A 72,089-nucleotide genomic window follows, 5' to 3' on the forward strand; every position below is an offset into this window, starting at 1 on the left:
ATTTTTAATATATTAATCCTGCCAATCCATGAGCATGGGAGATCTTTCCATCTTCTGAGATCTTCAATTTCTTTCTTCAGAGGCCTGAAGTTCTTATTGTACAGATATTTCACTTCCTTGGTCAAAGTCACACCGAAGTATTTTCTATTATTTGGGACTATTATGACGTGTGTCGTTTCCCTAATTTCTTTCTCAGCTTGTTTCTCTTTTGTGTAGAGGAAGGCTACTGATTTATTTGAGTTAATTTTATACCCAGCTACTTTTCTGAAGGTGTTTATCAGCTTTAGTAGTTCTCTGGTGGAACTTTTGGGATCACTTAAATATACTATAATATCATCTGCAAATATTTTGACTTCTTCTTTTCCAATCTGTATCCCGTTGATCTCCTTTTTTGGTCTGATTGCTGTGGCTAGAACTTCGAGAGCTATGTTGAATAAGTAGGGAGATAGTGGGCAGCCTTGTCTAGTCCCTGATTTTAGTGGGATTGCTTCAAGTTTCTCTCCATTTAGTGTAATATTAGCTACTGGTTTGCTGTATATGACTTTTACTATGTTTAGGAATGGGCCTTGAATTCCTATTCTTTCCAGGACTTTTCTCATGAAGGGGTGTTGAATGTTGTCAAATGATTTCTCGGCATCTAATGAAATGACCATGTGGATTTTATCTTTCAGTTTGTTTATATAGTGGATTATGTTGATGGTTTTCCATATATTAAGCCATCTCTGCATGCCTGGGATGAAGCCTATTTGATCATGATGGATGATTGTTTTGATATGCTTTTGGATTCGGTTTGCAAGAATTTATTGAGTATTTTTGCATCAATATTCATAAGGGAAATTAGTCTGAAGTTCTCCTTCTTCGTTGGGTCTTTGGGTGGTTTAGGTATAAGAGTAATTGTGGCTTCATAGAAGGAATTCAATAGTGCTCCATCTGTTTCAATTTTGTGGAATAGTTTGGATCATGTTGGTATGAGGTCTTCTATGAACGTCTGATAGAATTTTGCAGTGAACCCCTCTGGACCTGGGCTCTTTTTGGTTGGGACACTTTTAATGACTACTTCTATTACTTTAGGAGTTATGGGGTGGTTTAAATGGTTTATCTGTTACTGATTTAAATTTGGTACCTGGTATCTCTCTCGGAAATTGTCCATTTCCTGCAGATTTTCAAGTTTTGTTGAATATAGGTATTTGTAGTACGATCTGATGATTTTTTTAATTTCCTCTGATTCTGTAGTTATGTCTCCCTTTTCATTTCTGATTTTGTTAATTTGGACACACTCTCTGTGTCCTCTGGTTGGTCTGGCTAAGGGTTTATCTATTTTGCTGAATTTCTCAAAGACCCAGCTTCTGTTTCTGTTGATTCTTTGTATAGTCCTTTTTGTTTCTACTTGGTTGATTTTAGTTCTGAGTTTGAATATTTCCTGCCTTCTACTCCTCCTGGGTGTATTTGCTTCCTTTTTTTCTAGAGCTTTTTGCTGTGCTGTTAAGCTGCTGTTATATGCTCTCTTGTGTTTCTTTCTGCAGGCACTCAGAGCTATGAGTTTTCCTCTTAGCACAGCTTTCACTGTGTCCCATAAGTTTGGGGGTGTTTTACCTTCATTTTCATTAAATTCCTAGAAGTCTTTAATTTCTTTTTTGTTTCTAACTTGACCAGGTTATCATTCAGTAGAACATTGTTCAATTCCATATATATGTGGGCGTTCTTCCCTTATTGTTATTGAAGATCACCTTTAGGGCGTGGTGGTCTGATAGGACTCATGGGACTATGTCTATCTTTCTGTATCTATTGAGGCCTGTTTTATGACCAATTATATGGTCAATTTTGGAGAAAGTACAATGAGGCAGTGAGAAGAATGTATATCCTTTTGCTTTAGGATAGATTGTTCTATAAATATCTGATAAGTCCATTTGTTTCATGACTTCTCTTAGTCTGCCTATGTCTCTGTTTAATTTCTGTTTCCATGATCTGCCCATTGATGAGAGTGGGGCATTGCAATCTCCTACTCTTATTGTGTGAGGTGCAATGTGTGTTTTGAGCTTTAGTAAGGTTTCTTTTATGTATGTAGTTGCCCTTGCATTTGGAGGATAGATATTTAGGATTGAGAGTTCATCTTGGTGGATTTTTCCTTTGATGAATATGAAGTGTCCTTCCTTATCTTTTTTGATGACTTTTAGCTGAAACTCGATTTTATTTGATATTAGAATGGCTACTCCAGCTTACTTCTTCCGACCATTTGCTAGGAAAGTTGTTTTCCAGCCTTTCACTCTGAGGTAGTGTCTGTCTTTGTCTCTGAGGTGTGTTTCCTGTAGGCAGCAGAATGCAGGGTCCTCATTGGGTATCCAGTTTGTAAATCTATATCTTTTTATTGGGGAGTTGAGACCATTGATGTTGAGAGATATTAAGGTATAGTGATTGTGGCTTCCTGATATATTCGTATTTGGATGTGAGATTATGCTTCTTTGCCTGTCTTCTCTTTGTTTTGTTGCAAGACGATGAGTTTCTTACTTTTCTAGGGTGTAACTTGCATCCTTGTGTTGAGCTTTACCATTTATTATCCTTTCTAGGGCTGGATTTGTAGAAAGGTATTGTGTAAATTTGGTTTTGTCATTTAATATCTTGGTTTCTCCATCTATATTAATTGAGAATTTTGCTGGATACAGTAATGTGGGCTGGCATTTGTGTTCACTTAGGGTCTGTAATCTGTCCAGGATCTTCTGGCTTTCATATTCTCTGGTGAGAAATCCGGTGTAATTCGGATAAATCTGCCTTTATATGTTACTTGACCCTTTTCCCTTACTGATTTTTATATTCTTTCTTTGTTTTGTGCATTTGGTGTTTTGACTATTATGTGACGGGAGGAATTTCTTTTCTGGTCCAATCTATTTGGAGTTCTGTAGGCTTCTTGTATGTTTATAGGCATCTCTTTCTTTAGGTTAGGGAAGTTTTCTTCTATGATCTTGTTGAAGATATTTACTGGTCCTTTGAGCTGGGAGTCTTCACTCTCTTCTATACCTATCATCCTTAGATTTGGTCTTCTTATTGTGTCCTGGATTTCCTGTATGTTTTGGGCCAGTTTCTTTTTCTGTTTTACATTATCTTTGACAGTTGTGTTGATAAATTCTATGGAATCTTCTGCTCCTGAGATTCTCTCTTCTATCTCTTGTATTCTGTTGGTGATGCTTGTATCTATGGCTCCTTGTCTCTTCCTTTGGTTTTCTATATCCAGGGTTGTTTCCATGTGTTCTTTCTTTATTGCTTCTATTTCCATTTTTAATTCCTTCACCTGTTTGATTGTGTTTTCCTGGAATTTTTTCAGGGATTTTTGTGATTCCTCTCTATAGACTTCTACTTGTTTATTTAAGTTTTCCTGCATTTCTCTAAGGGAGTTCCTTATGTCTTTCTTGAAGTCCTCCAGTATCATGATCAAATGTAATTTAAAATCTAGATCTTTCTTTTCTGGTGCATTTGGATAATCTGTGTTTGCTTTGGTGGGAGAATTGTGCTGCGATGATGCCATGTAATCTTTGTTTCTGTTGCTTGGGTTCCTGTGCTTGATTCTCACATTCAGGTTGTCTCAGGTGTTACCGTGCTCTGCTATTGCTGACAGTGGCTAGACCGTCCAATAGGCCTGTGTGTGAGGAGTGCTGTAGACCTGTTTTCATGTTTTCTTTCAGCCAGTTATGGGAACAGAGTATTCTTCTTTCAGACGTGTAGTCTTTCCTGTCTACTGGTCTTCAGCTGTTCCTGTAGGCATGTGTCCTGAGGTCACTTGGAGCAGAAAAGTTGGTCTTACCTCTGGTCTCAGGCCTGAAGTCGCTCCTCAGGGGCTGCATTTCAGCTCTCCGTGAGGGCAGCAACCAGAAGGACCTGCCCAGCCTTTTCTCAGGTCCCTGTGCACAGGGGGCCCAGATAGCGCTAGGAGTTTTCCTATAGAGTCAGAAATTTGGGCAGAGTGTAGTCTCCTCTGATTTCCCATGCATGTCTGCCCCTCTGAAGATTTAGCTCTCCCTCCCACAGGATGTGTGTACAGATTGCTGTTTAACCATGTCCCTTCAGATCCGGGTGGTGTCTGGACCGCAGGGGACCTGCAGCTTGAGTGCCCCTATCTTCCTGTTCCCAGAGGCCCTATACAGTTTCCTCTTGGGTCAGGGATGTGGGCAAGTGTGGGCAGTAATGGTGGTCTCTCTTGCCCTGCAGTCTTGGTAGTGCCCTTCTGTCTGGGTAATGAGCTCTCCCTCCCACAGGGTTTGGGAGCAGGGAGCTGTGGGCCGGGATCAGCCCCAAACTATTTTAGTGCAGAATTCTACCAGACTTTCAAAGAAGATTTAATGTCAATATTCCATAAACTAGTCCATAAAAAATAACCTGTAGTTTTCTGTAATCAAACATCTTAAAGATGATATAAAAGCATTTTTATTGGTACTGTATGTGCTTACATTTCAAATGTTGTCCCCTTTCCTGGTTTCCCCTCTGGAAACACCATATGCCATCCCCCATCCCCCTGCCTCCATGAGATTGCTCCCATACCCACCATTTCCTTCAGTGTCCCTGCCTTGTCATTCCCCTACACTGGGGCATCAAGCCTTCCACTGATCAAGGGCCCCTCCTTCCACTGATTCCTGACAAGGCCAGTCCCTGCTACATATGCAGCAAGAGCCATGAGCCCCACCATGTGTACTCTTTCGTTGGTTGTTAAGTCCCTGGGAGCTCTAGGGGTGGTCTGGTTGATTTATGTTGTTGTTCTTTCAGTTTGAACCCCTTCAGCTCCTTCAGTCCTTTCTCTAACTCCTCCATTGCAGTCCCCATGCTCTGTCTGATGAATAGCAGCAAGCATCTTCTTCTGTATCAGTAAGGCTCTGGGAGAGTCTCTTAGGAGACATCCATATCAGGCTCCTGTCATCAAGCACTTCTTTGGCATCAGCAGTAGTGACTGGGTTTGGTGGGTACTTATGAGATGGATCCCCAGGTGAGCCAGTCTCTGGATGGCCTTTTCTTTGGTCTCTTTTCCACTTTTTGTCCCTGTATTTCCTCCCCTGAGTATTTTGTTTCCCCTTCTAAGAAGGATCAAATCATCCACATTTTAGTCTTCCTTCTTTTTGAGCTTCATGTGGTCTATAAACTGCTGTTTGGGTATTCATAGCTTTTGGGCTAATATCCATTTGTCAGTGAGTGCACACCATGTGTGTTCTTTTGTGACTGGGTTACCGCACTCAGGATGATATTTTCTAGTTCCATACATTTACCTCATGTAGTCATTGTTTTTTATAGCTGAGTAGTACTCCATTGTGTAAATATGCCACATTTTCTGTATCCATTTCTCTGTTCAAGGACATCTGGTTTCTTTCCAGTTTCTGGCTATTATAAATAAGGCTGCTATGAACATAGTGGAGCATGTGTCCTTGTTATATGTTGGAGCATCTTTTGGGTGTATTCCCAAAAGTATTATAGCTGGGTCCTCAGGGAGTACTATGTCCACATTTTCTGAAAAACTTCCAGACTCCTTTCCAGAGTGGTTGCAATTCCACCAACAATGGAGAATGGAGTATTCCTATTCCTCCACATCCTTGCCAGCATCTACTTCACCTGAGTTTTTGATTTTAGCCATTCTGACAGGTGTGAGGTAGTATCCCAGGGTTGTTTTGATTTGCATTTCCCTGATGATTAAAGATGTTGACTATTTCTTTAGGTGCTTCTCAGACATTCAATTTTCCTTAGTTAAAAATTCTTTATTAGTTCTGTACCCCATTTTTAATAGGATTATTTAATTCTCTGGAGTCTAACTTCATGAATTCTTTGTATATATTGGATATTAGCCCTCTATCATATATAGGATTGGTAAAGACCTTTTCCCAATCTGTTGGTTGCCATTTTGTCCTAATGACAGTGTCCTTTGCCTTACAGAAGCTTTGCAATTTTTGGGGTCCCACTTGTTGATTCTTGATCTTAGAGCATAAGCCATTGGTGTCCTCTTCAGGAAACTTTCCCCGGTGCCTATGTGTTCAAAGCTCTTCCCCACATTCTCTTCTATTGGTTTCAGTGTATCTGATAAAGTAATCATAGGTGTGTGGGTTCATTTCTGGATCTTCAATTCTATTCCATTGATCAACCTGCCTGTCTCTGTACCAATATCATGCAGTTTTTATCACTATTGCTGTGTAATACAGTGTCAGGGATGGTGATTCGCCCAGAATTTCTTTTATTATTGAGAATAGTTTTCACTATCCTGGGTTTTTTTCCTTTTCTAAATGAATTTGCAAATTGCTCTTTCTAATTCTATGAAGAATTGAATTGGAATTTTGATAAGGATTACACTGAATCTGTAGATTTCCTTTAGCAAGATGGCCGTTTTTACTATATTAATAGTTTCTTTAAAACTTTTAACATGAAACAGTGTTATATTTTGTCAAATGCTTTTTCAACATCTAAGAGATAATCAAATAATTTTTATCTTTGAGTTTGTTTATATAGTGGATTACATTAAGGTATTTTTATATATTGAATCAACCTTTCAACCCTGGGATGAAGCCTATTTGATTGTGGTGAATGCCGTGGTTTTGATGTGTTCTTGGATTCAGTTTGCGAGAATTTTGTTGAGTATTTTGCATCAATATTCATAAGTGAAATTGGTCTGAAGTTCTCTTTTTTGTTGGGTTCTTGTTTGGTTTAGTTATCAGAGTAATTGTGGCTTCATAGAATGAACTAGGTAGTGTTCCTTCTGTTTCTTTTTTTTATTTATTTTTAAAAACAGATTTTATTCCCCTCCTGGTCCACCCCTCAGATAGTTCCACATCTCATACTGCCTCACCACCACCACCACCCCCTGTCTCCACAAGGATGTCTCCACCCCACATACCCCACCAGACCTCTAAAATTCCTGGGGCCTCCAGTCTCTTGAGGGTTAGGTACATCTTCTCTGACTGAACCCAGGCCCAGGAGTCCTCTGCTGTATATGTTTTGGAGGCTCACCTCAGCTGGTGTATGCTACCTGGTTATTGATCCAGTGTCAGAGATCTCAGGGGTCCAGATTAATTGATACTGCTGGTCCTCTACAGGGTTGCCCTCCTCCTCAGCTTCCTCCAGCTTTTCCCTAATTCAACCAGAAGGATCATCAACTTCTATTCATTGGTTGGGTGCACATATCTGCATCTGACTCTTTCAGCTTCTTGTTGGATCTTTTGTAGAGCGGTCATGGTAGGTCCCTTTTTGTGAACACCCCATAGCTTCAGTGATGGTGTCATGTCTTGGGACTTCCCCTTGAGCTGGATCCCACTTTGGGGCTGTCACTGGACCTTCTTTTCCTTAGGCTTTTCTCCATTTCCATCCCTGCATTTCTTTCAGAGAGGAAGAATTATGGGTCAGAATTTTGACTGTTGGATAGCAACAACATTCTTCCCTTGATGCCCATCTTTCTTCTGGAGGTGGGCTCTACAAGTTCTCTCCCCACTGTAGGGCATTTCATCTAGGGTCTCCCCTGCTGCCTTTGAGTCCTGAGAATCTCTCACTTCCCAGGTCTCTGGTACATTCTAGAGCCCCCACCCCATCCTCCTTCTTCCCGAGGTCTCCAGGGCTTCAGTCCTTTTCCCCCACCCAATACCAGATCATATTCTCCTCTCCCCCAGAACCCCATGCCCTTTCCCTTCCCTGTCCCTCCCCTCTGTGGTTGTTTTCTTCTCCCTCTCTAGAAAACAAGGTATCCTCGGCCTGTTCATCTTTTTGATTTCTGTGGACTATAACTTGGGTATTTCGTAAAAAAATTTGTTTGGCTACTATCCACTTATTAGTGAGAACATACCATGCAAGTCATTTTGTGTCTGAGTTACCTCACTCAGGATACTGTTTTATAGTTCCATCCATTTGCCTTCAAAGCACATGATGTCCTCATTCTTAATAACTGAGTAGTATTCCACTGTGTAAATGAACCACATTTTTTGTATCCATTCTTCTATCATGGGACATCTGGGTTGTTTCCAGCTTCTGACTGTCACAAATAGGACTGTTATGAACATAGTGGAACATGTGCCCATATAGCATGGTAGAGCATCTTTTGGGTATATTCCCGAGTGGTATTGCTAGGTCTTAAGGTAGGTCTGTTTCCAATTTTCTGAGGGACCTCCAAATTCATTTCCAGATTGGTTGTACCAGTTTGCCATCCTACCAGCAGTGGAGGAGTGTTCCTCTTTCTCCATATCCTTGCCAATATGTGTTTTGATCTTAGCCATTCTGACTGGTTTAAGGTGGAATCTCAGGGTCATTTTGACTTGCATTTTTCTGATCACTAAAGACTTTGAACATTCCTTTAGGTGCTTCTCTGGCATTCAATATTGCTCTGCTGTGAATTCTCAGTTTAGTTCTATACCCCATTTTTTATTAGGTTGTTTGGTTATTTTTGGTGGTTAGCTTCTTAAGTTCTTTATATATTTTGGATATTAGCCCTCTCTCAGATGTAGGGTTAGTGAAGTTTTTTTCCCAATCCATGAGATGCTGATTTGTCTTATTGACTAGGTTTTCCTTACAGAAGCTTTCCAGTGTCATTAGGCCCCATTTATCAATTCTTGATCTTAGAGCATGAGCTGTTGGAGTTCTGTTTAGGAAATTTCCCCCTGTGTCAATGAGTTCAAGGCTCTTTCCCACTGTCTCTTCTATTAGATTCCATGTACCTGGATTTATGTTGAGGTCCTAGATCCACTTGGACTTGAGCTTTGTGCATGGTGACAAAGAAATATGGGTCTATTTTCATTTTCTACATACAGACAGCCAATTATACCAGCACCATTTATTGAAGATGCTTTCTTTTTTCCATTGTATATTTTTGTCTCTGGTCCCTTTAGTTAGTTTGGATAGGGGTTTATCCTATTGATTCTCTTTGGTTTTGTTGATTCTTTGTATAGATCTCTTTCTTTCTATTTGGTTGATTTCATCCTTGAGTTTGACTATTACCTGTGTCTACTCCTCTTGGATGTGTTTACTCCTTTTTTTCTAGAGCTCTCAGGTGTGTTGCTAAGTTGGTAGTGTAATATCACTCCAGTTTCTTTACCAGGGCACTTAGTGCTATGAATTTTCCTCTTAGCACTGCTTTCATTGTGTCCCATATGTTTGGGGATTATGTGTCCTCATTTTCATTAAATTTCAGGAAGTCTTTAATTTTATTCTTTATTTCTTCCCTGATCAAGTTGTCATTGAATAAACAGTTGTTCAGTTTCTGTGGGTATGTGGGTTTTCCGTTGTTTTTGTCATTATTGAAGACCAGCCTTAGGCCATCGTGATCTGATAGGATACATGGGATTATTTCAATCTTGTATCAATTGAGGCTTGTTTTGTGAACAATTATATAGTCAATTTGGGAAAAGGTACCATGAGGTACTGAGAAGAAGGTTTTTGGTTGGTTTGCTTGTTTGGTTGGTTGGTTGGTTTTTTTTTTTTTCTGTTAAATCTAATTGGTTCATAACCTCTATTAGTTTCACTGTGTCTCTGTTTACTTTCTGTTTCAGTGACCTGCCCATTAGTGATAGTGGAGTGTTGAAGTCTCCCACTATTATTGTGTGGGGTTCAATGTGTACTTTGAGCTTTAGTAAAGTTTCTTTTCTGAATGTGTGTGCCCTTGCATTTTGGACATAAATGTTCAGAATTAAGACTTTCTCTTAGTAGAATTTTCCTTTGATGAATATGAAGTGTCCTTTCTCATCTCATTTGATAACTTTTGGTTGAAAGTCTACTTTATTAGATATTAGGATGGCAGCTCCAGCTTGTTTCTTGGGACCATTTGCTTTGAAGACTTTTTCCAGCCATTTACTCCGAGGTAGTCCCTGTCATTGTTGTTGAGTTGTGTTTCTTTCATGCAGCAAAATGCTGGATCTTGTTTGTGCATCCAGTCCATTAGCTAATGTCTTTTTATAGGTGGATTGAATCCATTATTATTGAAAAGTATTAAAGACAGATGATTGTTAGTTCCTATTACATATGTTTTTCTAGGTGGCATTATGTGCATGTGATTCTCTCCTTTCAACTTTATTGTGAGGTGATTAATATCTTGTTTTTTTGTTTGCTGTAGGTACCCTTCTTGTGTTGGGGTTTTCCTTAGAGAATCCTCTGTAGGGCTGGGTTTGTAGATAGTTATTGTTTGAATTTGATTTTATCCTGGAATACTTTGATTTCTCCATCTATGTTGATTGATAGTTTTGCTGGGTATAATACCCTGGGCTGGCATTTGTGTTCTCTTAGAGTCTGAATGACCTCTGGTCAGGCTCTTCTGGTTTTTAGTGTCTGTGTTGAGAAGTCTGGTTTAATCTGATAAGTCAGCCTTTATACTTGACTTTTTCTCTTACAGCTTTTAATATTCTTTCTTTGATCTGTGCATTTAGTGTTTTATTATTATGAGGCTGGTTGGGCCTCTAGCTCCTGTCTGTAAGCACACCATAGCATCAGTAATATGAGTTTCATCCTTAAATTACATATTTGTACTCTTTCTGATTTTTAATGTAGGCACTCAGAACTATAAACTTTCCTAATATAACTGCTTTCAATGTGTCCCAGTATCTTAGTATTTTATTTTTATTTTCATTTATTTCCAGGAAGATTTTATTTCTTTCTTGATTTTTTCTTTGACCCATTCATTATTCAATAAGTCATTTAATTTCCATGGCTTTGTATATTTTACTAGAGGTTATTTTACTGTCAACTTAAGTTTTACTGTGGTCAGATAGGATGCAAGAAATGGTTTAAATCTTATTGAATCTATAAAGACTTGTTTTGTGTCCCAGATATAGTCTATTTTACAAAAACGCCCATGTGTTGTTGAGTAGAATGTGTATTTTTTGGTGCTTTAGTGGAATATTCTATGTATCTGTTAAGTGTATTTGATGTATGATGTCAATTAATTCTGGTGTTTAGTTTTTGTTCAGATGACCTGTCCTTTTATTGGTAGATTGATGTTAATTTGTATCTTTAAATCCAATAGTGGAATTTTTATAAAATTGGGAGACCCAGAGTTTGTTGCATATATGCTTAGGATACAAATATTTTCTTTGTTAACTGTTCTCTTGATTGGTATCTTTATTCTCATCTGATTAGTCTTAGTTTGAAGTCCATTTCACCAGATTCTGGGATAGCAAAACCTGCTCGTTCTCTGGTCCCTTTTGAGCCAAGTTCTTTTGTCTATCCTTTTATTCTAAAGTTGTGTCTGTCCTTAAAACAAAGGTGCATTTCTTGAAGCAACAGAATAATGGATTTTGTTTCTTGATCCATTCAGTCTGTCTGAGTCTTTTAATTAGAGAATTGAAGCCATTGATATTTGTGATGATCTGAATGAGAATGGCCACCATTGCCTCACAGATTTGAATGTTTAGTCACCAGAAAGTAGAACTTTCCAGTGTTGCCTCTCACCTTCCACCGTGTTCTAGGGATCAAACCCAAGTCATCAGATTTGGTGGTAATCACTTTTATGTCTCACAGCTTTTATTTACAGATTCTAATAACTGAAATAAACCCAATATCCACCAATGAAAAAAAGCTTTATTTACTGTGATATATTCCTTCAATGGTATACCACTTAATAAAGAGGATAATAAATTATTATAATCCACAATACAAATAAGTTTCAAAAACATTAAATTCAGAGAAAGAGGACAAATTCAAAAGACTGTAACCACAGGTTTAGCATTTACATGAACACAACAAGACTCAATGACTACCTGATCATAGAAATTAGAGCAGCAACTGCTGTTGGGTGGGGAGAAAGCTGTGTGCATGAAAGGACACAGAGAAGCGTCCATGTCTTCTTATAGATACTAAGGAAACAGTGTGTAAATTTGTCAAAAGTCATTTAACCATTGTGAATCATTCTTTGTGAATGAAGCTCTAGCACCCATCTTAGGACATGAGGTAAACACAAAAATGAAAGGATTTGGTGATAGACAAACTCGATAGAGAATGTTTTTACCCTGAATCATTTATACCTGCACTCTCTTATTTTCAATTCTGTTCTTTGTAACCAAAACAAAATTTCTCTATGACATTTAAATCTCTAATGCTATGCATTCAGAATGAGTAATAACTACTTTATTAACACTATAGAATTGATTTGAAGATTCCAAAAAGTAATGGATATGAAAGGGCCTTGAAATATGCACAAGTTATTTACTCAAATAGAATGTGTATCAATTACTCTGACAACAAATTCAAATAAGGGTAAGGGGAATCCCCATGCAGTTTGTAAAATTGATATTTTTCATTGTGATATTCTATTAACACCACTCTAATAGCTATAGTTCCATTAAGGTAATTTCTAAGAAAGTTCCTCCTTGGTTCCTGGTATCCTCACACTGACCCAATCCCCTTCCAAATGATGAATAATATTGTCATCACCTTGATGTCTCTATTCATTGTGTTGCTCAGTTCCTGCTGTATGTGACATACCATGTAAGGTTATCTGAAAGGAACACAGATGTAGAACGTGAAGGACAGGCTGCTGATTCAGTCTGGTTAGTCTAGGAAATACATGTGTAGAATCAGTGAAGGAGTCCTGGGACTTCCTCCAAAATTGCAAGGAGACAAGGCAAAACATGTCCTTTTGCCATTGGATGCCAAGAGTACTTCATATACAATAGCATGGCAAAATCAGAAGGAAAATGAATAAAGCTAAGGCCATAGAGCTGATAGGCACTAAGATATTGTTCCTTTGTGAACTAAGGATCCCCAGAAAAGGCCACACTGTGTTTAAGATTCTAAAAAAACTGCCTGATTAGAATTTTACAATTATGGAGAGTTTGGATGTGGTAGATCCAAGCCAAATTATTGTGGATTTACTTTAGCGTCATTAACAGCTATCCATTGTCCACTTCTGTACCTAATCTAATGTCCTTGTGACTATTGCATGAATCTTTGGGGTATGTATTAACTTAACAGACCACCATGTTCACCAACTCAAAAACTAAGAATGTTAGCAGATATCATCTGAAGACAAGAACAGAGATTTTCCCCCAACACTGTCCCATAAAGTCTCAACATGATGCTCTTACCAATGTATTTTTAAAGTGCCTTGATTTATTACTTTTTTTCAATCAACCTATTACCACAGTGAAACATGGTGTTTGGTATAACTTAAATTATATTCTCATACATTACTCATATTGGCTCAAGAATAAACTATTCCATTTCTTTCAATGTGAGAACTTTTATACCCACACATTACAGGAGTTCTATTCCTAATATTACACACTATAGATCACAGAAAAGAGATGTAAAATAGTAAAATTTGAACATTCACCAAAATACTGACATCTATTACACGATGGAATTGAAACAAAACAAAAACCATGAACATGTAGATTTTAATCTGTTCCTTTACTGATGATTAAAGTCAGATTCAAGTTCTAGTCAGAGTAGTCATGCTGATGATTATTTCATACCTTAAATTTTATTCCAGACTTGAACTCACTTTTTTGCCCCACAACCTCCTCACAGCATTTTTCACCTCTGCATTTCTGAGTGTGTAGATGATGGGGTTCATCATGGGGGTAATAACCGTGTAGAACACAGCCACAAGCTTGTCTTCAGTGTAAGTGGAAGCAGGTCTCAAGTAGAGGAAGATGGCAGGTCCGAAGAACAAGACAACCACCATGATGTGAGATGCACAGGTAGATAGAGCCTTGCGCCTCCCCTCAGCAGAGTGATTCCTCAAGTTATATAGGATAACAATGTAAGAAGACACCAAGAAAAGGAAGGAAAATACAGAAAATAATCCACTGTTAACAAACATAATTACCCCTACCACAAAAGTGTCAGTGCAGGCCAACTTGAATAAGGGATGGAGGTCACAGAAGTAGTGGTCAATAATATTGGGACCACAGAAAGGCAAAGGGATAGTGATGAAAATCTGAATAATAGAATGAAAAAATCCCCCCACCCAGGAACCAGCCACCAGGCGGTGACATATGGGCCTACTCATAATAGTTGTATAGTAAAGAGGTTTGCAGATAGCCACATAACGGTCATAAGCCATCACTGTAAGCAAAAGTATCTCAGTGACCCCAAAGAAGTGGAAGAAGAAAATCTGAGCCAGGCAGCCCTTCAGAGAGATGGTTTTAATCTTGTGAAGTAAATCAGTGATGAACTTAGGGACAACAGTAGAGGAGTAGAGGATCTCTACCAAGGATAGGTAGCTAAGGAAGAAATACATGGGGGAATACAGACTCTTGCTGATGTTGACTGTCACAACAATGAGGCCATTGCCCAGCACAGTGGCCAGATACACAGGAAGAAACAACACAAAGCACACCTTCTGCACCTCTAGGTCCTGGAAAAGGCCAGTGATGATCAACTCAGTCACATTTACATTGGCCATGAGTTCAGTTCAAGTGTGCTGGATACCAGCAGTCGAGGGACCTTAAATAAAACAATAAATAATTGTGATACTGTTCACGTGTTTATTTTAGGAAGAATATCACTGTGTGACAGAAACTAGAGGAATGACCTTAAAAGAGAAAGAAATCAGACATCCATGGGAGCTAAAAGAAACTGACTCAAAAGGCTAACAACTTAAAGAAACCTTATTCAGCAGCAGCAAATTACATGAAAACCCAAGGGTACAACAAGCAATATGCTTAAATTCAGTATGGCATGTGCTATGAAATAAGAATAGTGATTTTCTGCAATGCTTTAGAATCGCCAGGAGTATCCATTCACCTAAGAAATCAAGTTGCTGAATAGGGAGATGACACAGAATCACCTTCCCCATAGTCTCGCTCACAAGCACAGGGAAAAGGCATGGTCAGATTTAAGAATGCAGATGGTGGGACTAGGTTGTGATTGCACAGAAGACCTAGGGGCAAGTAGGAACTAGAAAGTGCTCTGATGATCCCATTATCTTCCAGGCTGCCTGACCTTGCAGCTTTGATGTCAACGTTTCATTGGCCTGCCTATCCAGCCAGACACACTGCAAAATTTTACCTACACCAGATTCCTTGTGTGCCCTTTCCTCCCCATTCTTGCTGTCATCTCCTCACACACAGAAAGCAGATTCATAAATTACCAAAGTCTTTAAGTTTCCAGCTGCCAAGTCATACCCTTTCTGTAACAAAAATCAGAAAATTGATTTACCACATACCCTTTCTTCCTCAGATCATTCTGCTACTTCAGAATAACCAAGGCAGCTGGGGATTTAGCTGAGTGGTAGAGTGCTTACCTAGGAAGCGCAAGGCCCTGGGTTCAGTCCCCAGCTCCGGAAAAAAAAAAGAACCAAAAAAAAAAAAAAAAAAAACAATAACCAAGGCAAGCCTGAGTCCCTCTCACTACCGTGTAATGACTTACTACCTGGGAATAACCAGGGAAACTGAATTCCTCTAACTGGATTTTAATGGCTTTAATGTCTGAGCCACACAACAATTCTTTTTCTTAACCAGCAAACATCAACTTGAATATTTTGAAGTCAAATCCACTTTCATATACCTATCATGTTCATTGGCACCAGAAATATCTATCCCTGTTTCTTCCAGGCCTATGCATCTTCTAGGATGCAAAAGCAGTCCTATTGGTTCACGAAGTTTGTATAGATTACACAATCTCACCTATATCTTCTCTCTAAGCACTGGGTAAGTTCTTCAACAATTTCCCTTATGTAAAAATCTAACCACACTTCTCTACTAAAACTTACCAACTGTTCCCACTGCCCCAGCATGAGTTTTGATATTGTCAGAGGACATGTAAGAGCCTTCTTAAACTAATTGTAAACACTTTGCACCTTTATTATCATCCCCTAACTGAAATTAAAAAATCTTGTTGTAACATAAAGTGCCCTCACTTCTTTCTTTCATATATCTTTCTTCCTAAGTTGTACAATGAACCAAACTGCTATAAGAATGAAGTTCCATGGTTTTCTGTTCCAATAGTACTCCATCATGTTCCTTTCAGCAAAACTAATAGGATCTTTTATTATTTCAGCTTCTTCTTTATATCTCTTACTAAAAAATACATTGGCAACTATTGAAATCATGATAAATTATTTTGTAATTGTTTGCATCTTGAGTTAATAGAAGAGAATATCATTTCAAAGTTACCTAACATATCAAACATTTATAACTACTCAAACTATATGCATTAATATATTCAGCATGTACAATAAACTTGTGAGTTCGGCGTGATTATTCACAGAGAAGTGAATAAATTGTCTAGATTTACACAGCACCAAAGCCAGGATCTGCAGAAATCTGGCAATCAGAGACCTTCTGTAACTACCACACTTTACCTAAGAAGAATAGGGCACATGTGTGGCACAAAAGTAAATAGAAATACAAATGACCAACTATTAAAAGCAAGGGATACACTTATTTGACAACCTAAACCACAATTCTCACCTGATTGAATGTTGATCTATTCTTTATCTATTAAAGAAATGAAGGTAAATTTACTAGAATCACTCTGAAACACTCAGAGAGGAGCAGCTCATATAAGAATCCATGTTTCCAAGCTCATCGACAAGAGGGGAATACATAGTAGCTCTCCTCTTTGAAAATTAAGTCTTATCTATCTATCTATCTATCTATCTATCTATCTATCTATTGATCGATCTATCATCTCAGCGTTTCCTGTATTTTTCTCTATCTCCCCCACTTCTTTGTCCCTACTACATTGCATAGTTATTAATTAATATATCCTCTCCACACACAATGGTGCCTCACATAGAAATATAGACGTCAAAGTGACCAAGACATGGAAGCATAAATCAGCAAATGAGCATGTAAAAGTCTATCAAGTAGTCTCTTAGAATTTACAATAAAGAAAGTGATACCATGCCTGAGAAAAATATAAAGCAGAGCCTTGTGTAGCAATTATGTCTAATCACTACACACACAAATGCACACACACACGCACACACATACACATACACACACATACACACACACCAACACACACACATATAAATACACACACACCACTACACACACACCATTACACATACACACACATAAATACACACACCACTATACACGCACATAAACACACACACACAAACACCACCACACACACATAAACACACACACGCATAAACACACACACGCATAAACACACACACATAAACACACACACGCACACCACTAGACACACAGACCCACACACACCAATACATACACACACATACACACACAAACACACACACCACTAAACACACACACACACACATACATGCACACATGCACGCATGTACACAGGCACATACACCACTACACACACACATAAACACACACATACACATGCACGCGCACACACACACACACACACACACACACACACATAAACACACACAGTTTAACCAATTTAAGGAATAAAGTCTGAATCTAGGACAAAAATACATGTCCAGTAGAATGTGGTTGCTAAGAAACGTTGGTCTTTGCACATCGCCCCAAGTCACAAGAGCTGCTGTGCACTTGCTCTGCCTTGGAGCAAAGAGTTGAATGAGATGGAACTGAAAGACACTCAAAAAGCACCTAACATGTCCTTCATAGTACAGCTGAGATGGGAGTGATCACTGTACTCTTTCCTTTTAAATCCAAGTTCTTAGCAAATAAAGTCACTTTACTAACAGCACCTCATAGCATATGTCTCACCATGACCCAGGGCACCAAATCCAGATCAATATCAGCTAACCCCTCTAAGGGTGATACAGAAAAAATTCAAAAACATATTTTACTTCCTATTCAAAGATGAAGTGACAAAAGCAAAGAGGGGTTAGTTAGCTTTCCAAGGCCACACTCTACTTACTTCCCATTACTAACTTAAAACTGACACTCCATCACATCTACCGCTTCCTGAAGGATCTGGGTGGTGATACAACCATGACTCAAAGATCTGACCTAGCCACAAGGAAAAATCACCAGTGGTCTTGGGAGCTTTATAAAACAAGATAGATAACACATAAGACAAATCACAAAGAAAACTCAGGGAAGGTGGTAAATCAATGAAAATATATGCATTTAAGAAATAAGAGCCACAAATTTAAAATCCCTGAAATTTTAAGATCTTGTTGTGTTGTGGGAATCCTACCTCCTCATTCAGACTCCAAGAACTGTGAATAACCAGAACCTTGAACTATTTAAAAGTAAATTTTGCTACACACTGCCATCAAGAGACCAACTTCCCCATAGAATTCCTGTTCTCTAGAGTAAAACTTTGCCAAATGGAGTATGATGCAAGGTCAGGATAAAACTGTTTCAGTGAATTTCATGCATAAGCATAAGTTTTTAGTAATTCAGTAGAAAGATAATGAAAGAAACAACTTTCAAGGATGCTTTCCCACACATTAACCCTGCAAATAAATACCAGATTATAAATGACATAGCCCTAGGGCACTAACTCTGGGTAAGCAGTTGATGAACTATGCACTGCAGTCATGCTGTGTCTCCCCATCTCTTCTTACTCTCCCCTCTTTCTACTTCTATACAGAATGAAAGTCTTGGCTTTTCAGATGCTGCTATGCCTGTCACTGCTTGCTGCAGCCACAGTCAACCTCACTATGATCTTTGACATTGTGGCTGACAGCAAGCGTTTGGGCCTCATCTCCTTCAAGTAGTTTGCAAATGAAGTTCCAAAGACAGCACTTTCATGTTCTGATAACCAGAGAAAAAGGATTTGGGTATAAACACTGCTCCTTTCACAGAATTATTGCAGAATTCACGTAACAGTGTGGCAACTTCACATGCTGCAATGACATTAGTAGCATATCCATATACAGAATGAAATCTGAAGATGAGAATTTCAACCTGAGGCAAGCAGGACCTGATGGCTTGTCCATAGACATGCTGGACAAAGCACCAACTTTTCCTAGGTTTTCACCTGAATTCCAAGACTGAGTGGATGAATGGCAAACAGGTGGTCTTAAAGAAGGTGAAAGCCATTGTGGAAGCCAGGACAGTTTGGGGAATGGCAAGACCAACAAGATTATCTTCATAGCTGATGGTGATCAACTCTAATTCCTTTGACTTGCAGACATCTTGCACACAGGACCATGTCTTCTGTAGCTCAGGAGAGCATCTACAGTGCTATCCTGTCGTCTCCACTCCCACTAAAGGTTTTTAGGAGCCATGTTTTCCTGATTCTTCTCCAAGCTTAGCTGACCTACAGAAGTAAGTTTCTTCCAATGAATCAAAACTAAATAGGAAAATAAATAAATAAGGTGGAAGTATTAATCTAAGTTCATAGAATCTTCTAATTCCACACCCATCTATTTAGGTGTAATATTCATCTATAAAACCTTTAGTCCACCCCTGTCTGTGTCAGTGAGGATAGTAGTCATGATCATAGACTGGGATTAGAAATTCCTCTGAAAGGGATGCCATCTAATCATTTCATTCAATCATTTAACATATAGTATTAAACCCTATGATGTTCTAAGAACTATCATTAGTAATAAAGAACAAGAAGAAGAAAAACAAAAATTATAAACTCATGGAAGTAACAACGTCATATTATTCCTACACATAATGGAAGCTGAGATAAGCATAAATAAATACAATTTAATGAATAATTCAGTAATAATTCTATGGTAACTTATCTTAGCTCTCCAGTATCATAGGTTTTGGTTAATATTGTGCTTTCATCCTCACTCAATTCATATATATATATATATATATATATATATATATGCAGTCCTTAATGATACATTACAATAACAAATAACGATGTCAAATACACTACAGTACAAATCCATTACAAATAAGCAACAATACACTTTAAGGCCTAAGAAAAACCATGAGCCAACCCCAAGTTAAGTCGAAAGAAAGAAATAATTAAGATCAGAGACAAAATTGATAAATGGGAAACAAAAAAATCAGCAACAGATTTGGTTCTTTGAAAGGGTAAACAAGATCGGAGAACCCTTAGAAAAAAGAAACAAATAAAAAATAAAAGGACCAATATTTTTTTAATCTATCAACTGAGACATATCCGAGCCCAGATAGAATCACTGTTGAATTCTGACAGGCCTCTGAAGAAGAACTAACGCCAGGACTTCCCAAAGTATTCTGTAAAAGATAAGGGAAAGAAATGCTTCCAAGCTCACTCCAAGAAGCCAGTATTATCCTTATATCAAAGTCACAGACAACAACAGAATAAACCAGTATTCAGTCCCCCAGACAACCATAGATACAAAATTTCTCAACAAAATTATCAAAAAGCAAAGAATCCAATAGTGAATTTTCTGGTCTTGGAAGTTTCTCAGTTGAATACTATATGAATACCATATGAAAGATAGAGAGAAATGACAAACAGAAAAGGTCATTTTTACAGATCTTGCAGAGCTAGAGGCCTAGATGTCAGTGTAAAGATACAATCAATAATAGCCAGGGCGATACGTCTCCACTATAGTCCAACAGGATAGATCGTTTGCATGTTATAGTTTTTAGTTTTGTGCTTTTTGTTGGTTTTGTTTTTGTTTGTGGGTCTCTGCATATCTGTTTCTCATGCTTTTTTCTTTCTTATGGTTCATTTGTTTTATTTGCCTACTCACTTTCTAAAGAGGGGAAGAAAGAAGGTTTCCAGTTGGATGAGATTCTGAGAGGAATCTTGGATGAGATAAAGGAATCATTGATCAGAATATATTGTGTGATAAAAATTTATTTTCAATTAAAAAATAAAATAGATCCAGATATATCATTTGTGACTATTTACTCAAAGACTCCAACTCACTATATTGCAAAGATTCTCATACATCAATCTTTTTTTTTTTTATTAACTTGAGTATTTCTTATATACATTTCGAGTGTTATTCCCTTTCCCGGTTTCCGGGCAAACATCCCCCTCCCCCCTCCCCTTCCTTATGGGTGTTCCCCTCCCAACCCTCCCCCCATTGCCGCCCTCCCCCCATAGACTAGTTCACTGGGGGTTCAGTCTTAGCAGGACCCAGGGCTTCCCCTTCCACTGGTGCTCTTACTAGGATATTCATTGCTACCTATGGGGTCAGAGTCCAGGGTCAGTCCATGTATAGTCTTTAGGTAGTGGCTTAGTCCCTGGAAGCTCTGGTTGTTTGGCATTGTTGTACTTTTGGGGTCTCGAGCCCCTTCAAGCTCTTCCAGTTCTTTCTCTGATTCCTTCAATAGGGGACCTATTCTCAGTTCAGTGGTTTGCTGCTGGCATTCGCCTCTGTATTTGCTGTATTCTGGCTGTGTCTCTCAGGAGCGATCTACATCCGGCTCCTGTCGGTCTGCACTTCTTTGCTTCATCCATCTTGTCTAATTGGGTGGCTGTATATGTATGGGCCACATGTGGGGCAGGCTCTGAATGGGTGTTCCTTCAGTCTCTGTTTTAATCTTTGCCTCTCCCTTCCCTGCCAAGGGTATTCTTTTTCCTCATTTAAAGAAGGAGTGAAGCATTCACATTTTGATCATCCGTCTTGAGTTTCGTTTGTTCTAGGGATCTAGGGTAATTCAAGCATTTGGGCTAATAGCCACTTATCAATGAGTGCATACCATGTATGTCTTTCTGTGATTGGGTTAGCTCACTCAGGATGATATTTTCCAGTTCCAACCATTTGCCTACGAATTTCATAAACTCGTTGTTTTTGATAGCTGAGTAATATTCCATTGTGTAGATGTACCACATTTTCTGTATCCATTCCTCTGTTGAAGGGCATCTGGGTTCTTTCCATTTTCTGGCTATTATAAATAAGGCCATTATTCTGCACTACTCACAATAGCTAAAGTTGGGCATATGAATTAAGATTCAAGCAAGAAGTCTGGGGAGAGCAAGCAGTTTGAGCCATTAACATGTGTCTTATTGCAGGTTACATCATTTGCATACATTCATCTGTAATAGTCATGTAGTAATGAGACATAGATCAGTGATCACACTGGCATCTCTGTCAGGGGCTGTGATGGTACCACCATGCAGTGGTAAGACAGTAAATGGGTAAACCTGAGTTAGAAGAACTGATAAATGAAGAGCCTGAGATTAAAGGCTCTTCAATGAACCTCTGGAGTCCTGGAAAAGGAATTGTCCCACCCGGACCCAAAAGGTAGTCACAGGTTTGAATCAGAAGTAAACAAAAAGGCCATTAGATTCCTGGTACATATTTCAGTGGCCATTAATATAAGTTAAATATAACATTAAGTTAATTATAATTTAACCACATTAGATTACCTCCAGTCAGTGCTGGACTTTCTATCTCTGTACTTCACAATTCTAGATCATTAATTGTCTCTTTTTTGTGTATCTTTTTTGTATGGCCAAAACTTAAAGAGCCAAACACTCAATAGGAAAAGAACATAAAACTAGGTGCACAGAGAAGATCCCTCCATTCTGCAATTTTCCTTGCAAAGAAATTGCATGTTATTTATAGTTTAATGTAACAGATCAGTGAGAGATTACAATGCTGAGATGATATAATTAGACTGACATATTTCTTCAATTGAGCTTTTTGCACAATGTTTTTAATTCTTTAGCAAATGGTCAGCCCTGAAAACATACATGGAAGTGATGCTATACAGACTGGGTAGGTTGTGTTTAAGAATATGTATGTGTATATATGACTATAACAACAATTAATGAAAAGTGGTCCATTAATTTGTTAGATATCAGGAGGCATGTATAGGAGTGCTTGCGGGGAGAGGATGAAAGTGAAAATAAAGTAATTATTTTATAATCTCAAAAGTAAAAGAAATAATTTAAAAACAATGGGAAAATATTTTGCTTTAATCTCTGTGGTTTTCTCCCAGTGAGTATAGAACAAAGAGAATAATGAGCTCTCAGTAGACCCGCAATCCTCAGTAGGTACAATAACTTCTGAAAAAGTTGATAGTTCTACTACAACAGACTTTATCAAGCTGTGCAGTCCCCAGCCACTCACGAGTCACTGATGAAGTCCTATGTGTAGCTCTAACTAAAGAAACCTAACCTGTAAGAGAATGAAAAACTCTATCTCAGTCAACTTCCTAGAGGCTAACATGTATAATGTAAGCAATGTATCAAGAGACCAGGGTGTACCTTCTCTGTGTTCAGTTCTGAGCCAAAAACTTCAAATGTGCACTAAGAAATATTATAAGAATTTAGCATAATATATAACAGAGAGGCAATTACACATAGAGATATATACATAAAGATATAGATATTACTTATTACTTATTACTTCAATGACATACTCCCCACCAAAAGCCTCAAACTTTCAAATAGCACTTCAAATCTGCAAGAAAGGAATCAAGAGTAGTCTAAGAAGCTCTACAGGACAGAAAGACCAACAGACTTGGGTACAGTCATCACACAAAATTAATGCCCAGCTCTAATGATGATGGTGGTGGCAGTGATGGTAACATTATAGAGTTACCTTTCCTCTGATTCATGCTCTTCTCTTAATGTTTTACATATGGGCTGAGGAGATATTTCAGTAAAGTACTTAATTATAAGTATGAGGATCTGAGTTCAACAACAGGAACACAAGTAGATAGTGGAGTGCTTATAAGATCTGGGTTGGACAGGGTCAGGGAAGTACCTATGGCTCACTAGCCAGCCAGATTAACATAATCATCATGCACCAGACAAAAGACTCTTTTTCAAAAAGCCAGCGTGATCAATACCTGTGAAACAGTATCTGAGCTTGACTTCTGCCATACAGATACTAGTAAACACAGCCATGCATACTCACACACACATATTCAAAAAATACACATTTTTATGTATATTATCATATTGAATAATGAAAATAATCACATGAATATCTTCCTACCATTTTCCTTACTAAATGTAGGCAAAAACTATTATTCACAGAAGTTAGATGCCTTGAATTTCTGACTGCAGCTAGCAGGTAATTGAAACATTGTAAGGAATTAAGAGCCAGAGCTCTGTTAAAATTTTATACAGATAAGATGTACTGCTCCCCACTAAATATTCAAGAAAAAAACTGTAAGAGTTGATGTTACAGCATTGCTTATCAGCTTCAGGAATTGTTCATTTACCAAGTATTTATAAAGTATCAGTTATGATATTCACAGAAAGAGACAAGGAAGAGACAATGAATAGTCCTCTACTTTGAGAGCTTATGGTTTGAGAGGAAAATACACCTTGACAGAACAATGATAGCATGAATGTTTTGGAAACTTAATTCTACTCCAGAAGAAAAGTGGTCAGGAAACATTTCACAGAGGAGATAGTTTTAAAGTAGAACTCTAAGGTTTGCTATATAGGAAATGGAAATAAGTCATCCTAGGCAGGGCAAGTGGTAACTTCCTGGGGAATTGATGACCACTTGTGAACATTCATCCATGAAAAAGAAAAAGTGGAGGCACCAGAAGAAGGAAGAGTATTCTGTGCTGTCATTAAAGCCACTATTGATATACAGCTTCAACCAGCACATATAAAGATGAAAAAGAGAAAAAAATCTATGCTTTAGTTACATCACAGATGTTCCATCTCTCTACTAAGAAAGGATGGTTTTTTTCTAGTTCCATTAGATTTCCATACAAATTTCATGATGTACTTTTTAACAGTTAAGTAATATCCCATCGTGTAGATGCCCCATGTTTTCATTATCCATTTTTCTGTTGAGGGACATCTAGGTTGTTTTGATTTTCTGGCTATTATTAATAGAACAGCAATGAATATCGTTGAGCATGTGTCTTTGTAGTAGGATGTAGCATTGTTTGGGAATATTCCCAAGAGTGGTATAGCTGGATCCTACAGTAGATGGATTCCCATCTTTATAAGGAACAGCCATATTGACTTCCAGATTTGCTATACAAGTTTGTAGTTCCATAAGCCATGGGTAAGTGTTCCCCTTGCTTCACATCCTTGTCAGCATGAGCTTGTGTTATTGATCTTGGCTCTTCTGACAATTATAAGATGAGATCCGAAAATAGATTTGATTTGCATTTCCCTGATGACTAAGGATGTTGAACATTTCTTAGTGTTTCTCAGTCATTTGAATTTCCTCTGTTGAGAATTCTCTGTTTAAATCTGTACACTATTTTTAAATTGAATAATTTGGGTTTTGGATACCATAATTTCTAGAGTTCTTTATACATTTTGGTTATTTGTCCTAGTCAGATGTACAGTGGGTAAAAATCTTTTCCCATTCTGTAGGCTGCCACTTTGTCTTTGCTTTACAAAAGTTTTTCAGTTTCTTGGGGTTCCACCTTAGAGTCTGCACTAACAGTGTTCTATCCAGAAAGCTGTCTTCTATGCCAATGCATTCAAGGGTATTATCCACTTTCTCTTCTATCAGGATCAGTGCATCTTTTTTCATATTGAGGTCCTTGATCCACTTGGTGTTAAGTTTTATGCATAAATTTATTTGCTGGAGGTCACAGAAGTAGTGGTCAATCACATTGGGACCACAGAAAGGCAGCTGAATAGTGATAAGAACCTGAATTATAGAATGTAAGAAGCCCCCCAGCCAAGAAACAGCCACCAGCGTGTGGCACATTTGACGACTCATGATGTTCATGTAATGAAGAGGTTTGCAGGTGGCCACATAGCAGTCACAGGCCATTACCACAAGCAAAAATATCTCAGCCACCCCAAGAAATGGAAGACAAATATCTGGAAAAGCCAGGTGATGATCAATTAAGTCATGTTATTTGCCCTTGTCATGGGTTCAGTAGAGGGATAGTGGACATCAGGCAGTGAACATCCTAAAATAAAACATTGGAGCACCAGTTTACAACATGTACAGGACGTTAGAAAAAACAACCCACTTATTAATCATTCCTTTAGCCAACAGACAATAATTCAGAATTCAACATAGTACTCTAACTTTTCATGGTATTTCAGTTTACTTAGTTATCATTAGGAAGTAGAAAGCCATATAAATGAATACTAGCCCATAACCACAGAGTTCAATTTTGGGTTCTTCACCTATATTCTTTCTTTCTTTCTTCTATGTATCAAGAGTATCAATTTTCTATTGTATAACATATTAATACAGATGAATGTATGTCTCACCAATAATTCATACTTACCATAATCACCATAAAATATCAAAAGTAATGCTCACTTAAAAATCAAACAAGGGTTCTCACTTCCGGAGCACATATACTAAAATTGGAACGATACAGAGAAGATTAGCATGGACCCTGGGCAAGGATGTCATGCAAATTCATGAAGTATTCCATATTTTTAAATATCTTCAACAAAATCATAGAAGAAAACTTCACTAACCTATAGAGAGATGCTCATAAATATATAAGAATCCTACAGAACTCCAAATAGATTGGACCAGAAAAGAAAATCCTCCTGTCAAATAATAGTCAAAACACCAAATGCACAGACTTCTCACCAGAAACTATGAAAGCCAGAAGATCCCGGACAGATGTCATACAGACCCTAAGAGAACACAAATGCCAGCCTAGGTTACTGTATCCAGTAAAACTCTCAATTAACATAGATGGAGAAACCAAGATATTCCATGACAAAACCATATTTACAAAATATCTTTCTACAAATACAGCCTACAAAGGATAATAAATGGTAAAGCCGAACATAAGGAGGCAAGCTACGCACTAGAAAAAGCAAGAAACTAATCGTCCTGCAACAAAACAAAGAGAAAAAAAGCACACAAACATAATCACACATCCAAATACGAATATAACAGGAAGCAACAATCACTATTCCTTAATATCTCTCAACATCAATGGACTCAATCCCCAATAAAAGAAACAGATTAACAAACTGGATACGCAATGAGGACCCAGCATTCTACTGCCTACAGGAAACACACCTCAGAGACAAAAACAGACACTACCTCAGAGTAAAAGACTGGAAAATAACTTTCAAAGCAAATGGTCTGAAGAAGCAAGCTGGAGTAGCCATTCTAATATTGAATAAAATCGATTTTCAACCAAAAATCATCAAAAAAAGATAAGGAAAGACACTTCATATTCATCAAAGAAAAAATCCACCAGGATGAACTCTCAATCCTAAATATCTATGCTCCAAATACAAGGGCATCTACATACATAAAAGAAACCATACTAAAGCTCAAAGAACACATTGCACCTCAAACAATAATAGTAGGAGATTACCCCCACACCCTCGGATCCCGACCCGCAGCAGCTCTCTGCTCCCAGACCCGGTGAGAGAGAGAGACCCAACCGCCTGGTCAGGTGGGCACTCCTGAGGCTGAAGAGCGGAAGAGACCACCAACACTGCTCACCCCTGCCCACATCCCTGGCCCAAGATTAAACTGTATAAGGCCTCTGGGCTCCCGTGGGGGAGGGCCCAGGAGCGGCAGGACACCTGCATGAGACACCGCCGGAACCTGAAAGAAACAGACCTGATAAACAGTTCTCTGCACCCAAATCCCATGGGAGGGAGAGCTAAACCTTCAGAGAGGCAGACAACCTGGGAAACCAGAAGAGACTGCTCCCTACACACATCTCGGACACCAGAGGAAAAGGCCAAAGACCATCTGGAACCCTGGTGCACTGAAGCTCCCAGAAGGGGCGGCACAGGTCTTCCTGGTTGCTGCCGCTGCAGAGAGCCCCTGGGCAGCACCCCACGAGCGAACCTGAGCCTCGGGACCACAGGTAAGACCAAATTTTCTGCTGCAAGAAAGCTGCCTGGTGAACTCAAGACACAGGTCCACAGGAACAGCTGAAGACCTGTAGAGAGGAAAAACTACACGCCCGAAAGCAGAACACACTGTCCCCATAACTGACTGAAAGAGAGGAAAACAGGTCTACAGCACTCCTGACACACAGGCTTATAGGACAGTCTAGCCACTGTCAGAAATAGCAGAACAAAGTAACACTAGAGATAATCTGATGGCGAGAGGCAAGCGCAGGAACCCAAGCAACAAAAACCAAGACTACATGCCATCATCGGAGCCCAATTCTCCCACCAAAACAAACATGGAATATCCAAACACACAAGAAAAGCAAGATCTAGTTTCAAAATCATATTTGATCATGATGCTGGAGGACTTCAAGAAAGACATGAACACACTTAGGGAAACACAGGAAAACATTAATAAACAAGTAGAAGCCTTCAGAGAGGAATCGCAAAAATCCCTGAAAGAATTCCAGGAAAACACAATCAAACAGTTGAAGGAATTAAAAATGGAAATAGAAGCAATCAAGAAAGAACACATGGAAACAACCCTGGATATAGAAAACCAAAAGAAGAGACAAGGAGCTGTAGATACAAGCTTCACCAACAGAATTCAAGAGATGGAAGAGAGAATCTCAGGAGCAGAAGATTCCATAGAAATCATTGACTCAACTGTCAAAGATAATGTAAAGCAGAAAAAGCTACTGGTCCAAAACATACAGGAAATCCAGGACTCAATGAGAAGATCAAACCTAAGGATAATAGGTATAGAAGAGAGTGAAGACTCCCAGCTCAAAGGACCAGTAAATATCTTCAACAAAATCATAGAAGAAAACTTCCCTAACCTAAAAAAAGAGATACCCATAGACATACAAGAAGCCTACAGAACTCCAAATAGATTGGACCAGAAAAGAAACACCTCCCGTCACATAATTGTCAAAACACCAAACGCACAAAATAAAGAAAGAATATTAAAAGCAGTAAGGGAAAAAAGACAAGTAACATATAAAGGGAGACCTATCAGAATCACACCAGACTTCTCGCCAGAAACTATGAAGGCCAGAAGATCCTGGACTGATGTCATACAGACCCTAAGAGAACACAAATGCCAGCCCAGGTTACTGTATCCAGCAAAACTCTCATTTAACATTGATGGAGAAACCAAGATATTCCATGACAAAACCAAATTTACACAATATCTTTCTACAAATCCAGCACTACAAAGGATAATAAATGGTAAAGCCCAACATAAGGAGGCAAGCTATACCCTAGAAGAAGCAAGAAACTAATCGTCTTGGCAACAAAACAAAGAGAATGAAAGCACAAAAACATAACCTCACATCCAAATATGAATATAAAGGGAAACAATAATCACTATTCCTTAATATCTCTCAATATCAATGGCCTCAACTCCCCAATAAAAAGACATAGATTAACAAACTGGATACGCAACGAGGACCCTGCATTCTGCTGCCTACAGGAAACACACCTCAGAGACAAAGACAGACACTACCTCAGAATGAAAGGCTGGAAAACAACTTTCCAAGCAAATGGTCAGAAGAAGCAAGCTGGAGTAGCCATTCTAATATCAAATAAAATCAATTTCCAACTAAAAGTCATCAAAAAAGATAAGGAAGGACACTTCATATTCATCAAAGGAAAAATCCACCAAGATGAACTCTCAATCCTAAATATCTATGCCCCAAATACAAGGGCACCTACATACGTAAAAGAAACCTTACTAAAGCTCAAAACACACATTGCACCTCACACAATAATAGTGGGAGATTTCAACACCCCACTCTCATCAATGGACAGATCATGGAAACAGAAATTAAACAGTGATGTCGACAGACTAAGAGAAGTCATGAGCCAAATGGACTTAACGGATATTTATAGAACATTCTATCCTAAAGCAAAAGGATATACCTTCTTCTCAGCTCCTCATGGTACTTTCTCCAAAATTGACCATATAATTGGTCAAAAAACAGGCCTCAACAGGTACAGAAAGATAGAAATAATCCCATGCGTGCTATCAGACCACCACGGCCTAAAACTAGTCTTCAATAAAAATAAGGGAAGAATGCCCACATATACGTGGAAATTGAACAATGCTCTACTCAATGATAACCTGGTCAAGGAAGAAATAAAGAAAGAAATTAAAGACTTTTTAGAATTTAATGAAAATGAAGATACAACATACTCAAACGTATGGGACACAATGAAAGCTGTGCTAAGAGGAAAACTCATAGCGCTGAGTGCCTGCAGAAAGAAACAGGAAAGAGCATATGTCAGCAGCTTCACAGCACACCTAAAAGCTCTAGAACAAAAAGAAGCAAATACACCCAGGAGGAGTAGAAGGCAGGAAATAATCAAACTCAGAGCTGAAATCAACCAAGTAGAAACAAAAAGGACCATAGAAAGAATCAACAGAACCAAAAGTTGGTTCTTTGAGAAAATCAACAAGATAGATAAACCCTTAGCCAGACTAATGAGAGGACACAGAGAGTGCGTCCAAATTAACAAAATCAGAAATGAAAAGGGAGACATAACGACAGATTCAGAGGAAATTCAAAAAATCATCAGATCTTACTATAAAAACCTATATTCAACAAAATTTGAAAATCTTCAGGAAATGGACAAGTTCCTAGACAGATACCAGGTATCGAAGTTAAATCAAGAACAGATAAACCAGTTAAACAACCCCATAACTCCTAAGGAAATAGAAGCAGTCATTAAAGGTCTCCCAACCAAAAAGAGCCCAGGTCCAGACGGGTTTAGTGCAGAATTCTATCAAACCTCCATAGAAGACCTCATACCAATATTATCCAAACTATTCCACAAAATTGAAACAGATAGAGCCCTACCGAATTCCTTCTAGGAAGCCACAATTACTCTTATACCTAAACCACACAAAGACACAACAAAGAAAGAGAACTTCAGACCAATTTCCTTTATGAATATCGATGCAAAAATGCTCAATAAAATTCTGGCAAACCGAATTCAAGAGCACATCAAAACAATCATCCACCATGATCAAGTAGGCTTCATCCCAGGCATGCAGGGATGGTTTAATATACGGAAAACCATCAACGTGATCCATTATATAAACAAACTGAAAGAACAGAACCACATCATCATTTCATTAGATGCTGAGAAAGCATTTGACAAAATTCAACACCCCTTCATGATAAAAGTCCTGGAAAGAATAGGAATTCAAGGCCCATACCTAAACATAGTAAAAGCCATATACAGCAAACCAGTTGCTAACATTAAACTAAATGGAGAGAAACTTGAAGCAATCCCACTAAAATCAGGGACTAGACAAGGCTGCCCACTCTCTCCCTACTTATTCAATATAGTTCTTGAAGTTCTAGCCAGAGCAATCAGACAACAAAAGGAGATCAAAGGGATACAGATCGGAAAAGAAGAGGTCAAAATATCACTATTTGCAGATGACATGATAGTATATTTAAGTGATCCCAAAAGTTCCACCAGAGAACTACTAAAGCTAATAAACAACTTCAGCAAAGTGGCTGGGTATAAAATTAACTCAAATAAATCAGTTGCCTTCCTCTATACAAAAGAGAAACAAGCCAAGAAAGAAGTTAGGGAAACGACACCCTTCATAATAGACCCAAATAATATAAAGTACCTCGGTGTGACTTTAACCAAGCAAGTAAAAGATCTGTACAATAAGAACTTCAAGACACTGAGGAAAGAAATTGAAGAAGACCTCAGAAGATGGAAAGATCTCCCATGCTCATGGATTGGCAGGATTAATATAGTAAAAATGGCCATTTTACCAAAAGCAATCTACAGATTCAATGCAATCCCCATCAAAATACCAATCCAATTCTTCAAAGAGTTAGACAGAACAATTTGCAAATTCATCTGGAATAACAAAAAACCCAGGATAGCTAAAGCTATCCTCAACAATAAAAGGACTTCAGGGGGAATCACTATCCCTGAACTCAAGCAGTATTACAGAGCAATAGTGATAAAAACTGCATGGTATTGGTACAGAGACAGACAGATAGACCAATGGAATAGAATTGAAGACCCAGAAATGAACCCACACACCTATGGTCACTTGATTTTTGACAAAGGAGCCAAAACCATCCAATGGAAAAAAGATAGCATTTTCAGCAAATGGTGCTGGTTCAACTGGAGGGCAAAATGTAGAAGAATGCAGATCGATCCATGCTTATCACCCTCTACAAAGCTTAAGTCCAAGTGGATCAAGGACCTCCACATCAAACCAGACACACTCAAACTAATAGAAGAAAAACTAGGGAAGCATCTGGAACACATGGGCACTGGAAAAAATTTCCTGAACAAAACACCAATGGCTTATGCTCTAAGATCAAGAATCGACAAATGGGATCTCATAAAACTGCAAAGCTTCTGTAAGGCAAAGGACACTGTGGTTAGGACAAAACGGCAACCAACAGATTGGGAAAAGATCTTTACCAATCCTACAACAGATAGAGGCCTTATATCCAAAATATACAAAGAACTCAAGAAGTTAGACCGCAGGGAAACAAATAACCCTATTAAAAATGGGGTTCAGAGCTAAACAAAGAATTCACAGCTGAGGAATGCCGAATGGCTGAGAAACACCTAAAGAAATGTTCAACATCTTTAGTCATAAGGGAAATGCAAATCAAAACAACCCTGAGATTTCACCTCACACCAGTGAGAATGGCTAAGATCAAAAACTCAGGTGACAACAGATGCTGGCGAGGATGCGGAGAAAGAGGAACACTCCTCCATTGTTGGTGGGATTGCAGACTGGTACAACCATTCTGGAAATCAGTCTGGAGGTTCCTCAGAAAATTGGACATTGAACTGCCTGAGGATCCAGCTATACCTCTTGGGCATATACCCAAAAGATGCCCCAACATATAAAAAAGACACGTGCTCCACTATGCTCATCGCAGCCTTATTTATAATAGCCAGAAGCTAGAAAGAACCCAGATGCCCTTCAACAGAGGAATGGATACAGAAAATGTGGTACATCTACACAATGGAATATTACTCAGCTATCAAAAACAATGACTTTATGAATTTCGTAGGCAAATGGTTGGAACTGGAAAATATCATCCTGAGTGAGGTAACCCAATTACAGAAAAACACACATGGTATGCACTCATTGATAAGTGGCTATTAGCCCAAATGCTTGTATTACCCTAGATGCCTAGAACAAATGAAACTCAAGACGGATGATCAAAATGTGAATGCTTCACTCCTTCTTTAAAAGGGGAACAAGAATACCCTTGGCAGGGAAGAGAGAGGAAAAGATTAAAACAGACACAGAAGGAACACCCATTCAGAGCCTGCCCCACATGTGGCCCATACATATACAGCCACCCAATTAGACAAGATGGATGAAGCAAAGAAGAGCAGGCTGACAGGAGCCGGATGTAGATCTCTCCTGAGAGACACAGCCAGAATACAGCAAATACAGAGGCGAATGCCAGCAGCAAACCACTGAACTGAGAATAGGACCCCATTGAAGGAATCAGAGAAAGAACTGGAAGAGCTTGAAGGGGCTCGAGACCCCTTATGAACAACTATGCCAAGCAACCAGAGCTTCCAGGGACTAAGCCACTACCCAAAGACTATACATGGACTGACCCTGGACTCTGACCTCATAGGAAGCAATGAATATCCTAATAAGAGCACCAGTGGAAGGGGAAGCCCTGGGTCCTGCTAAGACTGAACGCCCAGTGAACTAGATTGTTGGGGGGAAGGCGACAATGGGGAGAGGATGTGGAGGGGAACACCCATAGAGAAGGGGAGGGGGAGGGAATAGGGGGATGTTTGCCCGGAAACCGGGAAAGGGAATAACACTCGAAATGTAAGAAATACTCAAGTTAATAAAAAAAAAAGAATATGTCCTAATATTTTACTTTATAACTAATAGTGTCAACAGTTAATTAAATGCTTCAAAATATGTAGTAGAGAGATTGAAGAATTTTTCCAACATGAGAAATGATGTGATCAAGGTAATAGACATGCCAATTACCCTGATCAGATAGATTACTCCACATTTCATACATGTATTGAGATATTATACCATACCCATAATTGTATGTTACCAAGTATCATTTAAAATACAGTTTTTCTTACTTTAGTAACAAAATTTCTCCTTTTTCCTTCCTTCCACTAAACTCTCCATTTACTTTTTCCCACTCTCCTTCAAATTCATAACCCCTTTTTTCACTAAATTGTTATCATGTGCATATATATATACATACATATTCCTACATATAACCTGTTCAGTTCATACACTGTTACTTGTATGTATGTCTTCAGGACTGACCTAAAACTACAAATTTTTAATGGGCTTTACATTTTTACTGGGCTTGAATATTCAAATTTTTCAAGCCATGATAGAAGTGGGTATCAGGAAGATTATCAAGTTTCATAAGATCTCAGAGAGGAGGCTCAGTGCTGTGCTTGCATACAATGCTAGGATACCATGCAGTTTTGAGATACTAAGAAAAAAATGCAAAGGTAGTAATCTGATGTCCTTATATTTTTGGTTACTGTTTTTTTTTAATGTCTCACAGAAAACAGATCCATTTCAACAATAGGCTATATTTTTTAAATCATTTTTATCCATTAGCTCTCCTTTACTTCATCCCTATGTTCTTTTTGCCCCACAACTTCCTCACAGCATTTTTCACCTCTGCATTTCTCAGGGTGCAGATAATAGGGTTCAGCATGGGTGTGATGACCGTGTAGAACCAGTTGCCCTCAAGAAGATAACTATCCCAATAGTTTGTATATAAAAGTAAATGGGAAACTCTTTCCTCTGCCTGGCTATGCACCACCACCTAAAAATGGGATCAAACAGAAGCGCCCTGGACGCCCCCTGAATATTATACCTTTAGTCAGATTGTCTTCAGCTGTGCCAAATCAGATTTCTATTTCTTGGGCATCTGAAATTGGAAAGAATTACTCCATGTCTGTGTATCTTGTATGACAGCTTACATCAGCCATGTTATTACAGAGATTAAAAATGAAAGGTATTAGAAATCCTGATCATTCCAGAGCACTCATTAAAGAAAAACTTACTGCAGATCCTGATAGTGAAATCGATACAACTAGTCTTCGAGTGTCCTCGATGTGCCCTTTAGGAAAAAATGAGGCTGACAATCCCGTGCCGTGCAGTGATGTGTACACATCTGCAGTGCTTTGATGCTGCCCTGTATCTTCAGGTGAATGAGAAGAAGCCCACCTGGATTTGTCTTGTTTACGACAAAAAGGCTGCCTATGAGAGTCTAATACTAGATGGGCTTTTTATGGAAATTCTCAATGACTGTTCTGATGTGGATGAGATCAAATTCCAGGAAGATGGTTCCTGGTGTCCCATGAGACCTAAGAAAGAAGCTATGAAAGTAACCAGCCAGCCCTGTACAAAAGTAGAAAGTTCAAGTGTCTTTAGTAAGCCTTGTTCAGTGACTGTAGCCAGTGATGCAAGCAAGAAGAAGATTGGTGTTAGTGATCTAACAATAGAGAGCTCTTCTGATGAAGAGGAAGACCCTCCCGCCAAAAGGAAATACATCTTTATGTCCAGAAACACAAAGCAGTCCAACCAAAGGGGTTCTCATGTATCAGCCATCTTCTGTAAGGGTGCCCAGTGTGACTTCAGTTGATCCTGCTGCTATTCCACCTTCATTAACAGACTACTCAGTACCATTCCACCACACGCCAGTGTCGAGCACGTCATCAGATTTGCCAGGTTTGGATTTTCTTTCCCTTATTCCAGTTGATCCCCAGAGATGAACATGGATGACTCCAGCAGGAACCAGATGACATGCAAGGAGGACTCTCGTTACACTGTCCATGAGCATCGGATACGTTTCATCCAAGCGGCTGTCTTCTGGAGCCATTGACTTCAGTTGCTACACTGCTGGATGGATTCTACACACCAGTCAACCTGTTGTTACAATAAACAGCAATTTACAGTTATGTAAATAGTTAAACTTTTCTAATTAAAGATGTAATCACTGGGGGCTGGGGATTTAGCTCAGTGGTAGAGCGCTTACCTAGAAAGCGCAAGGCCCTGGGTTCGGTCCCCAGCTCCGAAAAAAAGAACAAAAAAAAAAAAAAGATGTAATCACTGATATAGACTAACAGCAACTTCTGTTTAATCCAGTATGAAGGAAAAACAGATGGGAGAAGTCTTGTTTCCTGAGTGATTACTTTTTATGGAGATTTGTTCTATTTTGTTGAAGTAATGAAGTTTGAATAACTGGCCAGAATTTGGGTTCTACTTTTCTTCTTCAGGTTTTCTGTTCTTCATGATCCCATCAAAGCAAATGATCTTTGTGCTGTGCATTTCCCTCTTGTTGTTCACGCTTTGATGTTTGCTGATGTGTGTGGAGTGAAGTGTGGATTTGGTTGCCCTTTATAATGATTATGTTCAAGAATACTGCCCAGATTTTGTTCTGATATAAAGTGTTATTTTGGGTTACTGTACATTCTTGTAGAATTTTCTACAGTTTTGAGACTTTTTTTTCTGGAAAGTCAACCCTTTGAGTAAAATGTGCTGGAGTTAAGATGTGGTTAGAATGCTGGTACGATTTTCGTTACAGTGTTCAGAAATATTTAATGTTGGGAAACACCAGAACATACTTAGGAGAGGTGGAAATAACTGATTTCCTCCTAAGAATTTAACTGATTTCGTATATCTTATAGGATAATACAGTATACTGTCTTGGTTGGAACTCTTCACATTTAATGGCACTAATACACAAATTATATTTAAGGTCTCTGATCATAATCCTTACCAATGTAATTTCAATTTCAGCAGTGACTTTCAAGTTTAAAGAAAAGTCAATGGTAAATGATAGAGGGTAGTATTAGATCTCATTTTCCTAAAAGTCTTTTGTGAAAACACACACACACACACACACACACACACACACACACACACACACGAGTATATTTGAAATGAAACGAGGACAAGTCCCCAAAGTCCCACTTGATGCTGCCTTTAAAACACACCACTCATGTGGCTATGCCAGGTGCCAGGTGCACTTATCACTTGCTTCCTTTAGGTTCCTTAATTTTTAGTTTTCTAGAATTTAGTATTTTCCTGATGCCTAGTGTTCTCTGCCTTTGCTATATCAACTTAAAGCTTTTTTTTTAAGTGGCTACTCTTAATTTATCAAATGTGTTTTAACATAATGATTCTACTTCTACTCCAGGGACATGGTCCCCACTTCAGCATTGGTGAGGTTCTATTGTGCTGGCTTTTCCCTGGCTGGGGTTTTATTTTCTCAAGCTTTCATGGCCTTTGTGCACCTTTTGTATAAATGTCCATGTAGTTGTCCACACTGTTCCTACTCGGCCTTCAGCTTCTCATTTTGATGATCTTTTCTTTTGGTAGGGCTTCAGAGACATCAAAGATATGGAAAGCAAAGCCAGCCCCTGTGACCACAGCGGGCACTGCATTGTGGCCCCTGGCTTGCTTGACCTTAGCTCGTCCAGATAAAGATTCCTTCCTCTAGGATGTTACGTTGTGCTGCTTTAGGTACAGATGCAGTTTCTGTTGCCTATGTAACCAGAAAAAATAACCTGGCTTCTGTGGTATGATGTGTCTATAAAGAAGTGGTGCAATCTGTTTACCCAGTAGAGTCTCAAAGGATCACTGAAGTCCTTTAAGTACTGAAGGTTGGAGTAGACATTATTTCCTTAGCTCTCATAACATGCCTCTGCTTTTGTAGTTGTACTACCTGTGTCAATTAGCTCGTCAACAGTTCACATCTAAAGAGTCACTTTAGATGACTGGCGCCTTTGAAATAGATGTGTTTAATATCAAATTGGGGTCACTTTGCAGCTATCTTTGAAGGTCTGTACTTTTCTTTCTGCATTTGACTCTGTATTTACATGGTTGTTGCAAAGACATTCTTTCCTTAATGTCACATTTTATGAAGATCCTGATAAGCAGAGTCTCTGTAATGCAGATAACTGTTTAACCAGATAGACTAGAATAAAGAAGTCATCTTGTTGTTACTTAGATGGCAGCCACCTCCTGTTATCTGAGATATCTACACCCAGGGAGCAGTGGCTAATGTTTACAGTCATTTGGCCAACCTGGTTTGCATCTCCTCCCCCCCCCCCCCACATAGACACTGAAGGGTTTCCTTGCATTATTAATTCCAGGCAGTGTAGCTGCTGCACAGAACTCTACTCATGACAACGGCTTTTACTAGCTAGCTTTCTGACTTCTTTCTGCCTCGAAAGTATCAATACTTGGCCTCTGTTCTAGGACAATTGTAAAGGCAAGTGAGATAGGTCTGTTTTAGAACACTGATGCACACATGATGCTTAGGTAAGGGGTAATGAGTGTGATCCAGCCTGTCATAACCCTTATATCAAACAAGCTTCCATTAGAGTAGTAGGAATGAGTTTGAAGGAAGGTGTTGAATTTTAAACAGTCATGTTGAAGGGAGTTAGATAGCCTATTTTGACTTCTCATGTGTCTTCAATCAGTCCTGGACACTTTGTCTTTTGCAAATAAAGATATTCATTAGTTGCATTTGTGTTTGTAATTAAGGTTGGTTTTCATAAAAATTTTTTAAGTTGCCTTTGCTTATTTAAAAGGAAAAAAATACTTCAGCAACTTTTTTCTTGCAAATTTGTCTCCAGTTCTATGGAAAATCATAATTTATTTCCTACATTATTTTCATCTTAAAAATAAAAATCAGCGCCCATTTAAAAAAAGAAAATTAATCGCACGTGAGTAAGGGAAGAAGAGACGACTGTTGGACACTGGACTGATCAGCACTGAATTCACTGTTCACCTTCAGTTATGCCATCCCATGCCCCCTCCCTATTCCTCGTTGTCTACATTTCTTGCTTTAATAAGAGTTCACCTTGGCTATCATTGCTGTACTCCTCAAAAGTCCCATTCATGTATTTGTGTGTACTGTTTGTGTATAAAAACACATAGACTCTTTGTGGCTCTTTCCCTGCGACAACAACAGTGGTGCAATCATGGAATATAGCAGGAATTTCTTCTGAAAGAGATGCCGTTTGTTGATCCATTCACTCATCCATCGCTTAACAAATACTTAACAAATTTTAGAATTCAGACATAGAAAAATCAATCTAAAGCCAACTGTGGAACTTCCTTCCAGCTGCTCAGCTTTTCATGGGGCCAAAAGATACTATGCAGGATGCTGATGAGAAAAGGCATCAGTGATCTTTCTCAGTACTGGACATACATGCTATAGTACTGACACACCAGGAACTACATGCCCACTGGAACAGTAGGGACACAACAGTTATAGAATAACCACCTGGTCTCTGGATGGATTTCAGGCCTCTTCACAGGAGGGCATTCATGACTGGTCAAAAGCCTATATCTGGGAAGGTCATAGACCCTAGGGTAGAAATTATTATAATTGTTGTTATTGTTATTATTGTTATTGCTATTGCTAAATGGCCATATTGTCAAACTACTTTCTTAATGTTTGTTTGTGTTTATCAAGTTTGTGTTTATGTTTATACTGACAGATGAGCTGATTTCAACCATGGTCATAAAATCTTTCTGCAGTGGGCAGTAGACAATGCCTCCAGTTCCTTGTCATCAGGGAGTGTCAGGCATGGCCTTCCTCTCCCGGCATGGAACTCATATTAGACAAATCATTAGCTGGTTGTTTCCACAAGTTCTATTCCTCTATTGGCCCCTACACATCTTGCAGGTAGGGCAGATTATAGGTCAAAGGTTTGGTGACTAGGTTGGAAGTTACTAGTGTTACCTTCATAGATTCTAAGGAATTTCTACTGAACACCACTTCCACACTGCCCCTCAGATACTTTTCAGTTCCAGTCTTCTCTTCCCATATTCTACATCTCCATTTCTCCCCAACCACCTGATCCCTCTTGCACCCTTTTCCCACAGCCCCTAGTCCACCTGCAAAATCTATTGTATTTCCCCCTCCCAGGGACATCCATGTGTATCCCTTAGAGTCATCCTTATTACTTCTCCTCTCTGGATCTGTGGACCATAATATGATTATCATTTACTTAACCACTAATATCCACTTATAAGTGAGTGCGTAACATGTTTGTCTTTCTGGGTCTGGGTTTTAATACTTTGACAAAATCAACAACTCCGACCTCTCAAATACTAGTAGATTGCTCACATTTCTGTTAATTAAAGATACGTGTGTGTGTGTGTGTGTGTGTGTGTGTGTGTGTGTGTGGTGTGTGTGTGTGTTCCCAATATCTCAGGAGTCACTGATGAAATTCTACCCATAGTTTCCACTGCAAAAACAAAACCCTCACAGAAGTGAAGGATGTTATGATGCCCAGCATCCTAAATACCTAGCCTACTGAGCATAAGGCATCAAGAGAAATGGAAGGTCTCTCCACTCTATTTAGTTCAGGATCTAATATTTTGAAATTACACCTTAACGAAGCATAAAATATTCAGCATAAAATATAATCTAGGAGCTATACTATAGTCAATAATCATTTAACAAAAAACCAACTAATCCCTAAGATACACATTTGAAATTAATTGGATTCTAAAACATGTTTATCATCACCTCCCTCCCCCCAAAAAATACATTCAAACAAATGTGAATGAAATTCCAAGTAGTGTTGGTCTGCAGTGGAATTAAGACCTATTCTGAGCAGAACTCCATAACAGAAAGTTCAGTTGTGAAGATGCAGTTATCATACAAAACAAAATTAATGGCCAGCATAATGATGATATAGTTAATATTTATTGAGGACTAAGTTCCTTCCTAAAAAGTTAGTATGCATATTATCTGATTAAAGGTCTAGAGTAATCATATGAGTTTCATCATGGTATTGAATAATTTAATTTAATCATAAAATGTTGTTCACAGAAGTTAAAGAATATGTACCTCAAATTCTGCCTGATAGACCATTGTATTAGCCTAATGAGTTTCAGAGACTGAGGAGAAGATGAACACATAAGTGTTCAAAATATACCCGTGGATCCCGGCCCGCTCTCTGCTCCCAAACCCCGTGGGAGAGAGACCTCACCGCCTGGTCAGGTGGGCACTCCCGAGGCTGCAGAGCGGAGGAGACCACCAACACTGCCCACCCCTGCCCACATCCGTGGCCCAAGAGGAAACTGTATAAAGCCTCTGGGTTCCCGTAGGGGAGGGCCCAGGAGCGGCAGGACCCCTGCGCCTGAGACACCGCCAGAACCTGAAGGAAACAGACTGGATAAACAGTTCTCTGCACCCAAATCCCGTGGGAGGGAGAGCTAAACCTTCTGAGAGGAAGACACGCCTGGGAAACCAGAAGAGACTGCACTCTGCACACACATCTCGGACGCCAGAGGAAAACACCAAACGCCATCTGGAACCCTAGTGCACAGAAGCTCCCGGAAGGGGCAGCGCATATCTTCCTGGTTGAGTCCGCCGCAGAGAGCTCGTGGGCAGCAACCCGCAGACAAACTTGAGCCTCGGGACCACAGGTAAGACCTACTTTTCTGCTGCAAGAGACCTGCATGGTGAACTCAAGACACAGGCCCACAGGAACAGCTGAAGACCTGTAGAGAGGAAAAACTACACGCCCGAAAGCAGAACACTCTGTCCCCATAACTGGCTGAAAGGAAACAGGAAAACAGGTCTACAGCACTCCTGAAACACAGGCTTATAGGACAGTCTAGCCACTGTCAGAAATAGCAGAACAAAGTAACACTAGAGATAATCTGATGGCGAGAGGCAAGCGCAGGAACCCAAGCAACAGAAACCAAGACTACATGGCATCATCGCGGAGCCCAATTCTCCCACCAAAATAAACATGGAATATCCAAACACACCAGAAAAGCAAGATCTAGTTTCGAAATCATATTTGATCATGATGCTGGAGGACTTCAAGAAAGACGTGAAGAACTCCCTTAGGGAACAAGTAGAAGCCTACAGAGAGGAATCGCAAAATGCCTGAAAGAATTCCAGGAAAACATAAATAAACAAGTAGAAACCCATAGAGAGGAGACACAACAATCCCTGAAAGAATTCCAGGAAAACACAATCAAACAGTTGAAGGAATTAAAAATGGAAATAGAAGCAATCAAGAAAGAACACATGGAAACAACCCTGGATATGGAAAATCAAAAGAAGAGACAAGGAGCTGTAGATACAAGCTTCACCAACAGAATACAAGAGATGGAAGAGAGAATGTCGGTAGCAGAAGATTCTATAGAAATCATTGATTCAACTGTCAAAGATAATGTAAAGCAGAAAAAGCTACTGGTCCAAAACATACAGGAAATCCAGGACTCAATGAGAAGATCAAACCTAAGGATAATAGGTTTGGAAGAGAGGGAAGACCGACAGGAGCCGGATGTAGATCGCTCCTGAGAGACACAGCCAGAATACAGCAAATACAGAGGCGAATGCCAGCAGCAAACCACTGAACTGAGAATAGGTCCCCTATTGAAGGAATCAGAGAAAGAACTGGAAGAGCTTGAAGGGGCTCGAGACCCCAAAAGTACAACAATGTCAAGCAACCAGAGCTTCCAGGGACTAAGCCACTACCTAAAGACTATACATGGACTGACCCTGGACTCTGACCCCATAGGTAGCAATGAATATCCTAGTAAGAGCACCAGTGGAAGGGGAAGCCCTGGGTCCTGCTAAGACTGAACCCCCAGTGAACTACTCTATGGGGGGAGGGCGGCAATGGGGGGAGGGTTGGGAGGGGAACACCCATAAGGAAGGGGAGGGGGGAGGAGGATGTTTGCCCGGAAACCGGGAAAGGGAATAACACTCGAAATGTATATAAGAAATACTCAAGTTAATAATAAAAAAAAAAGAAGAGAGTGAAGACTCCCAGCTCAAAGGACCAGTAAATATCTTCAACAAAATCATAGAAGAAAACTTCCCTAACCTAAAAAAAGAGATACCCATAGGCATACAAGAATCCTACAGAACTCCAAATAGATTGGACCAGAATAGAAACACCTCCCGTCACATAATTGTCAAAACACCAAACGCACAAAATACAGAAAGAATATTAAAAGCAGTAAGGGGAAAAGGTCAAGTAACATATAAAGGCAGACCTATCAGAATCACACCAGACTTTTCGCCAGAAACTATGAAGGCCGAAGATCCTGGACAGATGTCATACAGACCCTTAGAGAACACAAATGCCAGCCCAGGTTACTGTATCCTGCAAAACACTCAATTAACATTGATCGAGAAACCAAGATATTCCATGACAAAACCAAATTTACACAATATCTTTCTACAAATCCAGCACTACAAAGGATAATAAAGGGTAAAGCCCAACATAAGGAGGCAAGCTATACCCTAGAAGAAGCAAGAAACTAATTGTCTTGGCAACAGAACAAAGAGAAGAAAAGCACACAAACATAACCTCACATCCAAATATGAATATAACAGGAAGCAATAATCACTATTCCTTAATATCTCTCAACATCAATGGCCTCAAATCCCCAATAAAAAGACATAGATTAACAAACTGGATACACAACGAGGATCCTGGATTCTGCTGCCTACAGGAAACACACCTCAGAGACAAAGACAGACACTACCTCAGAGTGAAAGGCTGGAAAACAACGTTCCAAGCAAATGGTCAGAAGAAGCAAGCTGGAGTAGCCATTCTAATATCAAATAAAATCAATTTTCAATTAAAAGTCATCAAGAAAGATGAGGAAGGACACTTCATATTCATCAAAGGAAAAATCCAACAAGATGAACTCTCAATCCTAAATATCTATGCCCCAAATACAAGGGCACCTACATACGTAAAAGAAACATTACTAAAGCTCAAAACACACATTGCACCTCACACAATAATAGTGGGAGATTTCAACACCCCACTCTCATCAATGGACAGATCATGGAAACAGAAATTAAACAAAGACGAAGAGAAGTCATGAGCCAAATGGACTTAACAGATATTTATAGAACATTCTATCCTAAAGCAAAAGGATATACCTTCTTCTCAGCTCCTCATGGTACTTTCTCCAAAATTGACCATACAATTGGTCAAAAAACGGGCCGCAACAGGTACAGAAAGATAGAAATAATCCCATGCGTGCTATCAGACCACCACGGCCTAAAACTGGTCTTCAATAACAATAAGGGAAGAATGCCCACACATACGGGGAAATTGAACAATGCTCTACTCAATGATAACCTAGTCAAGGAAGAAATAAAGAAAGAAATTAAAAACTTTTTAGAATTTAATGAAAATGAAGGTACAACATACCCAAACTTATGGGACACAATGAAAGCTGTGCTAAGAGGAAAACTCATAGCGCTGAGTGCCTGCAGAAAGAAACAGGAAAGAGCATATGTCAGCAGCTTGACAGCACACCTAAAAGCCCTAGAGCAAAAAGAAGCAAATACACCCAGGAGGAGTAGAAGGCAGGAAATAATCAAACTCAGAGCTGAAATCAACCAAGTAGAAACAAAAAGGACCATAGAAAAAATCAACAGAACCAAAAGTTGATTCTTTGAGAAAATCAACAAGATAAATAAACCCTTAGCCAGACTAAGGAGAGGACCCAGAGAGTGTGTCCAAATTAACAAAATCAGAAATGAAAAGGGAGATATAACTACAGATTCAGAGGAAATTCAAAAAATCATCAGATCTTAATATAAAAGCCTATATTCAACAAAACTTGAAAATCTACAGGAAATGGACAATTTCCTAGACAGATACCAGGTACCGAAGTTAAATCAGGAACAGATAAACCAGTTAAACAACCCCATAACTCCTAGGGAAATAGAAGCAGTCATTAAAGGTCTACCAACAAGAAAGAGCCCAGGGCCAGACAGGTTTAGTGCAGAATTCTATCAGACCTTCAAAGAAGACCTCATACCAATATTATCCAAACTATTCCACAAGATTGAAACAGATGGAGCACTACCGAATTCCTTCTATGAAGCCACAACTACACTTATACCTAAACCAAACAAAGACACAACAAAGAAAGAGAACTTCAGACCAATTTCCTTTATGAATATCGACTCATAAATTCTCAATAAAATTCTGGCAAACCGAATTCAAGAGCACATCAAAACAATCATCCACCATGATCAAGTAGGCTTCATCCCAGGCATGCAGGGATGGTTTAATATACGGAAAACCATCAACGTGATCCATTATATAAACAAACTGAAAGAACAGAACCACATCATCATTTCATTAGATGCTGAGAAAGCATTTGACAAAATTCAACACCCCTTCATGATAAAAGTCCTGGAAAGAATAGGAATTCAAGGCCCATACCTGAACATAGTAAAAGCCATATACAGCAAACCAGTTGCTAACATTAAGCTAAATGGAGAGAAACTTGAAGCAATTCCACTAATATCAGGGACTAGACAAGGCTGCCCACTCTCTCCCTACTTATTCAATATAGTTCTTGAAGTTCTAGCCAGAGCAATCAGACAGCAAAAGGAGGTCAAGGGGATACAGATCGGAAAAGAAGAAGTCAAAATATCACTATTTGCAGATGATGTGATAGTATATTTAAGTGATCCCAAAAGTTCCACCAGAGAACTACTAAAGCTAATAAACAACTTCAGCAAATTGGCTGGGTATAAAATTAACTCAAGTAAATCAGTAGCCTTCCTCTACACAAAAGAGAAACAAGCTGAGAAAGAAATTAGGCAAACGACACCCTTCATAATAGACCCAAATAATATAAAGTACCTCGGTGTGACTTTAACCAAGCAAGTAAAGGATCTGTACAATAAGAACTTCAAGACACTGAAGAAAGAAATTGAAGAAGACCTCAGAAGATGGAAAGATCTCCCATGCTCATGGATTGGCAGGATTAATATAGTAAAGATGGCTATTTTATCAAAAGCAATCTACAGATAAAATGCAATCCCCATCAAAATACGAATCCAATTCTTCAAAGAGTTAGACAAAACAATTTGCAAATTCATCTGGAATAACAAAAAACTCAGGATAGCTAAAACTATCCTCAACAATAAAAGGACTTCAGGGGGAATCACTATCCCTGAACTCAAGCAGTATTACAGAGCAATAGTGATAAAAACTGCATGGTATTGGTGCAGAGACAGACAGATAGACCAATGGAATAAATTGAAGACCCAGAAATGAACCCACACACCTATGGTCACTTGATTTTTGACAAAGGAGCCAAAACCATCCAATGGAAAAAAGATAGCATTTTCAGCAAATGGTGCTGGTTCAACTGGAGGTCAACATGTAGAAGAATGCAGATTGATTCATGCTTATCACCCTGTACAAAGCTTAATTAAGTCCAAGTGGATCAAGGACCTCCATATCAAACCTGATACACTCAAACTAATAGAAGAAAAACTAGGGAAGCATCTGGAACACATGGGCACTGGAAAAAATTTCCTGAACAAAACACCAATGGCTTATGCTCTAAGATCAAGAATCAACAAATGGGATCTCATAAAACTGCAAAGCTTCTGTAAGGCAAAGGACACTGTGGTTAGGACAAAACGGCAACCAACAGATTGGGAAAAGATCTTTACCAATCCTACATCAGATAGAGGCCTTATATCCAAAATATACAAAGAACTCGAGAAGTTAGACGGCAGGGAGACAAATAACCCTATTAAAAATGGGGTTCACTGAGAGAGAGACCCAACCGCCTGGTCAGGTGGGCACTCCTGAGGCTGCAGAGCAGAAGAGACAACCAACACTGCCCACCCCTGCCCACATCCCTGGCCCAAGATTAAACTGTATAAGGCCTCTGGGCTCCCGTGGGGGAGGGCCCAGGAGCGGCAGGACCCCTGCCTGAGACACCGCCAGAACCTGAAAGAAACAGACTGGATAAACAGTTCTCTGCACCCAAATCCCGTGGGAGGGACAGCTAAACCTTCAGTGAGGGAGACAAGTCTGGGAAACCAGAAGAGACTGCTCTCTGCACACACATCTCGGACGCCAGAGGAAAACACCAAAGGCCAGCTGGAACCCTGGTGCACTGAAGCTCCCGGAAGGGGCGGCGCATATCTTCCTGGTTGCTGCTGCTGCAGAGAGCCCATGGGCAGCACCCCACGAGCGAACTTGAGCTTCGGGACGACAGGTAAGACCAACTTTTCTGCTGCAAGAAAGATGCCTGGTGAACTCAAGACACAGGCCCACAGGAACAGCTGAAGACCTGTAGAGAGGAAAAACTACACGCCCAAAAGCAAAACACTCTGTCCCCATAACTGACTGAAAGAGAGGAAAACAGGTCTACAGCACTCCTGAAACACAGGCTTATAGGACAGTCTAGCCACTGTCAGAAATAGCAGAACAAAGTAACACTAGAGATAATCTGATGGCGAGAGGCAAGCACAGGAACCCAAGCAACAGAAACCAAGACTACATGGCATCATCGCGGAGCCCAATTATCCCACCAAAACAAACATGGAATATCCAAACACACCAGAAAAGCAAGATCTAGTTTCAAAATCATATTTGATCATGATGTTGGAGGACTTCAAGGAAGATGTGAAGAACTCCCTTAGGGAAACACAGGAAAACATTAATAAACAAGTAGAAGGCTACAGAAAGGAATCGCAAAAATCCCTGAAAGAATTCCAGGAAAACACAATCAAACAGTTGAAGGAATTAAAAATGGAAATAGAAGCAATCAAGAAAGAACACATGGAAACAACCCTGGATATAGAAAACCAAAAGAAGAGACAAGGAGCTGTAGATACAAGCTTCACCAACAGAATACAAGAGATGGAAGAGAGAATCTCAGGAGCAGAAGATTCCATAGAAATCATTGACTCAACTGTCAAAGATAATGTAAAGCAGAAAAAGCTACTGGTCCAAAACATACAGGAAATCCAGGACTCCATGAGAAGATCAAACCTAAGGATAATAGGTATAGAAGAGAGTGAAGACTCTCAGCTCAAAGGACCAGCAAATATCTTCAACAAAATCATAGAAGAAAACTTCCCTAACCTAAAAAAAGAGATACCCATAGACATACAAGAAGCCTACAGAACTCCAAATACATTGGACCAGAAAAGAAACACCTCCCGTCACATAATTGTCAAAACACCAAACGCACAAAATAAAGAAAGAATGTTAAAAGCAGTAAGGGAAAAAGGTCAAGTAACATATAAAGGCAGACCTATCAGAATCACACCAGACTTCTCGCCAGAAACTATGAAGGCCAGAAGATCCTGGACTGATGTCATACAGACCCTAAGAGAACACAAATGCCAGCCCAGGTTACTGTATCCTGCAAAACTCTCAATTAACATAGATGGAGAAACCAAGATATTCCATGACAAAACCAAATTTACACAATATCTTTCTACAAATCCAGCACTACAAAGGAAAATAAATGGTAAAGCCCAACATAAGGAGGCAAGCTATACCCTAGAAGAAGCAAGAAACTAACCGTCTTGGCAACAAAACACAGAGAATGAAAGCACACAAACATAACCTCACATCCAAATATGAATATAACGGGAAGCAATAATCACTATTCCTTAATATCTCTCAACATCAATGGCCTCAAATCCCCAATGAAAAGAAATAGATTAACAAACTGGATACACAATGAGGACCCTGCATTCTGCTGCCTACAGGAAAAACATCTCAGAGACAAAGACAGACACTACCTCAGAGTGAAAGGCTGAAAAACAACTTTCCAAGCAAATGGTCAGAAGAAGCAAGCTTGAGTAGCCATTCTAATATCAAATAAAATCAATTTTCAACTAAAAGTCATCAAAAAAGGTAAGGAAGGACACTTCATATTCATCAAAGAAAAAATCCACCAAGATGAACTCTCAATCCTAAATATCTATGCCCCAAATACAAGGGCACCTACATACATAAAAGAAACCTTACTAAAGCTCAAAACACACATTGCACCTCACACAATAATAGTGGGAGATTTCAACACCCCACTCTCATCAATGGACAGATCATGGAAACAGAAATTAAACAGAGATGTCGACAGACTAAGAGAAGTCATGAGCCAAATGGACTTAACAGATATTTATAGAACATTCTATCCTAAAGCAAAAGGATATACCTTCTTCTCAGCTCCTCATGGTACTTTCTCCAAATTGACCATATAATTGGTCAAAAAACGGGCCTCAACAGGTACAGAAAGATAGAAATAATCCCATGCGTGCTATCAGACCACCACGGCCTAAAACTGGTCTTCAATAACAATAAGGGAAGAATGCCCACATATACGTGGAAATTGAACAATGCTCTACTCAATGATAACCTGGTCAAGGAAGAAATAAAGAAAGAAATTAAAGACTTTTTAGAATTTAATGAAAATGAAGGTACAACATACCCAAACTTATGGGACACAATGAAAGCTGTGCTAAGAGGAAAACTCATAGCGCTGAGTGCCTGCAGGAAGAAACAGGAAAGAGCATATGTCAGCAGCTTGACAGCACACCTAAAAGCTCTAGAACAAAAAGAAGCAAATACACCCAGGAGGAGTAGAAGGCAGGAAATAATCAAACTCAGAGCTGAAATCAACCAAGTAGAAACAAAACGGACCATAGAAAGAATCAACAGAACCAAAAGTTGGTTCTTTGAGAAAATCAACAAGATAGATAAACCCTTAGCCAGACTAACGAGAGGACACAGAGAGTGCGTCCAAATTAACAAAATCAGAAATGAAAAGGGAGACATAACAACAGATTCAGAGGAAATTCAAAAAATCATCAGATCTTACTATAAAAACCTATATTCAACAAAACTTGAAAATCTTCAGGAAATGGACAATTTCCTAGACAGATACCAGGTATCGAAGTTAAATCAAGAACAGATAAATCAGTTAAACAACCCCATAACTCCTAAGGAAATAGAAGCAGTCATTAAAGGTCTCCCAACCAAAAAGAGCCCAGGTCCAGAGGGGTTTAGTGAAGAATTCTATCAAACCTTCATAGAAGACCTCATACCAATATTATCCAAACTATTCCACAAAATTGAAACAGATGGATCACTACCGAATACCTTCTACGAAGCCACAATTACTCTTATACCTAAACCACACAAAGACACAACAAAGAAAGAGAACTTCAGACCAACTTCCCTTATGAATATCAACGCAAAAATACTCAATAAAATTCTGGCAAACCGAATTCAAGAGCACATCAAAACAATCATCCACCATGATCAAGTAGGCTTCATCCCAGGCATGCAGGGATGGTTTAATATACGGAAAACCATCAACGTGATCCATTATATAAACAAACTGAAAGAACAGAACCACATGATCATTTCATTAGAGGCTGAGAAAGCATTTGACAAAATTCAACACCCCTTCATGATAAAAGTCCTGGAAAGAATAGGAATTCAAGGCCCATACCTAAACATAGTAAAAGCCATATACAGCAAACCAGTTGCTAACATTAAACTAAATGGAGAGAAACTTGAAGCAATCCCACTAAAATCAGGGACTAGACAAGGCTGCCCACTCTCTCCCTACTTATTCAATATAGTTCTTGAAGTTCTAGCCAGAGCAATCAGACAACAAAAGGAGATCAAGGGGATACCGATCGGAAAAGAAGAGGTCAAAATATCACTATTTGCAGATGATATGATAGTATATTTAAGTGATCCCAAAAGTTCCACCAGAGAACTACTAAAGCTGATAAACAACTTCAGCAAAGTGGCTGGGTATAAAATTAACTCAAATAAATCAGTTGCCTTCCTCTATACAAAAGAGAAACAAGCCGAGAAAGAAATTAGGGAAACGACACCCTTCATAATAGACCCAAATAATATAAAGTACCTCGGTGTGACTTTAACCAAGCAAGTAAAAGATCTGTACAATAAGAACTTCAAGACACTGAAGAAAGAAATTGAAGAAGACCTCAGAAGATGGAAAGATCTCCCATGCTCATGGATTGGCAGGATAAATATAGTAAAAATGGCCATTTTACCAAAAGCAATCTACAGATTCAATGCAATCCCCATCAAAATGCCAATCCAATTCTTCAAAGAGTTAGACGGAACAATTTGCAAATTCATCTGGAATAACAAAAAACTCAGGATAGCTAAAACTATCCTCAACAATAAAAGGACTTCAGGGGGAATCACTATCCCTGAACTCAAGCAGTATTACAGAGCAATAGTGATAAAAACTGCATGGTATTGGTACAGAGACAGACAGATAGAACAATGGAATAGAATTGAAGACCCAGAAATGAACCCACACACCTATGGTCACTTGATTTTTGACAAAAGAGCCAAAACCATCCAATGGAAAAAAAGATAGCATTTTCAGCAAATGGTGCTGGTTCAACTGGAGGTCAACATGTAGAAGAATGCAGATCTATCCATGCTTATCACCCTGTACAGAGCTTAAGTCCAAGTGGATCAAGGACCTCCACATCAAACCAGACACACTCAAACTAATAGAAGAAAAACTAGGGAAGCATCTGGAACACATGGGCACTGGAAAAAATTTCCTGAACAAAACACCAATGGCTTATGCTCTAAGATCAAGAATCGACAAATGGGATCTCATAAAACTGCAAAGCTTCTGTAAGGCAAAGGACACTGTGGTTAGGACAAAACGGCAACCAACAGATTGGGAAAAGATCTTTACCAATCCTACAACAGATAGAGGCCTTATATCCAAAATATACAAAGAACTCAAGAAGTTAGACCGCAGGGAAACAAATAACCCTATTAAAAAATGGGGTTCAGAGCTAAACAAAGAACTCAGAGCTGAGGAATGCCGAATGGCTGAGAAACACCTAAAGAAATGTTCAACATCTTTAGTCATAAGGGAAATGCAAATCAAAACAACCCTGAGATTTCACCTCACACCAGTGAGAATGGCTAAGATCAAAAACTCAGGTGACAGCAGATGCTGGCGAGGATGTGGAGAAAGAGGAACACTCCTCCATTGTTGGTGGGATTGCAGACTGGTAAAACCATTCTGGAAATCAGTCTGGAGGTTCCTCAGAAAATTGGACATTGAACTGCCTGAGGATCCAGCTATACCTCTCTTGGGCATATACCCAAAAGATGCCTCAACATATAAAAGAGACACGTGCTCCACTACGTTCATCGCAGCCTTATTTATAATAGCCAGAAACTGGAAAGAACCCAGAAGCCCTTCAACGGAGGAATGGATACAGAAAATGTGGTACATCTACACAATGGAATATTACTCAGCTCTCAAAAACAACAAGTTCATGAAATTCTTAGGCAAATCGTTGGAACTGGAAAATATCATCCTGAGTGAGCTAACCCAATCACAGAAAGACATACATGGTATGCACTCATTGATAAGTGGCTATTAGCCCAAATGCTTGAATTACCCTAGATCCCTAGAACAAACGAAACTCAAGACGGATGATCAAAATGTGAATGCTTCACTCCTTCTTTAAATGAGGAAAAAGAATACCCTTGGCAGGGAAGGGAGAGGCAAAGTTTAAAACAGAGACTGAAGGAACACCCATTCAGAGCCTGCCCCACATGTGGCCCATACATATACAGCCACCCAATTAGACAAGATGGATGAAGCAAAGAAGTGCAGACCAACAGGGGCCGGATGTAGATCGCTCCTGAGAGACACAGCCAGAATACAGCAAATACAGAGGCGAATGCCAGCAGCAAACCACTGAACTGAGAATAGGACCCCCGTTGAAGGAATCAGAGAAAGAACTGGAAGAGCTTGAAGGGGCTCGAGACCCCATATGTACAACAATGCCAAGCAACCAGAGCTTCCAGGGACTAAGCCACTACCTAAAGACTATACATGGACTGACCCTGGACTCTGACCTCATAGGTAGCAATGAATATCCTAGTAAGAGCACCAGTGGAAGGGGATGCCCTGGGTCCTGCTAAGACTGAACCCCCAGTGAACTAGATTGTTGGGGAAAGGGTGGCAATGGGGGGAGGGTTGGGAGGGGAACACCCATAAGGAAGTGGAGGGGGGAGGGGGATGTTTGCCCAGAAACCAAATAATTATTATTAAGTATTAAATAAATTTAAAAAAGAAAAAAGAAAAAAAGTGTTCAAAATATTCTAAGTGAAATGATATTGCAATGTTTTATGATCAATGAGAGCTGGGTGCATCAATATATGGGCAGAATATTAGGAACTACAAAGAAGAAGAAACAATACACAGTTGTGCACTTGACAGCTTACAGTCTAAGAAACACATATGAACAATCATAATGAAAGTGGCAATGGTTCTATCATGTAAGTCTAAAATGGCTATGAAAAGGAGACTCAAGTCTAACTTAGGAAGAGCTGTTTGCAAGGGGCTTTCTAAGAAAAATGATTTTAATTATCCTAGGTTTAAAATAGATATAAGATTTTGCTATATATTAAAAGAAGGTAAAGTTATTTCATGTGGAATAAGCAGAATTTCTCCCACAAATGTTCATCTGACCTACTGTAATTTCCTGTTGCTGTGATAACACACCTGCCAAAAGCAACTTAGGGGAGAAAGGGTTTGTTTGACTCACAATTTCAGGCTATAGTCTATCATTGCAGAGAAGTCAAGGTGGCTAGAACTTGAAGGTTCTAATCATATTATATCTATAATCAATGGCAGAAAGCAATGGATTAAGTCAAGCATGCTGGTCATCATCTTGTCCACTCCTTTTCTACAAATGTTAGTATCTCCTTCCTGAGGAATGGTAGCATACACTGTGGATAAGTTGACTATTAATCAAGATAATTCTCCCATGAAATTCCATAGGCCAAGCTAAACTATTAATGACAATTTCTCATTGAAACTTCTTTTCCAGGTGATTCTAGATTTTGTCAATGTGACTCTGAAAAGTATTACAGCATTCATGCTTATCGATGAATAGAGAAACCAAAGAGAATGAGAATTGTGTAATTATTTTATAGCTACTATTCATCTACATATTAAGCCAATGTCTCTAGGAGAAGATGGAACACAAATGGTCCAAATATACATCTAGCATGTTTGATCCATTTTCCGGGAAACTGTTGGCATTAATTTACCTGGTCTGGAAAAATATAAATAGGTGCACATAAAAAGAAGTACAAGCCTTAGTCATCTCAAAGATGAAAGGGGCAAATTTTATGATAGTCTATCCATTGTTGATAATTTTGTGAGATTGTGGGTGACATAGAAATTCTAAAAAATGAAATGACAATTTAGACACCCTTCTCTGGTATTTTTCACCAAGAAATGCTAACAGACTTTGAAGAACTTAAAAGAGGAGACACATGTCTAGAGTTAAACATACATGAAGTATGGTCAACACTAGTAGTTTATTCCTGCCTGATTAATCAGAATTAAGAAAATGTACGATTTTTAATATTCTCTATTTTTATATCTGGATGAGCCAAAATTTATTTCATTTTCATAACAAGTATTTTACTTCATCATTCTTGTTGGTGGGCAGAATATATGCCATTTTATATTTTCTAACATGGACGTTAGATATGGTAATAGGGCACAAAGTCTGTCTTTTGAACCATTATGTCACAATAAGTAAAACTGATTCACAAACTTTTTTCATGATCAAGATGAGATGACCCAAATGTTGAAGATGACAACCAGCATAATCAATCAGAAAAGAGGATCTAGTTGTCTACATTAGAAGAGAAAAGCAGATTAATATTCTCATGTCCAAATATCCCATGATAATTCCATTGCTTGGTTCCTTCTCTAAACACAGGTTAGTATCTTGAGGAATGGAGAAGAAAGAAAGGAAAAGAAAGAAAGAGAGTAGAAGAAAAAAGGGAGGAACGGGGAAAGAAGGAAAGAAGGAAAAGAAATAATCATTCACCTACAAAATACTTGTCAAAATGTTCTCTATTCAGTTAATAGAATCAGATGAGAAACAGGAAAAACAGTCTGCCATAAAACTATAAAACTCTATGAGTACTGTAAGAATGATTGATAAATATTTTATAATCCGTATTAGAGAACAAGCTGAATGTAGAAAGCATATGAAATCATGAATATGAGAAGTGTTATATATACCAATTACTATGATCTAATAATCACATATTGGATACGTTATTGAAATGCTATTCTATGGCCATAAATACATAAAGATGTGGAGTGGAAAAGGAAGGAGGGAATTAACCAGTGAAGCATATTTTGTCCTACAAATGTACTTTGTACTTCCACATTTTAGTTAAGCCAGTGATGTTGTTGAATGTCATAGATCCAAACATGTTTTGCAAAAATACATCTCTGCCTTAAAATATTTTAGAAGAAGGGATATACTAAAAAATACTTGTTTCCATTAACATGTAAAAATGTATTATAACACAAATTGAAAACTACTATTCTTTCAGATTTCACAGATTCAGTTACCCAGGCTACCCTATCACCCTGAAAACATTAAATGCCAAGTTCCAGAAATAAGATTTGTAAGTTCTAGTTCCCAGGTTGCCCCACTCTGCCCTACTAAGGACATGAATGCCCACTTTGACAATGCTATTCTTGTGTATGCCAGACTCAAAGCCTGGTGTCATAGCTCATATGTTCCAGTAACCCTTATTTTACGTCATAGTGGTCCTAAGAATAACAATGACACTGAAAAGTAGTTTCCAAGGAATAAAACATGGAGGATGAACAACCCTGTGCTATGTGACTGTTCCACAGGGTAAAAAGAGAAAATCACATCAAATCAAATATCTCACAATCATCCATGTTAACTACATTCTACTCCCTGGGATAGATTACAAATCTTGGAAACATGAGCTGTTTAAGTAAACATAAACATAGCATGTAGTTTCAAGGGATGAAATATTAGATAAAATAATAAAAACAAACCACTGAAAATCAATGGCCTGGCTCCATGTTAGTAGATGAGTTTTAGAACTAAGCAGTTAAGGAAAAGCAGATCAGAGTGCAAGATTTCTAGGACATTGTACTATACAGATAATTTTACTACAACTTGAAGTAGTTTTAAAAAAAAAGAAAGAAAGAAAAAGAAAATTCTACTAAAAACAGAACCCATTTCAAAAACCAAGACATATTTTTAATTTTGTTGTGATCCCTCAATTCTCTTTTTGGTTCCAGAACATTCTTATAGCATTTTTCATTTCTGTATTCCGTAGTGTATAGACAATGGGGTTCAGCATGGGAGTGATGACCGTGTAGAATACAGACACAAGCTTGTCTTCAGTGAAGGTGGAGGAAGGTCTCATATAAATAAACGCACCAGGCCCAAAGAACAAGATGACCACTGTGATGTGAGAGGCACAGGTAGCCAAGGCCTTGCGCCTCCCCTCTGCAGAATGGTTCCTCAAGCTGACTAAAATGATGGCATAGGAGAACACCAAGATGAAGAGAGAGATTATAGAGATTAGACCACTGTTGGCCATCACAATAACCCCCTCCAGAAAGGTGTCAGTGCAGGCAAGCTTGAATAATGGCTGCAGGTCGCAGAAGTAGTGGTCAATTACATTGGGACCGCAGAAGGGCAATGGGATGGTTATGAGGATCTGGATTATGGAGTGAATGAGGCCCCCCAGCCAGGAACCAGCCACCAGCATGTGACACACTTGACGACTCATGATGTTCATGTAATGAAGAGGTTTGCAGATGGCCACGTAGCGGTCATAGGCCATCACCACTAGCAAAATGACTTCAACAACCCCCAAGAAATGGGAGAAAAATATCTGAGTGAGGCAGCCCTTCAGAGAGATGGTTTTAATCTTAGCAAGTAAGTCGGTGATGAACTTAGGGACAATTGTAGAGGAGTAGCAGATTTCCACCAGGGACAAGGAGCTAAGGAAGAAGTACATGGGAGAATGTAAAGTCTTACTGGCGCTGACTGCCACAATAATAAGACTGTTGCCCAGCAATGTGGCCACATACACAGGAAGGAACAGCACAAAGCACGCCTTCTGTACCTCTGGGTCCTGGAAAAGGCCAGTGAAAATTAACTCAGTTACATTATTTTCATTGGCCATGGAGTCAGCTCAAGTGTGTTGGACATCACATAGTAGGAAGGCTGAAAAAGATCACAAGATTGCACCACACACAAGTTAATTTCACTAAATGCTTTCTCAAAAGCTCAGGCTGTTTTGCTAAATACTTATTGCTTAGCCAATGTATTCTCATTCAGCATTAAATACTAGTAGTCTAGTGTTTTAATTTGCTATATTTTAATTTGATCTAGTTATTAACAGAAAATAGAAAACCAGAGAAGTGTTTATTTATCCATAGTCACACAGAAAATGTAACTCAGAATAAGTCTTTCTAACCTTCAGCCCTGGTATCTTTCTGATCATCACAAGGCATTATGAGTATAAGAGTTCAAGATATATTGTAGGTAGATAGATTATAGATGACTATATAGATCACATATTTTCATTAATATGTCTTCCTCTTGAATGTATCTTTTGATGTCATTCTGGTCCAATTATTTGAGTCCTTCTCTTCCTCAGAGAATTATTACACCTGAAGCATATGAATGCATCATATGAAGCATATGACTTGCTCATTCATAAAGAATACACATTAATTAGTTCATAGTTCTGCAAGCTGAGAAGGCCAAAGCAAGCTCAGAATCAAGGGGTTGGGGGTTGCCTTCCCTCTGTGTTGGGGCATGGCAGAGACATCATATGAAGACACAGAACAAGCATAATATTGCTCTTACTGAGTTTGCTCCACTAAAGTCAGTTCCAAATAGCAACTGCCTAACACTGCTCTTCATTCTACAGTATAATCAGAATTGCTACAGAATAAAGTTTTCATGCCTCTCTGTCATTGTGGTGCATTATCATTCATAACAATTACTATGTTATTTGTTCATTGTAGTCTGCCTGTTATATTTTCCAACCAAAAGTATACCATTATATTACTCAAAACTATGTTTACTATTTTTCTTAAATTTTTATTGCATTTAGTGAATATGAAAGTCTACTTCTCCTTTTTTTAATTTTGTGTGTATATATTTTTTTTTGGTAATGTGAACATGCACTACAAGAATTCAGGGACCTATAAAAATCAGAATGGTGCACCATATCCCCAGAAACTGGAATTACAAGAAGTTGTAAGCACCATGTCACTGATGAGAATAGAACCCTGGTCCTTTCCAAGTGTCATAAGTGCACTTAACCACTGAACCATCTCTCCAACCCCAACAGTGAACATTTCAAAAGTACTTAATATGTCATACTTTTAGTGCTGTACCAGAGCTCCAGACTTTTTTAATGTTTTAAATCACATTTCTTGGTTTATTGGTGTATGTGTGCCACAGTGTGGGTATGGTGCTCAAAGAAAAATTTACAGAGAAGTCAGTTCTCTTCCACCCTGTGGAACATATGTGAGGGAATGAAAACAGGTTATAACACTTGGAAGCAAGTGTCTTTACCCATTGAGCTGTCTCATGCTCTTGTGTGTCAGGCTTTGAAATCACATATGCTAATCCATATCACTTTTGATAAGAAACTTGAAAACTGCCTCTGATTGTTATCAGATTTTTCATATGAAGAAATACGAACTCTAAATGAATTAACTTATATTTATAGCTTCTGAATAGTTACACAGCAGCAGAACCAGGATTTAAAACCAACCAGTTTACCTACCATAACTGTCTATTTTACCCAGAATCATACATCATTAATAGTATAAACATGATACAAAACAAAGGAGGTGTAAGACGTCATAGGTATATTTACTCACCTCCAAATCAATGCCTCTTCTCCAAGGTTGAACATCATTTCTGATCCACTAAAGAAATAAAAGTAGTACATACCACTTTAATTTAGTATACCAATTTGAGACACCACTGAGAGGTAGGAAGAAAATTTTGCAAGGTCCTGTGTTTTCAGACTGTATTTCCCAACAGGAAGACAAATCACATCTGATAACCTACCTATTTTAATGTGACCTGTTCCTATTCATCAACTCAATCTTTTCTATATTTCTCTCCCTCTCTCTCTCTCTCTCTCTCTCTCTCTCTCTCTCTCTCTCTCTCTCCCCTAGTCTCACAAATTTAGCAATTCCTCTTTTCCTGCAATTAATAACTCACAAAGAAGCATGAAAACCAACAGATGAACATATTAAGTCTATAAAGACATGGATAAGGATACAAAAATGAGTTAACTGATATCTATAGTGACCCATGGACTCTGTGCCTTAATTATAGTCATTTCACCTACCTTTGGATCAGAAGACCTGGTGTGTTCATGTTCTGCCTTGGAGAAAGGCATAGATTACATAGATTTCAAGTAAATTGTCTCTAATTCACCATAGAATACTCTGCTCCCATGAAACAGTCCATGGCTTGAGGTTGTGCTGGGAAAAGGGAGTATCAGATTCCTCCATGCAGATTCTGATTTCTTCGATAAATAAAGTCTCTTCACTAATGTCACCACCAAGAAGATTTCCTACTGAAGACCCTAGCCCAGTTAACACTCAGCTAAACCACCATAGGAGGATTGCTCTAAAAATTTGGAGAATAAAGAATAATCTTATAACAACTCTTGGACATAAAAGAAAAGGGAAGAGTCTGAGAGAGTTGAATTGATCTCCCACAGCCACAGTCTAGTCAGTATTCTCTCCAGTGAATTAGGCTTTGAGGTATGGGGTGGAAATGGGCCTGCCCTTCAAGGCCTGGATCTGTCCCCTAGCTCAAACACCTATGGAGTATTTAGAAAACAAGGTTGATGACTAGGGCAAATCACAAGGAAAAAAATCCTAGAGTATCTCTATCAGGAACAATATTTAGATTTACAACACTTACATTATAAATAAAATTCATGAGAATAGGATATTCAGAAGTTTAAAACATTCTGTATTGATGTAGCAGTCCTACCCATCACACAGTGCCCAAAGGCTGTGAATAAATGCTCGCAGACTTGGACTATCCATGATAAATGAATGCATGTATACAATCAAGAGACTATCTCCCCATGGAATTCCTTCTCCCTACAGGAAAACTTAGCCAAGAAAATGGTGACTCAGGGAATGTGTTTATAAATATTTTGCAATTATTTTAGTGACACTTCAATATTCCTTTACAAAGTTCTGGGTGAAATAAATATAATTTTTTAAGTTAAAGAAAGCTACTTGGCCCTAGGTTTTGATCAGCTACAGAGTAAATATCCAACTGAAAAGAGGTTCTCTCATACCAACTTCCAGTTGTCCTTTTGCCACTTTCACAGAGAACTGGACTGTTACTCTACATTACCTTCACCTCACCTTCTCATTCTCACATTTGCATATTAGTATATAATGTGCATTTATAAAAATCACTTGTTTTCTCTGTAGTTCTGCCTCTCTATGTTGAGAATTTCCTTTCATTCAAAAAAATCATCCAGCAAAATCCCTAGCTCTGTGTACTCCTTCTGCTAAACAGGTGATCATAAGGCAGGAAATCATACAGGCTTGAAGTGCATTCTTAGAATGGACAGTAAAAAAATCAACCTATCTTTCATTCTTCAAGTCCATAAGCATTTCAAACATTGTTTATTTTTAATATCTCATAGGCTTAACATCACTTTCTTTTTGTGAAAACATTTGACTTTTGAATTCATAAGTAGAATACTGTAATTCTGATAGTACTTTAATTTACAAATGTTGAATATTGTGGGAAAGCACAAAGACAATTTTTGATGTTAGTATAACACAAGAAGTAAATTTGTCTATTGTGGTAGCTGATATCAGATGGTCTATAATATAAGAATCTAACAGCTGATCAGAACAAAAAGTCCAGGAGAACAATTCTCAAAACATGCTTATATCTATATTAGAAAATGAAAATTTTGGGGCTGGAGAGATGGCTCAGTGGTTAAGAGTACTGGCTGCTCTTCCAAAGGTCCTGAGTTCAAATCTCAGCAACCACATGGTGTCTCACAACCATCTGTAATGAGATCTTGTGCCCTCTTCTGGTGCATCTGAGGACAGCTACAGTATATGTGATTTTCAGCCTCTTTATCATTTATATAAAGGAAGGCTAGTGGTTTCTTTGACTTAATTTTGTATCCAGCCACTTTGCTGAAAGTGTTTCTTGGTTGTAGGAGCTCTCTGATAGAATTTTTGGAGTTCCTTCAATATACTATCATTTCATCCACAAATAGAGATACTTTGACTTCTTCCTTTCCAATTTATATCCCCTTTGTCTCCTTTAGTTGTCTTATTGCTCTGGCTAGAACTTTTAAGTACTATATTAATAGATATGGAGGAAGAGGACAGCCTTTCTTTGTCCCAGATTTTAGTGGAAATGCTTTAAGTTTCTCTCCATTTAGTTTGATGTTGGCAATTGGGCTGTTGTGTATTGCTTTGATTATGTTTATGTTTGTGCCCTGTGTCCCTGATTTTTCTAATACCTTTAACATGAAGGGGTACTAGATTTTACCAAAGGCTTTTTAGCACCTAATTATCTTGATATGATTCTAACCAAGCAAGTGAAAAATCTGCATAACCAGAACTTCAAATCCCTGAAGTAAGAAATTGAAGATGTCATAAGATGGAAAGATCTTCCATGTTCATGCATTTAACATAGTGAAAATGGCCATCTTACCAAAAGCAATCTACAGATTCAATGCAATACCTATCAGAATCCAACTCAATTTTGAAAGACCTTGGAACACCAATTCTCAACTTCATATGGAAAAACAAAATGCCCAGGGTAGCCAAAACAATCCCTAACAATAATAGAATTTCAGGAGAAATCACCATCCCTGACCTCAAACTCTACTACAGAGCAATAGTGGTTTTTTAAAAACTGCATGTTATTTGTACAGAAACAGACACACTGATCCATGGATTCAATTCTAAGATCCTGAAAAACACACACACACCCAAGAACAAACAGAAGCCAACACCATAGAGTGGCAAAATGAAAGCATATTCAACAAATGGCACTGGACTAATTGGATGTCTACATGTAGAAGAATGAAAATAAATCCATGCATATTACCCTGCACAAGACTCAAGTTTACATGGATCACAACATAAACCTGGATACACTACATGTCATAGGAAATAAAGTTGGAAATATTCTTGAACAGAACACCAATAGATCGGGCTTAAAGATCAACAATTGATAAATGGGACCTCTTAAAACTGCAAAGCTTAAAAACTCACCAAGATGAACTCTCAATCCTAAATATCTATGTTCTAAATGCAAGAGCACCTACATTCATAAAAGAAACATCACTAAAGCTCAAAGCACATATTGTACTTCACACATTAATTGTAGGAGATTTCAACACCCAACTCTCATCAACAGACAGATAATGGAAACAGAAAGTAAACAGAGACATAGACAAAATAACAGAAGTTATGAACCAAATAGATTTAATAGATATTTATAGAACAGTTCATCCAAAAACAAAAGAATATACTCTTTCTCAGCTCCTCATGGTACCTTCTCCAAAATTGACCATGTAACAGTCACAAAACAGACATCAACATATATGAGAAGACAGAAGTAATCCCATGCATCCTATCACATCAACCCAAACTAAAGCTGGTCTTCAACAACAAAAGTGACAGAAAGCCCACGTATACATGGAAGTTGAACAAAGCTCTACTCAATGATAACTTGGTCAATGATAACATGGAAGAAATAAAGAAAAAAATGTAAGACTTTATAAAATTTAGTGGAAATGAAGTTACAACATACACACACACACCATTACACACACACACACACACACACGCACACACACATACGCATGCATGCAAACACACATATAAACACACACACACAGTTTAACAAATTTAATGAATAAAGTCTGAATCTAGGACAAAAATACATGCTGAGCAGCATGTGGCTGCTAAGAAATGTCAGTCTTTGCACATCACCCCAAGTCACAAGAGCTGCTGTGCACTTGCTCTGCCTTGGAGAAAACAGTTGAATGAGATGGAACTGAAAGACACTCAAAATGCACCTAACATGAACTTCATAAGAGAGCTGAGATGGGGGTGATCACTGTACTGTTTTCTTTTAAATCCTAGTTCTTAGCAAATGAAGTCACTTTACGAAGAGCACCTCATAGCATATATCTCACCATCACACAGTGTACCAAATCCAGATCACTATCAGCTAACCCCTCCAAGGCCACACTCTACTTACTTCTCATCACTAAGTTAAAACTGGCACTTCATAGCATCGACCGGTTTCCTGAAGGATCTGGGTGGTGATACAAACATGACTCAAAGATCTGACCTAGCCTCAAGGATAAATCACCCATAGTTTTGGAAGCTTTATAAAACAAGATAGATCCTCAACAATAAAAGGACTTCAGGGGGAATCACTATGCCTGAATTCAAGCAGTATTACAGAGCAATAGTGACAAAAACTGCATGGTATTGGTACAGAGACAGACAGATAGACCAATGGAATAGAATTGAAGACCCAGAAATGAACCCACACACCTATGGTCACTTGATTTTTGACAAAAGAGCCAAAACCATCCAATGGAAAAAAGATAGCATTTTCAGCAAATGGTGCTGGTTCAACTGGAGGTCAACATGTAGAAGAATGCAGATCGATCCATGCTTATCACCCTGTACAGAGCTTAAGTCCAAGTGGATCAAGGACCTCCACATCAAACCAGACACACTCAAACTAATAGAAGAAAAACTAGGGAAGCATCTGGAACACATGGGCACTGGAAAAAATTTCCTGAACAAAACACCAATGGCTTATGCTCTAAGATCAAGAATCGACAAATGGGATCTCATAAAACTGCAAAGCTTCTGTAAGGCAAAGGACACTGTGGTTAGGACAAAACGGCAACCAACAGATTCGGAAAAGATCTTTACCAATCCTACAACAGATAGAGGCCTTATATCCAAAATATACAAAGAACTCAAGAAGTTAGACCGCAGGGAAACAAATAACCCTATTAAAAATGGGGTTCAGCCCCCAGTGAACTAGTCTATGGGGGGAGGGCGGCAATGGGGGGAGGGTTGGGAGGGGAACACCCATAAGGAAGGGGAGGGGGGAGGGGGATGTTTGCCCGGAAACCGGGAAAGGGAATAACACTCGAAATGTATATAAGAAATACTCAAGTTAATAAAAAAAAATGGGGTTCAGAGCTAAACAAAGAATTCACAGCTGAGGAATGCCGAATGGCTGAGAAACACCTAAAGAAATGTTCAACATCTTTAGTCATAAGGGAAATGCAAATCAAAACAACCCTGAGATTTCACCTCACACCACTGAGAATGGCTAAGATCAAAAACTCAGGGGACAACAGATGCTGGCGAGGATGTGGAGAAAGAGGAACACTCCTCCATTGTTGGTGGGATTAGAGACTAGTACAACCATTCTGGAAATCAGTCTGGAGGATCCTCAGAAAATTGGACAATGAACTGCCTGGGGATCAAGCTATACCTCTCTTGGGCATATACCCAAAAGATGCCCCAACATATAAAAAAGACACGTGCTCCACTATGTTCATCGCAGCCTTATTTATAATAGCCAGAAGCTGGAAAGAACCCAGATGCCCTTCAAAAGAGGAATGGATAAAAATGTGGCACATCTACACAATGGAATATTACTCAGCTATCAAAAACAATGACTTTATGAAATCCGTGGGCAAATCGTTGGAACTGGAAAATATCATCCTGAGTGAGCTAACCCAATCACAGAAAAACACACATGGTATGCACTCATTGATAAGTGGCTATTAGTCCAAATGCTTGAATTACCCTAGATGCCTAGAACACATGAAACTCAAGACAGATGATCAAAATGTGAATGCTTCACTCCTTCTTTAAAAGGGGAACAAGCATACCCTTGGCAGGGAATAGAGAGGAAAAGATTAAAACAGACACAGAAGGAACAGCCATTCAAAGCCTGCCCCACATGTGGCGCATACATATACAGCCACCCAATTAGACAAGATGGATGAAGCAAAGAAGTGCAGGCCGACAGGAGCCAGATGTAGATAGCTCCTGAGAGACACAGCCAGAATACAACAAATACAGAGGCGAATGCCAGCAGCAAACCACTGAACTGAGAATAGGACCCCCGTTGAAGGAATCAGAGAAAGAACTGGAAGAGCTTGAAGGGGCTCGAGACCCCATATGTACAACAATGCCAAGCAACCAGAGCTTCCAGGGACTAAGCCACTACCTAAAGACTATACATGGACTGACCCTGGACTCTGACCTCATAGGTAGCAATGAATATCCTAGTAAGAGCACCCGTGGAAGGGGAAGCCCTGGGTCCTGCTAAGACTGAACCCCCAGTGAACTAGACTATGGGGGGGAGGGCGGCAATGGGGGGAGGATGGGGAGGGGAACACCCATAAAGAAGGGGAGGAGGAGGGATTAGGAGGATGTTTGCCCAGAAACCGGGAAAGGGAATAACACTCGAAATGTATATTAGAAATACTCAAGTTAATAAATAAATAAATAAATAAATAAATAAATAAATAAATAAATAAATAAATAAAAACAAGATAGATAACACCTAAGACAAATCACAAAGAAAACTCAGGGAAGGTGGTAAATAAATGAAAATATATGCATTTAAGAAATAAGAGCCGTGGGAGAGAGACCTCACCGCCTGGTCAAGTGGGTACTCCTGAGGCTGCAGAGTGGAAGAGACCACCAACACTGCCCACCCCTGCCCACATCCCTGGCCCAAGAGGAAACTGTATAAGGCCTCTGGGTTCCCATGGGGGAGGGCCCAGGAGCGGCACGACCCCTGTGCCTGAGACACCAACGGAACCTGAAGGAACAGACTGGATAAACAGTTCTCTCCACCCAAATCCCGTGTGAGGGAGAGAAGCAACAGAAACCAAGACTACATGGCATCATCGGAGCCCAATTCTCCCACAAAAACAAAAACGGAATATCCAAACACATCAGAAAAGCAAGATCTAGTTTCAATATCATATTTGATCATGATGCTGGAGGACTTCAAGAAAGATGTGAAGAACTCCCTTAGAGAACAAGTAGAAGCCTACAGAGAGGAATCACAAAAATCCCTAAAAGAATTCCAGGAAAACATAAATAAACAAGTAGAAGCCCATAGAGTGGAGTCACAAAAATCCCTGAAAGAATTCCAGGAAAACACAATCAAACAATTGAAGGAATTAAAAATGGAAATAGAAGCAATCAAGAAAGAACACATGGAAACAACCCTGGATATAGAAAACCAAAAGAAGAGACAAGGAGATGTAGATACGAGCTTCACCAACAGAATACAAGAGATGGAAGAGAGAATCTCAGGAGCAGAAGATTCCATAGAAATCATTGACTCAACGGTCAAAGATAATGTAACCTACTGGTCCAAAACATACAAGAAATCCAGGACTCCATGAGAAGATCAAACCTATGGGTAATAGGTATAGAAGAGAGTGAAGACTCCCAGCTCAAAGGACCAGTAAATATCTTCAACAAAATCATACAAGAAAATTTCCCAAACCTAAAAAAGAGATACCCATAGGCATACAAGAAGCCTACAGAACTCCAAATAGATTGGACCAGAAAAGAAACACCTCCCGTCACATAATAGTCAAAACACCAAACGCACAAAATAAAGAAAGAATGTTAAAAGCAGTAAGGGAAAAAGGTCAAGTAACATATAAAGGCAGACCTATCAGAATCACACCAGACTTCTCGCCAGAAACTATGAAGGCCAGAAGATCCTGGACTGATGTCATACAGACCCTAAGAGAACACAAATGCCAGCCCAGGTTACTGTATCCTGCAAAACTCTCAATTAACATAGATGGAGAAACCAAGATATTCCATGACAAAACCAAATTTACACAATATCTTTCTACAAATCCAGCACTACAAAGGAAAATAAATGGTAAAGCCCAACATAAGGAGGCAAGCTATACCCTAGAAGAAGCAAGAAACTAACCGTCTTGGCAACAAAACACAGAGAATGAAAGCACACAAACATAACCTCACATCCAAATATGAATATAACGGGAAGCAATAATCACTATTCCTTACTATCTCTCAACATCAATGGCCTCAACTCCCCAATAAAAAGACATAGATTAACAAACTGGATACACAACGAGGACCCTGCATTCTGCTGCCTACAGGAAACACACCTCAGAGACAAAGACAGACACTACCTCAGAGTGAAAGGCTGGAAAATAACTTTCCAAGCAAATGGTTGGAAGAAGCAAGCTGGAGTAGCCATTCTAATATCAAATAAAATCAATTTTCAACTAAAAGTCATCAAAAAAGGTAAGGAAGGACATTTCATATTCATCAAAGGAAAAATCCACCAAGATGAACTCTCAATCCTAAATATCCATGCCCCAAATACAAGGGCACCTACATACGTAAAAGAAACCTTACTAAAGCTCAAAACACACATTGCACCTCACACAATAATAGTAGGAGATTTCAACACCCCACTCTCATCAATGGACAGATCATGGAAACAGAAATTAAACAGAGACGTAGACAGACTAAGAGAAGTCATGAGCCAAATGGACTTAACAGATATTTATAGAACATTCTATCCTACAGCAAAAGGATGTACCTTCTTCTCAGCTCCTCATGGTACTTTCTCCAAAATTGACCATATAATTGGTCAAAAAACGGGCCTCAACAGGTACAGAAAGATAGAAATAATCCCATGCGTGCTATCAGACCACCATGGCCTAAAACTGGTCTTCAATAACAATAAGGGAAGTATGCCCACATATACGTGGAAATTGAACAATGCTCTACTCAATGATAACCTAGTCAAGGAAGAAATAAAGAAATTAAAAACTTTTTAGAATTTAATGAAAATGAAAGTACAACATACCCAAACTTATAGGACACAATGAAAGCTGTGCTAAGAGGAAAACTCATAGCGCTGAGTGCCTGCAGAAAGAAACAGGAAAGAGCATATGTCAGCAGCTTGACAGCACACCTAAAGCTCTAGAACAAAAAGAAGCAAAAACACCCAGGAGGAATACAAGGCAGGAAATAATCAAACTCAGAGCTGAAATCAACCAAGTAGAAACAAAAAGGACCATAGAAAGAATCAACAGAACCAAAAGTTGGTTCTTTGAGAAAATCAACAAGATAGATAAACCCTTAGCCAGACTAAGGAGGGGACACAGAGAGTGTGTCCAAATTAAGAAATCAGAAATGAAAAGGGAGACATAACTACAGATTCAGAGGAAATTCAAAAAATCATCAGATCTTACTATAAAAGCCTATATTCAACAAAACTTGAAAATCTACAGGAAATGGACAGGCTAAATCAGGAACACAAAAACCAGTTAAACAACCCCATAACTCCTAAGGAAATAGAAGCAGTCATTAAAGGTCTCCCAACAAAAAAGGGCCCAGGTCCAGATGGGTTTAGTGCAGAATTCTATCAAACCTTCATAGAAGACCTCATACCAATATTATCCAAACTATTCCACAAAATTGAAACAGATGGAGCACTACCGAATTCCTTCTATGAAGCCACAACTACACTTATACCTAAACCACACAAAGACCCAACAAAGAAAGAGAACTTCAGACCAATTTCCCTTATGAATATCGACTCAAAAATACTCAATAAAATTCTGGCAAACCGAATCCAAGAGCACATCAAAACAATCATCCACCATGATCAAGTAGGCTTCATCCCAGGCATGCAGGGATGGTTTAATGTACGGAAAACCATCAACGTGATCCATTATATAAACAAACTAAAAGAACAAAACCACATGATCATTTCATTAGATGCTGAGAAAGCGTTTGACAAAATTCAACACCCCTTCATGATAAAAGTCTTGAAAAGAATAGGAATTCAAGGCCCATACCTAAACATAGTAAAAGCCATATACAGCAAACCAGTTGCTAACATTAAACTAAATGGAGAAAAACTTGAAGCAATCCCACTAAAATCAGGGACTAGACAAGGCTGCCCACTCTCTCCCGACTTATTCAATATAGTTCTTGAAGTTCTAGCCAGAGCAATCAGACAGCAAAAGGAGGTCAAGGGGATACAGATCGGAAAAGAAGTCAAAATATCACTATTTGCAGATGATATGATAGTATATTTAAGTGATCCCAAAAGTTGCACCAGAGAACTACTAAAGCTGATAAACAACTTCAGCAAAGTGGCTGGGTATAAAATTAACTCAAATAAATCAGTAGCCTTCCTCTACACAAAAGAGAAACGAGCCGAGAAAGAAATTAGGGAAATGACACCCTTCATAATAGACCCAAATAATATAAAGTACCTCGGTGTGACTTTAACCATGCAAGTAAAAGATTTGTACAATAAGAACTTCAAGACACTGAAGAAAGAAATTGAAGAAGACCTCAGAAGATGGAAAGACCTCACATGCTCATGGATTGGCAGGATTAATATAGTAAAAATGGCCATTTTACCAAAAGCAATCTACAGATTCAATGCAATCCCCATCAAAATACCAATCCAGTTCCTCAAAGAGTTAGACAGAACAATATGCAAATTCATCTGGAATAACAAAAAACCCAGGATAGCTAAAACTATCCTCAACAATAAAAGGACTTCAGGGGGAATCACTATCCCTGAACTCAAGCAGTATTACAGAGCAATAGTGATAAAAAACTGCATGGTATTTGTACAGAGACAGACAGATAGACCAATGGAATAGAATTGAAGACCCAGAAATGAACCCACACACCTATGGTCACTTGATTTTTGACAAAAGAGCCAAAACCATCCAATGGAAAAAAGATAGCATTTTCAGCAAATGGTGCTGGTTCAACTGGAGGTCAACATGTAGAAGAATGCAGATCGATCCATGCTTATCACCCTGTACAGAGCTTAAGTCCAAGTGGATCAAGGACCTCCACATCAAACCAGACACACTCAAACTAATAGAAGAAAAACTAGGGAAGCATCTGGAACACATGGGCACTGGAAAAAATTTCCTGAACAAAACACCAATGGCTTATGCTCTAAGATCAAGAATCGACAAATGGGATCTCATAAAACTGCAAAGCTTCTGTAAGGCAAAGGACACTGTGGTTAGGACAAAACGGCAACCAACAGATTGGGAAAAGATCTTTACCAATCCTACAACAGATAGAGGCCTTATATCCAAAATATACAAAGAACTCAAGAAGTTAGACCGCAGGGAGACAAATAACCCTATTTAAAAATGGGGTTCAGAGCTAAACAAAGAATTCACACCTGAGGAATGCCGAATGGCTGAGAAACACCTAAAGAAGTGTTCAACATCTTTAGTCATAAGTGAAATGCAAATCAAAACAACCCTGAGATTTCACCTCACGCCAGTGAGAATGGCTAAGATCAAAATGTCAGGTGACAGCAGATGCTTGTGAGGATGCGGAGAAAGAGGGACACTCCTCCATTGTTAGTGGGATTGCAGACTGGTACAACCATTCTGGAAATCAGTCTGGAGGTTCCTCAGAAAATTGGACATTGAACTGCCTGAGGATCCAGCTATACCTCTCTTGGGCATATACCCAAAAGATGCCCCAACATATAAAAAAGACACGTGCTCCACTATGTTCATCGCAGCCTTATTTATAATAGCCAGAAGCTGGAAAGAACCCAGATGCCCTTCAACAGAGTAATGGACACAGAAATTGTGGTACATCTACACAATGGAATATTACTCAGCTATCAAAAACAATGACTTTATGAAATTCTTAGGCAAATAGTTGGAACTGGAAAATATCATCCTGAGTGAGCTAACCCAATCACAGAAAGACATACATGGTATGCACTCATTGATAAGTGGCTATTAGCCCAAATGCTTGAATTACCCTAGATGCCTAGAACACATGAAACTCAAGACAGATGATCAAAATGTGAATGCTTCACTCCTTCTTTAAAATAGGAACAAGAATACCCTTGGCAGGGAATAGAGAGGCAAAGATTAAAACAGACTGAAGGAACACTCATTCAGAGCCTGCCCCACATGTGGCCCATACATATACAGCTACCCAATTAGACAAGATGGATGAAGCAAAGAAGTGCAGACCGACAGGAGCCGGATGTAGATCGCTCCTGAGAGACACAGCCAGAATACAGCAAATACAGAGGCGAATGCCAGCAGCAAACCACTGAACTGAGAATAGGACCCCCGTTGAAGGAATCAGAGAAAGAACTGGAAGAGCTTGAAGGGGCTCGAGACCCCATATGTACAACAATGCCAAGCAACCAGAGCTTCCAGGGACTAAGCCACTACCTAAAGACTATACATGGACTGACCCTGGACTCTGACCTCATAGGTAGCAATGAATATCCTAGTAAGAGCACCGGTGGAAGGGGAAGCCCTGGGTCCTGCTAATACTGAACCCCCAGTGAACTAGACTGTTGGGGGGAGGGCGGCATTCGGAGGAGGGTGGGGAGGGGAACACCCATAAGGAAGGGGAGGGGGGAGGGTGATGTTTGCCCGGATACCGGGAAAGGGAATAACACTCGAAATGTATATAAGAAATACTCAAGTTAATAAAAAAAAAAAAAGAGCCACAAATTTAAAATCCCTGAAATTTTAAGATCTTGTTGTGTTGTGGATTCCTACCTCCTCATTCAGACTCCAAGAGTTGTGAATAACCAGAACCTTGAACTATTTAAAAATAGTGCTTTAAAATAATGCTACACACTGTCATCAAGAGACCAACTTCCCCATAGAATTCGTGTTCTCTAGAGTAAAACTTTGCCAAATGGAGTATGATGCAAGGTCAGGATAAAATGTTTCAGTGAATTTCATGCATAGGCATAAGTTTTTAGTAATGCAGTGGAAAGGTAATGAAAGAAACAACTTTAAAGATGTTTTCCCACACATTCCCCCTGCAAATAAATACCAGATTATAAATGACATAGCCCTAGGGCACTAACTCTGGGTAAGCAGTTAATGAACTATGCACTGCAATCATGCTATGTCTCCCATCTCTTCTTACTCTCCCCTCTTTCTACTTCTATACAGAATGAAAGTCTTGGCTTTTCAGATGCTGCTATGCTCTGTCACTGCTTGCTGCAGCCACAGTCAACCTCACTATGATCTTTGACATTGTGGCTCACAGCAAGCGTTTGGGCCTCATCTCCTTCAAGCTGTTTGCAAATGAAGTTCCAAACACAGCACTTTCATGCTCTGATAACCAGAGAAAAAGGATTTGGGTGTAAAGGCTGCTCCTTTCACAGAATTATTGCAGAACTCATTTGACAGTGTGGCAACTTCACATGCTGCAATGACATTAGTAGCATATCCATATACAGAATGAAATCTGAGGGTGAGAATTTCAACCTGAGGCAAGCAGGTCCTGATGGCTTGTCCATAGACATGCTGGACAAAGCACCAACCTTTCCTAGGTTTTCACCTGAATTCCAAAACTGAGTGGATGAATGGCAAACAGGTGGTCTTAAAGAAGGTGAAAGCCATTGTGGAAGCCAGGACAGTTTGGGGAATGGCAAGACCAACAAGATTATCTTCATAGCTGATGGTGATCAACTCTAATTCCTTTGACTTGCAGACATCTTGCACACAGGACCATGTCTTCTGTAGCTCAGGAGAGCATCTACAGTGCTATCCTGTCGTCTCCATTCCCACTAAAGGTTTTTAGGATCCATATTTTCCTCATTCCCCTCCAAGTCTAGCTAAACTACAGAAATAAGTCTCTGATAATGAATCAAAACAAAATAGGAAAATAAATAAGACAGAAGTATTAATCTAAATTGTGTTCATAGATGCTTCTAATT

At 39.0% G+C, this 72,089-nt stretch overlaps 1 protein-coding gene, 1 non-coding gene and 4 pseudogenes across 2 annotated transcripts; 2 read left to right on the forward strand and 4 right to left on the reverse strand.

The window, feature by feature from the left end:
- Window positions 1-13,411: 13,411 nt before the first annotated feature.
- Or4b1d (olfactory receptor family 4 subfamily B member 1D) lies at window positions 13,412-14,338 on the reverse strand. The gene has a single exon (NM_001000616.1). It carries the CDS (start codon window positions 14,336-14,338, stop codon window positions 13,412-13,414), a length of 927 nt encoding a protein of 308 aa, NP_001000616.1.
- A 7,549-nt stretch (window positions 14,339-21,887) lies between these two features.
- Pias2-ps1 (protein inhibitor of activated STAT, 2, pseudogene 1) lies at window positions 21,888-35,489 on the forward strand (annotated as a pseudogene).
- On the reverse strand, window positions 25,256-25,777 carry Olr738-ps (olfactory receptor pseudogene 738; annotated as a pseudogene).
- On the forward strand, window positions 25,984-26,090 carry Rnu6-886 (RNA, U6 small nuclear 886). The gene has a single exon (XR_005502991.1). It is a non-coding gene; the product is annotated as a U6 spliceosomal RNA (small nuclear RNA).
- Window positions 34,161-34,253, reverse strand: Olr739-ps (olfactory receptor pseudogene 739; annotated as a pseudogene).
- Or4b13-ps1 (olfactory receptor family 4 subfamily B member 13, pseudogene 1) lies at window positions 55,395-56,512 on the reverse strand (annotated as a pseudogene).

Source organism: Rattus norvegicus, chromosome 3 (genome assembly GCF_036323735.1).
Source record: "Rattus norvegicus strain BN/NHsdMcwi chromosome 3, GRCr8, whole genome shotgun sequence".
Classification (NCBI taxonomy): domain Eukaryota; kingdom Metazoa; phylum Chordata; class Mammalia; order Rodentia; family Muridae; genus Rattus; species Rattus norvegicus.

What these genes read in the sequence shown, in the direction of transcription:
- Or4b1d (NM_001000616.1), bottom strand. Translation starts at nt 14,338, where the DNA reads ATGGCCAATGTAAATGTGACTGAGTTGATCATCACTGGCCTTTTCCAG.